This window comes from Lepeophtheirus salmonis, chromosome 7, assembly GCF_016086655.4.
Source record: "Lepeophtheirus salmonis chromosome 7, UVic_Lsal_1.4, whole genome shotgun sequence".
Lineage (NCBI taxonomy): Eukaryota > Metazoa > Arthropoda > Copepoda > Siphonostomatoida > Caligidae > Lepeophtheirus > Lepeophtheirus salmonis.
This window is the reverse complement of record NC_052137.2, coordinates 13,287,154-13,359,242: the sequence shown is the minus strand read 5'-3', so window position 1 is coordinate 13,359,242 and position 72,089 is coordinate 13,287,154. Positions and strand designations below refer to the sequence as shown.

Below are 72,089 nucleotides of genomic sequence, written 5' to 3'. Positions count from 1 at the left end.
GTCGTCGCCTGGACTCCGTGATTGAAGCTAATGGTCAAATTACTATTGTTAAAAAACGTTTGTAGGTCAGTGGCGCAAATAGTATGGATTTTTAAATTGAGGACATTTTGGGGTGACAGAAAAGTATCCCATTATTCCCTTTCTACGAGTGCCACTGAGATAGGTTTCATTCGGGTTTTTTTATGTATGGAATGTATAGCTATAAAATGAGTTGTGGTCCTTAAAACCTATGTGTATAAAGTTAACTATTAAATGAAGGCATTTCTAAATATTACCTATATGGATGTATATATATAAAATATGTTATCTCTATGAAAAAACATAACATACGATAAGATATTTTTACGTTAAGAGCCATATTGAGTGCTTTGTACAAATAAGGATATTTCTCAGAAAATGTGTTGGGATGTTCCAAAAGAGAACACATCTTCAAATAATAAGTAAATAGTATATGAGCCGCGGCGTTTGTAGGGTTATGTATTTCTATAAATATTTTTGGAGGGTGAGTGTTAGGGACTTGGTTAATGGAATTTTTCCTTGAAAAAAAATCCAAAAATCTATTGTTATTCATTTACAAAATTATGGAAAATAATTTCAAAACTCCATTAGTACTGACAGAGATTTTTTTTTTTTTGCTGTAAAGTATAACTTGCCCGAATGGCAAAAATTCCTTGGTTTTTTTTTTTTGGGGGAGATAAACCTCCAGTCCACCTCCTCCGGACACCCCCGATGAGGGGTATTTGATGAAGCAAGAAGCTTCTTGTACTTAAATGGATTTATAAAGGATACCCCCTCCTGTACGGCGCCCATGGCATAGACTGTTTACCTTCATTTGTTTAGGGATTCCAAAAATGGGAGGGATTTGAAAATCATAGTCTAAAGTAGTACCATTTCATGACTTGAGCAAGTGACGTCATTATTATTTTTATTTTATTTTTGCATAAAAATAGGAAAGCAATTGGCTTTTCCCTCCTTTTCTCGCTCCTTTTTCGAACCATTTATGTACGTACATGCGATGTAGGTATACCTCCATCCTCTTTTTTTATTTTTATCTCCTTCTATTCTCTAGAATCAACAAATTATATCGTATTCCTTCCTATTTCATGTCGTCATGATGTCTCTGATTCATGTCTTGATGTGAAAGCCCCATCTCCTTACTCAACCTCCTACTAATAATATATCATTTATGAGTATATTAAATAAATACAATAGTTGATGATGTGATCATCATCAACTATCCTCTTCTTCCCAAACTAATAGGAATAAAAGTTTGGGGAAACAAATAGGCAATAATTATATATATATTACATCTAGCATCATATACCTAACACATGTAATAATGTGAGTGAGCAGCTCCTCGTCGTCTTTTACTCCTTCTCTGCATTTTTCTAAAAGAAACGTTTCTTCCTCTCTCCACATTCACACACACTCATAATAGTCGTCAGATCTTGGACTCTTTTTTGCGTGTTCTTTGCTATATATGTATATGTGCCGTAGACGTATTTAACTAAGTGTCTCCACCACTAGTCCGCGAGGAAGGAGAGGAGAGAGTCGCTACTCCTCTTCAATAGTTATAGACTACTATATACATAATATAGTAATCTATTTATTAGTATTACTATATGTACACAATTTTGCTGGCACTTTTATGAAACTCGACCCTTGAGAAGTTTTTGTATTTTAATTATATTTGTTATTTTTTTTTTTTTTGAACAACGACGACATCAGTTTTAGAAGAAAAAAAAAAATTCGTGGCCACGTCTCAAGAATTTTTTCTTCCCCCCAAATCATTAAAATAAATTCTTGAGTAGACGAGAAATCCTCCTCCTTCAATGACAAGAGTCCAATACTTCTTGCCTCGTCAAAAATAACTCTCTTATTTTCCCTCACTCCTTGTCTTTTGTAAACTTGATAAAGGTAAATATGAATTTCACTATTAAATAAATACGTTTATTCCATATTGACTCTGATTGATAATTAATATCTATTAATAAAATACTAAATCTACCATTTCTATTTGTATCTCACTTCCCTTGTAGGCCCATGATGAAACAAAGGATGAAAGTACTACTCTAAGGAATAACTGAGTTATAAATCGTGTGTTGAAAAAACGCGTGCATATTTCAAAGACTACATAGAATCCTTCATACATTTGGTCTCTGGCAGCGAATATAGAGTCCAATATGGTTTGATTAATACACCATCCAATATTGCACATGACTAGGAATCATCAACATACAAACAACAGAAATTGAACTATGATCAATCCTTCATCCTCTTCACATCTCAAAAATTATCCATATTTGTTTGTAAAGGACTCATCAGAGTCAGAGTCTGATTATTTTTGTACTCTTTGTGAGAGCCACATCAAAGAAAAAGAACACAAGAGTCATTTATTTGAAGGTGTTCACAAGGGCGAAACTCTTGGGGATTTCTTTGTGCGTGCTGAAGGGCCTCATAGCAAGGGAAGTCCACACTTTATTTGTGTCATTTGTTGGTCTAAATTCAATTCTTCAGAGGACATTCCCTTTCATCGGAATACTTGTTCATCCTCGAAAATGCCAAGCTCTACTTCAATCAATGTGACCTCCATACCTGTTCCTCAGCAGAGCGTGAAATTAAATGAGGAGGAAGAGGGGTCTAAAAGTGAGGAGAAAATCAAGTCAATGGATACTTCTTCTACTCTTGCTACAATAATTGATGCGTTGAAGCCGCCATTGGGCCAATCTAGTTCCTCTTCTTCCCGACGACGAAAACAGACTCAACCTCAACAACATATCTCTCAAAACACCCTACCGGTGTTTCCTCCTGCGGAAGAGGACCAAGACTCTAGTAATAATAAAAATTGTATGCCGTCCAATGAGATATTGTCGCCAATGACCACCAACTGTTTTCAGTGCTCACTATGCTCCGTTGTTTTACCCTCTACGATCTCTTACATTCAACATTTAAAAAGTTTTCATCGTATTGCCTCAAATGCCTTTGACAATAACTCAAATTGTCCATTGTGCTTGACATCCATATCCCTACTAGACTTATCAGATCACCTCATGACCATCCATGGTCTCGTTCCTCAAACAGCAGTGAACTCTCTCATCCTTTGGGTTCTCACAAATTTTCAAAAACAAATAAAAAACAATAATAATAACTATAACGGGTCTCCAAAGTCATTTATAGACGAGGATATGGATGCTTATGGAAAGAGCCTGTTGCAGCACCAATTAAAAAACTCGAAGCCCATAATGAGCTCTAATCCTTTGATCCCCATTCCACCCCCTCCTCACACACTCTTACCCCCACTACAAGCATCTGGAGCATTACCAACTCAGCAACATCTCCTAGCCGCTGCTATATTGATGAATGGTGGAAGCATGGATGGAATTTCACCTACTCACCTTCATGCAAACATCCTCCCAGCATCAACCAACGAAATTAGTATAAACGACAGCAATAATAACAACTCTCCTGTATACAAAAACAAACTTTCCCTCAGCTCAATTGTCGGGAAATTGAGTCGTACTCACGTTTCAAACAACAAACAAAGTTTTCAATGTTTCTTATGCAGCAAATGGTTTGCTCTCCTCCCAGTGAAACATATGAAACTGCACATCCTCAAGTTTAAACAAGAAAAGCTCAATTATACAAATTTAATCAATGGTCAAGTGGTTTGCCTTTCTTGCTATTCGATTTTCAACAATCCATCCGAGGCAGCAGTTCACTATGAAAAACATCATGGAAATAATGTGGTAGGAGAATATTCTCCAAACGATGTACAAGAATTTGTGAATAAGCAAAATAATTATCCTCATTACCCTAAATCAACATATCAATTGGACCTCTCAGAATCATCTCCACCTGGCCCTCCAATCAATTTACCACTATCCTTAAGTATGACAGTTGGGCCTCCATTAAACCTAGATTCTTCAAACTCAACCAATGAGCTCTCTCAGACAACTCAGTCTTTTTCACTTCAAATCCCTAAAGGTGTTGAGTTAGATAACGCTGGAAGAGTCAAATCTGGAAAGGTACGTAAGCAATGTGAGCTGTGTGGGGAATGGTCTAACATCAAATGGTTTTTTAAACATATGTCGGAAGTTCATCAAGCTTTATTCTGTAGATGTTGTCGAGAGTATCTGCCAATTCCAGAGCAGGAGGACCATCGCCGATGGCATGCTGAACCTCCATATATGGGGCAAAAAATACGTATTGAAAATGGAAATCCCATTATCATTGATCGAAAGGAAAGAGCTTCTTTAACTCCAATAGGATCTCTGGCCCCCTGGGGAGGATCATCTGGTGGAATGGTTGTTAAAGCTATGGATGAAGCTAATGGAAATGGGAGCATTATTCAAACAACCAAAAAAAGAAAACCCTACGGATCTTCTCATTTTACTACAAATGAAGTCGGAAGTCCAATCAAAATTATGAATTTGGATAATCCTGGTCAAATTAATTCTCACAAGTCAAATTTTATTAGCTCTGCTAATGGAAATAACAATAATACCAAAGATACATTAATGCCAAAGGAAACTTGTCCCGTTTGCGGAATTTTAATAACTTATAAAAATTTAGCTCGGCATATAAAATTGCGCCACAAAATCAAATACAAGTTTTGCCACAAATGCCGAAAATTAGTACCAAATAGCACTTATGATGCTCATAAAGCCTCTCATTCAATGGAGCGAGGCAACAGTAATAATACTAGTAATAATCAGATTTCTATACCCAATCCTCTTAACCTTATCACAAATGAAGTTTCTATTGTTCCAACTTCAGTTCCCTTGATAGAAAATAACTTGATTGAAATTAAGAAACCAGATATTAGCCAAGAATTGATGGATTTGTCGCTCGAGAGCCTTGGAAAAACGGATATTCAAATCGGTGAGGAGAGTGGTAGTTCTGAAATCATGGAACATTCTGAAGATAGTCCAATTGGGGATGGAAGAAAATCTGAAAGCTTTAGAGCCAACACTTCAAAAACAAAATTAGAAAGCCTTTTGGGTAAGGAATTTAAACATCCTCGTAGAAAGTGTGCCTTGTGCGGATACAGTGTCTCTTATTCCAACTTCAAACGACATTTGCGAAATGCTCATTTATCTGAATACTTAGAGGTTCAAAATAATCCTGGGGCCTTTAAAAAAGCACTTCAAACTCTAGCATTAGAGTCTGAAGAGATGAATGCTCTCCCAGGATCTGATGATGAATATGGTTATGAAGAAGAAGAGGAAGAAGATTTCATTGAAGGAGAGGAAGATGAGTCAATGATCCAAAAAGTTGAATGCCCCGAATGTGGTGATAGGATCTTAGAGGAGTTTTTGCCTCGTCACATGAAAATGAATCACCCATCGGATAAAGAAGATGAAACTAACAGCGATAAGAATGAAGAGACACTAACAGATGCAATAAAACCTGAAATCATTGATGAAAATTCACCAAAAACTCTCATTTGTCCATTTTGCTCATTACAATCAGAAGATCCTGAATCCCTCAATAAACATACAAAGTACAAGCATAAAACGTCCATTAAATGGTGTGACGTTTGCTTAAAGTACTTATCCAAAAAGACATTTAAAACTCATCGTAAAACTCATGGAAATGAAGTCGGACGAGAGGATGATGTAGAAAGTTCTCTTCTAATTAGCACCTCTGCAGATGAGGACGATAATCAAAACTTAGAAGCAACAAAAAAAAGTGTTTTTACTTGTCAGCACTGTCATAAAATTTTCCTAGCGATGGAATCTTATCAAACTCATATCAACGAAAATCACCCTACTGAATCCGAGCCTGAATGCAGTGATAGCGTTGAACAATCATAGTTTATTTTATTTATACGTACACAATATATATACATACATATGGACCTACATTTTCACAAACGATTTTTACTGTAGTTATGTTTTGTTTCAATATAATGTACTTTTTGTGAGATATTAATCATATTTTCCCATGTTTTTTTAGTTTTTTTTATCACAGTTTTTTCTTGTATATCACTTGTTTCAAATCAGTACCTTATATTTAGTCTAAATTAATACTAAATTGTCCTTAAGACAATTTTTACCACTATTATTCCCTTCAACTTGTCATCAAGAGTTCAAGTGCTGAATATATGACTGGAGAACATTCTTTTATATCCTATCTTGAACACTTGTATATTGCTCAATACGAATTATTCTGCTGTTATAATTAATATGAAATCCGTTCATGCACATAATATGTAGATTGGTAATAATTATATTCTAGTTATTTTCCTTACAATTACCTAGTGAAATCTTGTAAATGTTAATTAAGCTGTAACCTTACAATTAGTTGAAATAGTGAATATTTTATTAAATTAAATTTTTGTTCGCCATAATTTGTAGTTAAAATAAAATAGTATTTATTTACCGATATATACAACATACATACATATTCTACGAGTTTGTTTCATATTCACGGAACAGCATTGAATTTATTACTTTTTTGATTCGCGCAACCTTTTGTTCATTTCAAATTTCCCTCCTATTGTCAAGATGGATGCCGGTGCTACATCATGTCCTAGCTTTGATGAGGCACTCTTTGGAGAAGTTTTCATCCCGGATTTAGGATCTGAGGTCACTACAACGTCCTTTGATATGATATCTTCGACAACAGGGCCACCAATACTTCCAGACAATGCAGGTGATGAAATACCCCATGGAATGGAGTTATTAGACTACATATTGGATGATAATGACACCTCTGACTTGACAAATCGTAGCCACCTAATTGATTCTTCCTCGTCGATGGATGAGGCATTGGATTCATCGTTATTGACTCAAGATCCGAAAAAGTTTCAAATACGTATTAAACCCACGAAGCGAAAATACATCAAGATGAAAAAAAACGACAATCACAAGTCCAGTTTCTATTTTAATGTGAAGTTTTGTCGCTTTATTTTTAGTACCAAGGAATTTAATTACAACCTATCAATCAGTTAGCTTAGAAGAGACTTACATGTCTCCAGTTTTAGAATGTACATCAACATTTTATTCTTTAGAATTATCTTGGAACTGTTTTAATATGTATATTGAACAGTATGTGGGTATACCTACTTCAGTTAAAAGTAATGTCTCTTAAACATGGTTCAAATTTGATAAAAAGCTCAACTTTCTAGCATTACTAATAAGAAATATTTATAAGTCATTTAAGTTTTTGTTTGAAAGAGTACATTTATTCAAGAAATTTCTCTAATCTGGTATTTTTCGTTAAAAGATTGTATTAAAAAATAGTATTTTGCAAATATTAAAGCAAGTATAAATCCATCAAATTTATTATTGGTATACTTAAAATTATTTGGATCTTTTTATTCATTTTGGAAAATGTTTCTTTTTTTTCTTTTTTTTGTAAAATGATATTTTAAAATTATCTGTTGAAAGATCATGTTACATATTGAAACCGATATCCTTTAATATTTATTCAAATAATAAGATCACATAAAAAAGTAATTGGACTTTCTATCACAGCATCAAAGTAAACGTAGTTAAAAGTTCCGAAAATATATTCAAAAGGCCTAGAGGAAGACCACGAATCTATAAGACTCCTCAAGACAGACCAAAATATTATTATTCAAAAAAGGATAAGGCATTAATGAAAAATTCATGTTATAATTTTGATGCAGTGAATGAACATAGATCATCACTTAAAATGAAGAATAAGACTAAGGATAAAATGCGAAGGGAATGTGTAAAAACCTCTTTATCTAAGATTAAGTTAATTGTACCGGGACTAAATCAAAAAACAGATAAGGCAACTGCTATAGAAAATGCTTCACAGTATGCTTTATACTTAAAAAAGCAAGTGGGTGATTCCTTTGACTTGGAATTTCTGGAAATGTTGAAAAAAGAATCTTTGGGTAATATGTTGTGTTCTAATATCGAACAATTGAATAACAACTTTTTTTAATCATGGATTTTTGTATAAATTCTTTTCAATTTTCATAAAGTATATATTTGTATGTATTATTAAAGTTGAATTAATTGGGAATGGTTTCCTTAGCCAATGAAGATTTGAATTTAATGTCCCTGGAAAATTATGTATAGATTAATAAATAATTCACTCTTATTAAATAAAGATTTCTTATAGTTTATCTAATGAAATTCATTTGAATGTGGCAGAAAGTAAAAACAATGCATGTTTCAATGAAACAAAACAATAATTAATCTTTTAAATCTATAAATTTCCCAAGTACCTGTTTAAAAATATGCCTATATTTCTAAAGTAAAAAAATAGGTTACAAAATCTGTTACGAAATATAAGTATAGCTAAAAATTAGATATCTTGTTTTCACATTTATGTATCAACCTATAAATAAAAAAGGGTCATAGTCAAAAAGTAAGAAGTCTTGTTGGTAATGAGCTAAGAGCTTATAAAACAACTGATTTTCTAGTTGTGATAGATACTTCTTTGTAGCAGTGAATTCTTCTTTTTCTGACCGATTTATCCTATGTCTTTCAAACAAAGAGATTTCTTTTGTAAGGTTTTTCTTGGTTTGTATATAGGTAAAGTCCTTCATCATGGTTTCAGTCTTAATTATTGCATCATACTTTATAGAGCAAGGATCACATTGAAGGGAGTATGGAGTCCAATGGCTATCAATAGAAATGGAATTACCATTCACAATATACTGTACGAAGTCATTAAATGATGGAATTCTATCGATGGTCACTTGATTTTTGACTTGATTATGAATAAGAGGAATAAATTTTCTTCCTTGGAAAGAGTCCGGATTATTTTTAATTCGATCTCTGAAAATAATTCAAAATGTGTACATATTATTCTGTAATATGAAGTTTATTTCAATTTTATTGAACTTAATCAGTGGTATACCTGTAAGCTGAAACAATTCTTGATAGGGGATGACGGATTACCATGAACTTGGTCGTTTCCCTTAAGCTTTCTGTTAGCTCTAATTCTGTTCTGGGAGCCATGTAAGAATTTAATCTGAAATATATAGTAATTATAATCGAACTTTAAAAAACAACAACTAATTATAATTTGGATTAAAATAGTTACATCTTATAGAAACCACTTTAATTTTACTGTAATCTTTAACTGCTTAAATGTTTAAATTCAACAGATTTTTATTCAAACACTACTTTGTTCATTATTACTAGTGATGTGTGATAAGAAAAACTCGTAAATGGTTACTCGAGTTGTATGAAGTAAACAAAAAAGACACTAACAACTAGGCTCGTGTGTCTAAAATGCAATTGTTTACATGTAATTCGTCACAGATTATGTTTCTTTTCTTTTTTGAGAATATTAAAGCTTGTAAATCCTCAAGACGTATTTTTATTATTCGGGTTCAAAAATTTTGCGTCCACAAGAGGGAGAAAACTACTCCTTCATCCGAGCCGGTTAACCATGTGAATCTTATTATTACTAATCAGAGAAAGAAGAAACAATTTTTCAATGGCAAATTTTCAATAATCCTATATAAAATATGATTTTTGACTGACAAATTTGTTTACGTGCAAAAAGTGTTCGATAATGTCAGGGGCGTCCGCAGACGTTGGACTCGAGGGGTTTTTTAAACTCGAAAATACTCGAGTATGCTAAATTCAGCTCACGGCACATCATTAATTTTTACAATCTTAATGATGTAGTTTCATAATAAAAAGCTAAAACTGCGGAATACGCATTTTGGTAAAAATGAATTAAAACCAAAAAAGGAATTTGTTCATTGAAACTTATCTCAGTTTTTCTCTCAGTCATAAGAATTCTTAAATATCTGGGATTATAGTAATTCAGGACTACGCTTCAAACAATCAAAAAACTCAAAGTAGGATTAATAAAACTTATTTAAAAGTGTTTTTATGATTAGAAAGTGTTTTTATTGATTCTGTATCTTGTTTTGAACTCCACATATATTTATTTTAGGTTGAATAATGATGAAAAATCACACTCTTCTTTAGACCCTTATAACATATTCATAATGTATAGGGACGAGAAATATTAAAGCTTCTAATATAGAAAAGTATTCAATGTATAATTAAAAAAATATAATTCTCCAAGGATTTTTGATACATTTTATATTTTTTAAGTGATCCCTTCTTTTAGGGTGGTATACATACAAATAGGCAACATCATCATAATATTGTTTACAATTTCAATGCCAATTTCATGACGTCAAGTACCGTAATAAATAATAATATCATAATACAGGGAGTTCTAGTAAGATTGAGGGGCTGAGGATTCTCGGGATTTAAAAAAAAGGTAATTTGTTAAAATTCAGTAGCAGATAAATTTTTCATAAAGAAAAATCCTGTAGGGGCCCGCTGCTGTTTACCTACTACATTATATTAATAGGATATAAATAACTGTAAGATCTAAGAAAATCCGTCCTTACCTACATTATTTTTATATTTTCTACCTAATGAAGCTGAGTTAAGGAAAGAAAGAAACTCGGGAGAAAAAAGAGTTTTGATTAATGAAAAGAACTAGGTCTTTTGTGTTCAATTAATTAATAAGTTGTTTCCTAAAGAAAATAAAAGATTACCAACTTCTTTAAAGAATAATAATTTTTCTTTTGAGTATAGCTTATTTATATAACATACCTACATGCAATACATAGGTATTATTATATGTAGTAATATATCACGAGTTTTTTTATCGGCTTATGAGTATTATATGTATATGAATTCTAAATAGAATCTTAAACCTATTTTTTTAAATCAAATTCTATGAATGGTATAATAAATGTATGAATTATTACTTCTTCCATTCGATCGAATCCATAGAGATATAAAGTCTCTATGATGTAACGAATCACTGTTGTGTTTGTTTATTATTTAAAGTACTACAACGGTAAAATATTCGAACTCTATGCAACTCTGTTGGGCTCAAATAATGATCAATAATGAATATTAACTTTTGATGTATCCTGATAATTATGTGAATCAATTAATGAACACTTGATTATTGCAATTTGCGACAAATAATGAAACATACTAACTTTTAATTTTGGTGTAACATGGCTGGGAATCATAATTAATTACATACTATTGGAGCATAAATCATCATCAAATATGTTTACTATTAAATTCGGCAAAGTTGTCCTTAGGCAAAATTCCATTCGGCAATGTGTCTGTTCGGCAAAGGGGCTTTCAGCAATAAAGGTTTTCGGTAATGTGTCTTAGGACCTTATAATTATTAGTATATAGAACTATTTTCTCAATATTTTCTTTAATTTTCTCAATTAATATGACCATTTTCAATGTGATTTCCCTCTCCATCCTTAGCCCGAGCAACGCCGGGTAATCCTTAGCTAGCATGTATATATATATATGTAAATGAGAATGTGTGTGTTTAGATGTCCTTTATACGTTCCCACACCGTTGAACCAAGAAGGCTGAAATTTCGGATGGGTCCCTCTTTTGAGCTTTTACAGCCAAAGACGGGTGTGTAATAAGGGGAGGGGCTTATCCTATACCCAAAAAGCAAAAACTTTTTTTTTACAGCTTCGGGAGGCTAGATAGGAGTTTCAGCTATTTATGAAAAAAAGATTGGCGTTTCAAAAAACAACTATACGAATTACTACGTTTTCAAAATTTATTCAAAATCAAATAAGTTATGGGCCAAAAAAGAAATTGGAGAATATTGCAATTTCATTTATTTCAGGTGCAAAAAAAATGAACTTCATATGGAATTAGTAATAGAATAAAGTTTGTAGAAATTTGTCTGGAGATCGATTTGCATATAAATTTGCAAAATAAAAATTGATGTTTAACTGAAATATCTATCATTGTCTGAATAATTTTTCAATTTTTTCTCGTTGTTTTTTTTTTTTTTTTGTCATCAAAAGTCAATTTTCAACTTTTTTAAAAGAAATGCCGTGAAACGATACATTTTGGACATAAAATTTAAGAATTTCAATAATGCAGTCATTTCAATTTCCGGAACATTTTAATACATAATTTTTGCAATATTTGCAAAAACGAAGCAGTTATTGAGGTTTACTTTTTCAAAAACATTATTCTTCAAAACTTTTTTTTTTGCAAGTACAAAAAAAATAATGGTAGGCTTGTGTTTCTTTTACAATTCCAATAAATAGTATTAACTTTTTTTTGCAAAATTAGTGTAAAAAACCTTTTTGCACTAATTTTGCAAATTACATTACTTAACCGGATTGATATAGTGTGAAGAATCCAAGAGAATTAGAAATATAATTCTCAGGATATTTTTCGACAACAACGAACCAAAGCTTATTTATGTTAAAATTCTAAATTAAAACGATTTACTATTAAATATAAATATATAATAGGTAGATTTTTATTGTAAAACCTCCTTTTATAGAACATTTTTTTTATTGTTTCTGTCCATTTGATGTAAATATAATCAAACCTGAATCCCCCTTTGACACTCTTGAAAATGCAACATATAATTGAACATGTGAAAATACTAATTTTGGTAAATATAAAGCAATTTTTTCAAATGTTTGACATTGTGATTTATTAATTGCCATTGCCATTACTAACTTGCCCTGTTCTTTCTTCAAACATAATGAAGATACATATTAAGATTAACTCACTTATCCTCTTACACACATTCATATATATAAATTATTTTAATTATATAGGATATATAATTATTTTCTGAATAATTTTTTTATTTTATCAATTAATTTGACAATTTACAATGAGATTTCCTGCTCCCTCCTTAGCCCGAGCAACGCCGGGCAATGCTTAGCTAGTTAATTATAATTCAATCACTCAGTCATTGGGAAGATGGTTCAACAGTTGGTTCTAACCACTATTAGAACCGTTGTAACCACTGATCGAGTTGTAAAATCAAACCAAGGAGGATGGTCAGAGAGATATTCTGATTATTGAGGTGTTTCTACCCCAATAAAATTTAAAAGTACTGTTGATTAAAGTGCAATCTTAACACAATGTGTGAATATATAAATTAATATAATCATCCAAAATGAAATATATATACATATATAAACTTTTTTTCATTAGTTAAATTACACATTGGTCTGGTGAAGGGATGCCTGTTTAAGAGAGGGATGATTTTAGACCATTTTCATTGTAGTGAGGATGGTATCCCCCTACAATTTGAATACTGGTTGTAACAAAAATCTTGACAATCGCCCAATAAATCACGGCGTTATTTCACTAACACAAAAATATAGAGTCTATTTTGTTGTCCTTTATCAATCTTTGGATTTTTGGGTTGAATATTATTCGTAATGTTTTTCAAATGGATTTGTGCTCCTTCTATGATGTAAGTTTCTCGTCCAATGACGAAACCATATTGAAAATTATAGATTCAGAGATGATAATTAATTAATGAACACTTAATCATTGGAATTCGCGGCAAATAATTAGACATATTAGATTTTAAAATTCAAATAACATGAATGGGTATAATAATCACATCGTATTAAAGCATCATAAAATATTCTTGTTATTATATTTGGCAAAGTGTTCTAGAAACGACATATTCACCTGTCCACTGAAGTATACATCATGATTCATGCATTTCATTACTCACAGTTTTTGTTTCTTTTTGTGCAATATATTATTTAATGGATAGGCGTCCCTTGAACATGTCGTTTCCTTTACAGTATCATGCAACCTTTCTTCTAAAAATAAACCAAAAAAAAAAGGCCCGAAATCATTTATTAGTCATTGAAATAAGTCAACTATACCAACTGATATTTACCTCTTAAGTTTTACAAGACTATGATTGTCATATTATTTTCCTCAACTTTATAATTGAATTACATATATTATTTTTAAGCCAGCAGGAAAAGATATTTTTTTTAAGGGAACAACTTCACTTTTCCCGGAAATGTATATTTTGCAATATTTTCAAAATTTTACCACTTGTTGCAACTAATTCCTTTGTACTGAGAGTTACACAACAAATATTTATCCCCAATTAATGAATTTTAAACTTTGATTAATTATATAAACAGATAGAAAAATAATTCAAATAATATAAGTTAAAGCAAAAGTTTTCCCATTCAAGAAAAATATTTTTTTCACAAGTCCAAGAGGAGTCACTAAGATTTTTCACATTTGGCACACACCCTCCTGTCTCAATAGCTATGTCAAGTAACCCAGCTTATTTATGATAATTGGATTGTCTCTATATATCATGAGTTGGATAAGGCCGGAAAATGAGAAGGCGTTGCCTCACTAACACAGAAATATACACTGTATTTTGTTGTCAGCTGTTGATGTTTCTACATCTCCTCCTATAATTTGTGTACCGCACGTTGATTGGATTGGTTGAAATGAGTTGTTAGGTTGTGAGCAATACTCAACAATTACGGAAAAAAAATTCCGTTGTTGGGAAGAATCGGCCAACTACCAACTGATTTTGTATCTGTTCTGTTACTTTTTGGATGTGAGGTTGCGAGATACAATTCATGTAACGATATTTTAATTAATCGAGATATTTATGTATTTATTGGAGGATATTAATTGCATTTTTTCAAGTGCCTGAATAACAGTATCTGAAAGTATTTTATCTCTTCTGTTTAAAGTGTATGCATGCATAAATATTTAAAGTATGTAGTATATAAGCACAAATTGAGGAGAACCCTTAACCAAATAGACCCTAAAGGTTAATTACTTTTCATTAATTCTTCGTTTATATTCGTGTAAATTACAATCATAAGATGTATAATTTACATATTATGTAGAATGTTCGTACATTCATTAGTTTCCTTTTTAGCCCTAATTAATCAAGGTATAATATGTACACCTATTGATGGGCAATTAATGGATATTAATTACTTTTTTTATCCACTTATTTTATAATAGGTTGGAGAAAAAGTAATTTCGTATGTTTTACTTTATTTCAATTCTTTATTAGAATTGTTACAATCACCGATTTAAACCAAACATGCCCCTTTCTGATGCCAACGATAATCCAACTTCGTAATCCCATTCTCGTAGAAGCCCTTGTCCCTATTGCCAAAAAAACTCAAACAACCAATTTTCACAGGAAAATTCACCCCAAGCGAGTTGGCCATAGACAGAAACAGGTGGTAGTCACATGGTGTCCGGTCCGTACTATAGGTTGGATCTATACGAACTTCCCATCTGAGCTCTCAGAGCTTCTGGCACGTTATCAAAGATATGTGTGGCCTAACGTTGTCTAGATGAAACAAAATAACTCTCATATTTGACCTTCTTTTTGCATCCAGCCATGTTTAAATGTTTCAAAACGGTTTTATGATCGATGTTCAGCTCCAGGGCGATGCTACGACTGCAAACATATCTTAATATCTTCCATGATTTTATCGATATTTTTGACGAGAAGCCTGTCAGTGTATGGCACACCATTCACCTCCTAGAACAAAATTACTCGAACCACTGTTGTGCAACACGAACCGAAATAGTCTTGTAAAATATGGTGAATTTCTTAATTTGAGATCTTCATCCTCGTCTGACTATAATTTGTAACTGAATCGACCAAGCGCAATACTGTCGAAAAAGTGTTTGTATTATATACTCGCACCTTTTCAAAACTTTATCATACCATCCAATTTGATCAATAATGAAGAATATATACTTTGTTAAAAAATGGGCAGGAAATTCAAAATTACTTTTTCTCCAAACTAATATGTATTAGGATTATTTTTCGGGATTTTACACCTACGGGAAATTCACAGGAAATATTTATATTCCCTGGAAATACCGCCATGCAATTATTTCATTATATAAGTTTCATATCATTATATATAATATACAAAAAATTGTTTTTTCAAAATTTAGTTATTTTTTGTTGCAGGTCAGATCGGGTTACGGAATTAGGCTCTAAAAAGCAAGCCAAACTCTATTAATAGAGGAACATGGGAATTTTAAATAAATATATATATAGATATATATATGTATAAGAGGAGACAAACATATCAATGGGGAAAAAATTATCTCCCTTTATAATGGAAGGTATAAAATTGTCTAGTTGCGCAATGAAGATGTTTTGATTCGTATTTTTGTTTCGGATGGGATTTTACTTTTTTCTAGATCAATGTTACACTATCCACATGCATTTTATAAATAAGTTACATCCTTAGTCATTTTTAGATCAAGGATGAATAGATGATCATAATTGTGGTAGGGTGTGTTCCTGCGATTTTCCCAGGCTCAACTTTATCAATATTCTCAACAAGTACAAATTTTAAGACAAGGAGACATAATTGATAAACTTACCTTTATGTAAGCAATTAAATCTCAAAGTGTACACCGTTAGCCTCCACTATGGCCTCCATCACAGGCCTGAAGGGCTTGAAGGTCTTTTTATAAAAAAAAATTATTTTGAAGGTATTCTTCCCTTATGTTGCGACATGTCAGTCCACTCCTCTACAGCAGCCTTTAGGGAATCCACATTCACAGATGTGACACAGACCTTCCACTTGATGTCACTGTAGATCCTATAGTCAAAAGCCTTGCAGTCTGGTGAGGACGAAGGCCGTATTGACCAGAGCCAAAAATTCGCCAAGTTGTTTTCAGTTTTTTGGCTTCCTCTCAAGGCTCTTGCTGTCTTCAAGTTTTTAAAATGGTAATGAAACTCTAGGAGAAGAAAACACTGCAGGAGATCTCGTCACTTAGAACTAATTCCTGCATGAGGAAGCTATGTAATAAGATTTCTCCTCCATCTCAGTGGTCCTTGGTCTGATGAAGAAATTTCTTTCACATGAATTGTTGGGTTTTATTTCCCTATCAGTTGATAATACAGAAAATAATGGTTAAATATTTAGTTAGTCAAAGAAACCTTTCCAAGGTGTCATACACGATTCGCTGAGACACGCTGTAAATCTTTTTAAGCTTAAAATTTATGTTTTCTTAATAAAGTATAATATTAATAATATAAGGTTATTTGTGAGTAAGCTGAAAAAATCGGATCAAGATGTTAAAGCACCCTTATGATTTCAACAGTAAGTTAAACCATATTTGTGCTCCATGTATTTTTTTAATATGTACGTTATTTTGATGCTCTACAATACATTTAATATTATTAAATATCATATTTAATAATTATTTAAGAATAGGAAATACATTTTGATTTATTCAAAATTTTGACAGGTTAAAAATATGATTCAAGGTTGCTGTATACACGTATTACATCCATTTTTTATGTAAAACATGTATATAAACTAATTAATTATTCCATAGACTTCTATGTCTATGAGAAAGTTCAAATCCTACAAATAATAATTAATTACTTAATATTGCCCTTACTTATAATATTCCTTTGATCTAAGAATATATATGTTATTTGTGAGTCGACTGAAAAATTCAGACCAAGAGGTAGAAGCAGCCTTATGATTCCAACAATATGTCAAACCATGTTTGTGGTCCACCATTAAATGTGACATGATGCGTTTCTATAATAATAATAATAAAAACAAGAATGAGTTAATAAATATTAAAAAATATTCCTAAATACTTTCTGACCATAAATTAAACTTTTTAAATATTTATGTGTGTATTATTTTTTTGAGATTTCTCAAGTCAGTTTCATCATAGAAGAACCACTTTGTAATACTTGTATAGACGCGGAACATTTTTTAGTGTATCATCTAAACCTTTTAATAATTAAATATGTAGTTTTCATGTCAAATGAAGTTACTTAAATATTTCATTTATTCCAATTTTTACTCATATTGCTATGACTTATGAGTACAGAGAAATAAATCTATAGGGGTGACAAGTAGTGTTGGATCTGTCCTAGGACTGATTTCCTCATAAATTTGCCCCCTCTCAGTCTTTTTTTTTTTTATCAATCCGATCCTTTTTACCATTCAGTGGTCCTAAGGCCGATACGTCGACATTCAGTCCGACGGTCTTAGCATTCTTTTTATTTTATTCACTCATAGCTAGAATTGACAAATATAAAAAGAATAAAATTATGAATTATAGCTAAGATGTATAATACGTGATGATTATAATTTCTAGTTAAACGATCTAAGAAAAAAATTGGCAAGAAAAAAACAAAGGAAATCTGACCAAGTAGTCCATAAGAATAAATATTTAATGAAAAAAGTAATGCCTTATTGTCATAACACCTTTATTTAATTTATATTTTTGGTCATTTATAGTTGGAAGCAAATATTTTCTGTAAATGTTAGTTTTCATGTTGATTGAGTATATGTATAATAGAAAAAGTCGTCTAATCTTATGGCGTACTCGTAATGTTATGTTATTTGAATTAGTTGTTTAAACTAAAATGAACGTATTATGTTTAAAAAAAAATAATGTTATCATTTAATAATGATTTTATTAGGTTTTATCTACATGCAACGTAATGAATTTAAGTTGTTTAAGGCCCCAATTGTAGTTTCATAAGGTTGACGCAAGGTAGCGCTCAAATCTATCGTCGGAACTCTTATAAAAGGGCTCTGATTGCTTATTAATATTTGATTAAAAGGTGTAGCTATACCTTAGTATTTATGGATGATAGTTAAAATTTCGTCATAGAAATAATTTAATGAGGGATTTATTTATTATATATACGACGAGAGATCAACAAGAAATTGTATTCCTGTCCTTTTGAAACGGAGCATAAGTAATGAATAACTTATTGCTTTGTTTAAGTATCAAAAAGTATGAATATGACAAGTACAAAGCAAAAAAAACTGAGGAACAAATGACATGTATGTAAAAGTTAGATCGTAGTTCTTTACCACCAGATAACTACTCCAAAAAAAAGATATGTTGCACTCATGTAATTGCAAGTTGGTGGGTTACTGCAACTATAAACTATTTTGTATATGGGTTATTCTACGTCAAGTGTACACACTTTTTTGCAATTTTTTGCAATTTTTGATGATTTTTGGTGAGCTGGATTTTCTATATAAAATAAGAGTTTACGATACGAGTTTAAATATAGAACAATAATAGCAATATGCTATAAAAACAGCTCTATATACTCTAAATAATGCTCTTATTGGAAGTGATACCATTAAAATCCCACTCTGAATTTTGGAAATGTTTGAAAAAATATATCGATACATGTTCTACGAAAATTAAAACAAAATCAGGTTTGCTGCTGGGTAGGGGGCCTATTTTGAAGGCTCCACCAGAGTCTCAAACTTTTATTTTTGATTAAAATAAGATTATGATTGAATATAAGTTAAAGTTTTGTTATCCCTTGCATCTTTTGACGTAATTTGTGTTAAAATCGAGCCACTATGAGCGGAATTATGGCACAACATTGGTCAAACGCATTAGGCCCAACTTTGAGCGGGCCTAGAACGGCCCAGGTGAGTCACAGAACCCTAATATTTCACAGACTCTCTTATATCATATAGAAATGCCATGCCGTGAGGGCGTGTACACCATATATGTACTTTATGGTTCAAATAAATCGTCCGGAGGCTATTTTTATAGGGTTTTGGAGGACCGATCCTGCAGGGGGAGGGGAGGGGGAGTCAGGTGACAAAAAAAATCAATGCTCCAGGTGACATAAGTAATTTTAGGGGGTCAAACCTTCTATAACTTATAGGGTGAAATCTTCTGTGGCAGTCTCCCAGACTATAAAGCCGGCCCTGCGTAAAAATATATTCGTTTTTATAAAATATCAATCAACTAGCTATTATGTTAAGTAATTAAATATTAAACACATTCTCGAACACATTTCTGTGAAAATGTTATTTAAAATAGAATATGTACCTACAGCAGTGCTAGCTACTTGATAAATTTATTAAGTAGGAGAAAACATTATTATTCTCAAGCTTGGACTCTGCAAAAATTCATTCAATTATATAATGATATGTCTATAATTAATTATTCCTTTTTTAACAAATGTAATGGAATATTAACTGGGAGATGAGTATTATAAAAGTACCTCCCCCTCTCCTTCATGATGCATTTGGAATATTTAGAGTATAAATATTCTCATCACAAAATGAGTTCCTACTTTTTAGAAAGTTACAATATGTTGATCTCCACCATGTGAACCCCGACAGCAAGGAATTATTTTTCATTATTACATATACGTATAGTAATACCCAAAAACGCATAATTAGACAAACGTGGAACGTGGATATAACGTGTAGTTGGAATTCGAACTGCTCGAAACAGGAGGTGTGTGCAAATGCTATGAACTTGCATTTTATTCCTTCCGTAAGTATATGTATGATTTTATTAATATATTCAAAAATAAGCTGAACCTGGACTGTTCGACCGATCATAATAGATAACCCAACAATTCATAGAATCTGTTCATCCACCTCCATGTCAAAGCTAAATTCGTTTTAAAACTATATTTGACCCCCAATGTCAGTATGATAGAAACAGAAGTTTGCAAGGTGGAATATTGCATTATTACTCTCGTATATTTATCTTTCATTCGTTTAAACTTTATAGTAAAAAAATTACCCCCACTTTTTTTATTAATAATTTTTCTGTACGATAATTCCTGTTTCCAAATGGCAACAAAATAAGTTTTTTCTTTTTTTAATCTGAAAATTTTTATTTTGGCTTCAAAATGATAATACACATTTAGAGTTGGAGTTTTGAAAATCATATCATAGAAGTGATGTTCCTCATTGTCTATAGACTGAATAAATGAAACTTCCGTATTTTAAACCCCAGTGATTTCTGCATTTTTTTGATGCTCTTTAAATTAGTTTTATTTAGTGGAGAAAAAAAGATATTTTAAAATTAACAACCTACAATTTCATAAAATATATTTTGTCGATTAAATTTTACATTGTTTGTTAGTTGATTATGTAATTAGTAATTGGCAATTCTGCAAAGGTCTTAATAATGTTGGTCTGTCCAGATAAAATCTGGTTTCAATTACGCAATTTAGACAAACTAAGGCAATAAAATTCTTGCATATCACCGGCTCTGATAACAATAATTTGTGTCCTCTAAGATCATTATTTGTCAAGTTATTTTCAAATTTCAAATTATGAAAATGAATTTAAAAATTGTTTTTTGAAAATAAAAAATTGAAGCAATTAGATTTTCATAAATCGCGCCAATAAAAAACCCAGAGCTAAATTTCAAGACGTTTATTTTTTTTAATTATTCGGTCAAACCATTTTTTGGCAATATTTATTTTCGGCGGCAAACGCATGTTCCTTACTACTTTAATAGATGATAGGGACGGAGTTTAGAAAAAATAATTAAAATGATGTCTTGCAGAGGCATTATTAAAATTGGGGACGTTTATTCAAGTAACAGTACAAAAAAAGGAAAAATGGACTGGACCGATTTTAATAACATGTTAAGGACCAATAGAAACTAATCAACGCATTTTACTTCTACTGTAAATGTTTTATATAATATGCTTCATTTAATTTTTAGATTGCAGCCTGAATAATATCATTGTAGAACATTGGTTCATGTGAAATGTGAACAGACCAATTATATCTATAGATCTGAACCAGAGTCCTACCTGTCTTTCAAATAAGGATCCATTTTTGGGTAGGTATTTACAAACCCTATCGATTCGTTCAAGTCTCTCTTTTTGAATTTTCTCCTAGTATAAATAAACATTATTAACAAATTATATCAAGGATAAAAAAAAACCTTACCTCTAAATCCGTGACATTCTTTATTTTATATTGTAGAGCCATTTTGATTGCAATGAGTAAGCCTACTGACAGAATGAAAAGCAAGAGAGCATTCTTTTTATTTGAGTCTTTGATGAGTCTCATTCTTGGACTGAAGTTAAAAATAAAACTCGGGAGAAATAAAAATGAAAGCCCGAAAAAGAAGGTTGAAGGCTTTTCTTCTTCTTACTCTACGTACGGGTAAAATAAAAGCGGAAAGGCCACTTTTCATCATAAGTTTGTAGTTTTTGATTTATAAATGTCTGCATTTAACGCCTAAAAGAAGTGCGGACATTTTCTATCGGATAAAATTATATTATATATGATTTCTATTGATTTTAACTTTTAATAAATTGTTTGATTCTCAACTAAAATATAAACTATTCTGCTGTGCTTGACGTTTCCCCTCTTGATGATATAACTCAAACATCAAGAGGTTCCTGATGGCTTAAAAAATAGTTTTTATATTTTTGAGTACATATTCATGGATGGAAAGTTTTTAAATTTGATTTCTTTCCATAAACTTTGACGATAAAATAAGTGCATCAAATTACTTGAAGTCATAAAAAATATTCAACTCTATGACATTGACGAAATTTTTTAAAAAGTTTAACTTTAATTTTCCAGGGATAAATTAGGATCTTCATGTCATAAAATTAAATGCAGTTACCTTTGTGAATTTCTTTTCCTTTTGACATTAAATGAAATTTAAAGTTTTTTTATATGACGTTGAATGTCAAGAGCCACATATATATGTAATGTGCACGGACTCTTAGCCAATAAAACAATCATGAATATATTTGATGATGATTCATGAACCAATACTATGTAATTATGATTCTCATTCATGTTACTTCCATTTTAAAAGATAAAATGTTAAATTTAGAACCCTTGTTAACAAAATTATGACTAACGCCTAATTCTGAATCGAATCAATTTTTAATTAATGCCCATTCAATTATTACAATCTGCAAAAAGGTTTTTGTCAGTGTCCCAGAACCACAATATTCAAATAAAAGAATCTTTCTTTCATAAAAGGACGCTGATTGTAAGATAAAAATGGGATGAACTTGATCAGCTTGGGAACAATCTTTTAACTACATAATATGTATGATTGTTCAATCTGATCTATTTTTGAAAGTAAATGTGATCAAATACACGATTGTGAAGTGTAATTTTGAAAAAAAGGAAATTACTTTAATACATTTTTCGTGTTTCTTATACAATACACAATAGATTGGTAGTTATTTTCTATTATTATTTTTTTCCAAAGCCCTGAAACATGACGATATTAATGCATTTCGTCACGTCCTTTACTTAATATTACGTCATTTGTCTTGAAGGAACTAGGTATTTTGTTCTAACATATTATGTTTGTTTTCTGTAAGTATGAACTAATATAATATATATTGAGTATGTTATTCATTGTGAATAATGAGTCCAATGTGAAAGAATATACAAAAAAAAAACAGACAAAATAATATCCTTAAATATAATGATTTCATCACAAGTACGGATATATAATTGGTGTGGAAAATTTGTTGGAATGATCTTTTTATTTAGAAAAAATACATTTTTATTTATTTTGCACTCCAAACACAATTTTGAATTTAAATTGATGATATATTCAATAATATTATCATTCAGGGAGTTTTACTATTTTGCCGCAAGACGGCGCCAATATTGATCATTTTGTAAGCAAACTAATAAAAGAAAAGAACGTTCTTGCTCCATTGTTATGTGACTTATGACTATTGCAGGGGTGTCTTCAGAGGGTTGACTTCTTTTTTTTTTTCCAAAAAATAAATTTTCCAAATTTTTTTCCTAACAAATTAATTTTCTGTGAAAGGATATGGATTTTTTAAATTTTTCTCCAAAAAATGTAATATTTGAAATTTTTTATCAACGGCTGTGAATTTTTGAGATCTATTCCAAAAAGTTCAATTTTTTTGGTAAATAGTAAAGAAGTTGTGAATTTTCTTCCAAAAAATTTAATATTTGAAATTTAATTTTTGAAATTTTCTTTCACACCATTTAATATTTGATTGTTTTTGTGTTTTGTTATGAATTTTTGAAATTTTTTTCCAACAATATTATTTTTTTTTTTTTTTAAATTCAAAAAACAAAAATTGACAGTTATCATTTATTAAAAATATAAAGTAGTCATTATATATATTTTCTAATAAGTCATGAAAAGATCTAAAAAAATATATTTATGAATGTATCAATACACACACATTGATGGAGTGACTTAAGTACTTTTTTTCCATGGAAGTATGTGTGTACGCTATGATTTCTATTTCTCAGATAAAATTTATGAGACTCATCTCAACTCTTTATATTAATAATTTTTTTATCATGAAATCATGCATATTCATTATTTTTATATTTAAATGAGAAGATATGGAGGGAGGGAGTGAGAAAAGGTGCTTGAGAAGAAGAAGATGGAATGATGATATCATGCACGAACGAGCACCAAACAAATTTATTCCTCTTTCTCAAATTTCTTCTTGTTTTTGTTATTATCTTATTGACTCCCCTTTGGTCTATGAAATAATTTAAAGTCATCTCATCCTTTACTCCTATACATAGAAGGGGAGACCGAAGACTATTTTTTTTTTACTCAATCACACCCAGCTGTTTTGACTTAAACTCTCTTAATCTTAACACAACATACTAATTTATTGTGTTTGTTATTGTTTGAATCTATTTCAATGTTGTACAGTCAATAGTTTTTCCAAAAATTGTATTTGAATGCAACGGCCCACGTATCCAGATAAGGTTCTAACCATTACAAATTTGAGTTATATATATATATTTTTAAATAAACTATATCAAAGGCGTCTGCAAGATTATAGTTTGGGCGGAGCTTGTTTTTTTGAAAAAAAAAAAAAAATTCAAAATTAGAATATTAAATTTTTTCAAAAAAAATTCAAAACTTCACAAATATTGACAAAAAAATGAATATTTTGGAAAACAATTTCGAAAATCCAAAATTATTCTCAATAAAATATATTATTTTTAAAAAAATTTTAAAAATCGACAGCTATTCACAAAAAAAAAATGTGGAAAGAAAATTCAAATATTAAATTTTTTGAAATTTTTTTGGAGAGAAACTTGAAAAATCCGTACATATTAACAGAATGTTAATTCTTTTGGAATTATTTTTGAAAATTAAATTTAAAATATTAAATTTTCTAGTAAAAAACAAAAAATTGTGGGGGACCTGGGGGGCGGCCCCTCCATCCCACACCGTGCAGAGGCCCCTGTATATAAATAATATTTCGTGATGAATAAATAATTATACTTTTCATGATGTTGAATTAGCACAATTCAATATGATTTATATAATAGAGCAGAATAATTCACTCTCAATAACTTCTGCAATCCCCAAATCAAGATAAAAAATATCCTTGATGTGAAAATTTATTGTTATAAAATAATAAAAAAGAATAGACAATGCGAGGAAAGTTGCAGCATCTGTTGCAATTGTCCCCATTGCATTAATATTTTCAACATTATATCTAATTTCATCCAATGAGAGAATTTATTTTATTTTGTTAACTAAACAAAAAAATATGTGTTCTCTAATACATGAACACCAAGATATCAAAAAATAAATCATAATTATCGTAATATCACAACTTTGTATTTAAAAAATATATATACTGAATGTAATAATTAAAATCTAGGAAAAAATAGGCTGTTAATTTAGAAATTATAAGATTGCATTATTTATTTAAACTTTGTAATAATTCCTTCTTTTTCTTGATTCTTAGATGTTGAAAATCTTTGGTAAGAAGTAAACATTCTCCGTCTTTTGCACACATTCCCAAAATATCAAGCTCTCATTCGGAGTGAGTTTTGAATTTTGTTAATATTATATCAACTAATGGTAAAAGAGTCCATCATTCAAACTATTTTATAGGGGCGACTTTAGGGGCGGAATGGAGGGGGTAGAGTCCTCGTAATCGAAGAGTTTTGTCGCTACCAACAAAAAATTATAACTCTGTAGAAAAATGTATATAGAAAAACGTTTAAAACAATTTATTCCCGTGAAAATTCATGCTCGGGCCAACAATTTTAAGCCTAAAATTGAAAAGAAAAGTTTTTTTTGTCTTTTCTAAAAAATTAAGACCATCACTTCTGGCATCCCTCCCCCCCCCCAAAAAAAAAAAAAAAAAAAAAAAAATCCTGCAAATGCTTTTGTGTAAGATACAGCTTAAAAACTACTCGAACTTTTTCTGATGATGAAAATATGAAATAATTGACTGACTACAAGACCTTGATTCTGTTTCTTTTAAAGAGAAAAGTATACGAGATACAATAAAGGTAACAACCCGTCCAGTGTTATTATAACAATAATTCTAATTATGACTAATAGTTATATTCTAATAGTAATTGGTTTATTAATTGTTTCCGTATTAGTAATCAGTTAAATTTACCATTAATACAGGATTATTGTTCGAAATTTGCTTAAAACGCTTATAAATTTATCCACAATTATCCGTCTAATTTTGGTTTCTGGAAATTTTTTGGAGAAAAATTTCAAGATTTAAATTTCATTTATTAAATTTCTCAGAGAAAAACTTCAAAATTTCACAGTTGTTAAAAAAAATATTAAATTTGTAGGAGAAAAATTTCAAGTATTAAATTTTTAGGACAAAAAACTACAGCTATTCAAAAAAAATTTTTTGGAAAAAATCAAAATCTATTCTTAAAAAATTTATTTTTTTGGAAAAAAATTCCGAAAGGCCACAGCTGTTTACAAATGAATAAATTTTCTGGGAAAAAAATTCAAATATAAATTTTATTTGAAGAAAAATTTCAAGCATTATAGTTTTAGCAAAAAAATTTCTAAAATCCACAGCCATTCACAGAAAATTAAATTTTTTAGAGGAAAAAATTTGAATAATTAGATTATATTTCAAATATTAAAATTTAGTAAAAAACAAAAATTCTTTTTTTTCGGGGGGGGGGTGCTTCAACCCCTCCAGTTTTTACACACTGTGGAAGCTCCGGATAGATGGTTTTACAAACAGAAGGCAGGATTGCGGTGTAAATTTTATGGGAGTAGCTTTTTTGATGTTCTAGAGAACAAGAAACTATGTTCAGTCTTCCCTACATAGTATGCATGTACTTACAATATCAATGTTAGTTAGTACAGCACAGCATCACAAGATGTTTCTTTGAAATAAAAAAGAAATGAAAAAATTATATTAGAGGTTAAGCCAGAATAATAATAATAAAATTTTCGACTATAATGATATGGAACCATATTGTGCGTCTCTTATTAGATTCACGTCTTATGTTTATACAATATACACACAATTTTATATGAAAAAGAGAGTGTGTGCTTGTCTTTGCCTAACTATAATATATAATCTGTGTATGCTTTTAAAATGTAAATCCCAAAAAATTAACCTTCTTCTAAATATTATGTTAGTAAAATAAGTTGAAATAAATTAATATTCTTACAATATTTGTGTAACAGAGCGTTAGATCGCTTATACAAAAATAAAGAGTGTATTTTGTCAATACTTCTCGGGGTTTTTTTCAGTGTTTCGAACGCTAAAACTTTAAAATTAGCTATAGTTTCCAACAATCGTGGATAGTTCCATAGTTAGGAAGAATTGCCTAACTAAATACTTATTTTGGTCTTTCCGTTTCTTTTTCTCAGAAAATAGTTAAATTTTTGTGAAAAAGTTATCAACCCACTAAACTAAAGAAAAATCATTGTAACATCCTTGTTAGTATTCGCTTAATGGTAGCATATACATAGATTTGAATTGGAATTGAATTCGATGCATTTTTACAGTCCAAGCTTGAAAACAATTATATGTTTGTATGCTACTTAATGCTATATTAATAAAAATAATTGTAAATATCTTATTATAAATAGCATAGTCACAGAAATATGTTAAATAACTTTTCTAATAATTTAATTACTTAATATAATAGCTGATAGATATTTATAAAAACGGAGATATATATTTACTAGGGATGAGACGGTACGCCAAACACAGTTCGGTACAAACCGCAGTACACCAAAACGTTATGCAGTTCCGTACGATATTTTGTTAAATGTTTTTTTAATAGAACTGATGTAGATTTTCAAGTTTTTTTAGATATTTTATTCTTATAAAATTTATTTTCTTTATAAAAATAAGCTTAACGTCTCTGAAAAAACAAAGTTTTTATATAATATGTATATATGGGTTATATAATACTATTATTTATAAATTTACAAGCTATTTTTTGCAAAAAAAAAAAAAAAAAAAAAGCATTTTGGGGTAATAAAAAAAACTGATTAGCAGTCACAATATCTCCAGCTGTCGAAAAAATATTTCGCTTAATAAAGATGTGCCTGTAGTTGCGAGGTATCGATAAGATAACTTGTAAACATTGGAAAATTTATTTAAATTATATCTCTATCATACTACGGGGTTTTCGTCAACTGGGATTTATTTTATCAATTTGTATGTCATTACCTTTTATTTGTATAAACAAATACATAAATTATTTATAATACTATAGGATGCTTATGGATTAAAATCTTACTTGACTATCTAAATCTATTCATTAAAATGAAAAAAAATAACCGAAATTTTATAACATCAAAATATTTAATATATGATTAGATTGTATATACGTACCGACGTATAACGTAAAACGTATCAAACCGTGAGGATCGTACCAACCCGAACCGTGCTACAACCCCGTAACGTACCAGAACTAATATTTACACAGGGCCGGCCTTCAACATTTAAGACTATAGTGACACCCCCCCACCCCCACCTTTCCATTAGGCTAAGTGCTTGATTGAAAAATTAAAAAATCTGATAAAAGTTCATTTAAGAAAAAATTATTAATTATTTTTTTTTGTGTTTTATAGCTCTAAGAAAAAATTATTAATTGTTTTTTTGTGTTTTATAGCTCTAAGAAAAAATCATTGTAAAATATATCGCTTATATATATTCTAAAGATTAAGATTCGGAAAAAATTCAATGTATTAAAAAAGGAAATAACTTTAAAACCTGCCCAGACCGTATATTTGGTGTGGTGAACCCCTTGGACCTCTTCTTTTGTTTTTACAAGCCAGTGGTCGTTTTGGTGATTGTGGAATTGATCAAATGTGAAAATCTTCTTATCCAAGAAAATTTTCACAATTGAGATATTTGTATTGATCCATGTGAGTTTCTTGCACCTCTCGATCCTCGTGGCTTTCATATTCTCTGTCAGAAAGTGGCGTGAGAGAAAATTATCCCAGGTTGTGCTTTATAGCCTTCCTAATGGTCCTAAGAGCCACAGAGAAGTCATTATTATTCCAAACTTAACAAGAACTTCGTATCTCTCTTTAAATTATGGCCTCCACTTCCTGACATCCTGGAGAGATCTTCTCCTTTTTTAGTTTTCATCTTGGTCAACTTAAAAACCAGGCTCCTAGAACACTTAACAATGTCCGTAATCTTCATCACATCAGCTACAGCATCTAGTAGATCTTAGATGCGCTGCCTTTTTGCTTGTTATTAGCTAATAATGATGATATGATTAGTATATTTTAATTATGTAAAAAAAGAGGACGGAAACAGAATATCAAAAAATAATCGTTAAACCTTACTATATTAATGAGAAAATAAACATTAATTAAGAGTTAAGTTAGTTAAAATTAACCCTGTATATATAAAAAACAATCGTTCGAAATTTGTATTAAATTAGTTATTCATGCTGAGGCAATATTGAAGTTGTCCTCATAAAAGTCCTACCCTTCTACCTATGCATGATTAAATCTTACTGGGGTGCCTACCACCTGGATTGTCGTCACGGAAGGGGTGTAGAAGGGGGACGGGTAAAAATAAATAAATAAAAGGATGCATTAACTGTATTTGGTCACCCAGATTGAATTTATTTGTTGATTTTTAATTGGTCATATCAGACTAAATTTGTTCCATAAATTATCTTATATTTTATTTACGAAAGATATTTTGTAATGAGTAAAAAAATGGTATAAAAACGATGAGATACTTAAAATTATTTTTGTTTTTTTTAAAGATCAAATGGATGGATATTATATGCATCTATAATTATACCGCTTAAATGCATATCCTCATAGTTATGCACAGATATATTGCATTTTCAGTATTATTTAAATGTCAACTTTGAAACTAGGAATTAAAAAAAAAGTGGATATAAGAAAAGTTATTCTGTTCAAAGGACCATACCTACAGAGGAAAAGAATAAAAGATCTTTGGATAATGTTAATGAAAGACTATATGAAAAATCTCATTATAGTGATGATAAAAAAGTTATAAGGTAGTCATTAACTTAAAAGCTTTTTTTGTCAAAAAAGATTTTTCCACACATGTCGCTTTTTAAACTGACACCTATTTGTATCAGTCATACTCTTAAATAGTAGTGATGTGTCGTTTGGGAACAAAACGGCTCTTTGAATTGAACGACGTTAGCTGGCTTACCTCAAATTTTTGATTTTTTTTTTTTAGGGAATCGTTCCCAGCTTAACATGGTATATTTAAAATTTAACCAAATAAATCATAGACAAGAGCTTCATTTGCTCTTATTCAGCTGTGAACAATTTTCTACTATAAATGTTGTTAGAACAATAAATATAAAGGTCTAATCTGAATAACAAATTGAATCTGGTGCACTTGTATTGAACAGAAATGAAAGAGAGGTCCAAAAAAATATAATTTCATCACATCATATTAAAAAGAAATGATAAAACTCTTATACTTCTTCTTTCATTCTTGAGGAAAGAACACGCCTAATGATTTGCTATAAAGAACAAGTATTGTAGCAGTTACGTGTGACTGTTCTCATAAAAAAGAGTAACACTGAGGATTTCTAGCGGATTTATGTTTTATATTATTAAAGGAAAATTTGTTTTTTAACCGACGCCTAATTTCTCCAGACAATGTCGGATACTTCCTAGTGTATAATAAAGATAACGAATATAAACATTTACATTGTATTTTCATTGTCAGCTGTACAATTTTCTACTTCACCAAATAGTGTTCTAAAGCTTGATTGCTTGAACTTGAATGACCTGTTGTTAAGCTGGGAAGTGTTCCTTGAATATAAAATGAAGACAAATAGTCAATTGATCCAACAATTGGGAAGAATTGGCCAACAATAAATTGATTTTTGGGCATTATTTCTTCATAGTTTTTAGGTGGAATGGTCGTCAGATACTCTACAGATAATGTTTTGATATAGGTACAAATGTAACTATGAATCAGCGTTATGTTATTCCACCATGATTAACAATATATTTAAAAAAAGTGAAATTTAAAGGTAGTCCTACCTATTTAGATATTGTGATATTTTATATGAAATTATTAATAGGAGAGAGAACTAAATGTCATGACTATTTATTTTAAGGGATTTGGCAGGATTAAATCGCTATGAAGATTGAGCATGCTTCAAAATGCATGCTTTGAACATTAAAGATGAAATAAAACGTGTCTTGAATTGAAAGTGAAAAGGTCTATTACACATTTTCTTTGCATTAAAATATTGAATTACCTTTTTTTCATCTCTATTTCTAAAAAGTTTCTTAAATCAGAACATATATAGTCAGGGGGGTCCGCAAGATTATATGTTTTTTTTTTTTGGTTTTTGAAATTTTTTAGACACAAAATACAAATGAAAATTTTTTGCAAAAATTTCCAAAAAATCCTTCACAAAATATTTAAAGAATTCAATTTTTTGAATTTTTTTTTTTTTAAATTTAATTTCAAATATTAAATTTTTTGGAAAAAAATTCCAAAATTAAATTACAAATATTAAACTTTCTGGAAAAAAAATTCCAATCTCCACATTTATTCTCAAAAAAATAAAAAATTTTGTAAACAAATTTGAAATATTATATTTTTGGGGGAAAAAAATCAAAAATTAAATTTTTTGTGAAAAGGTTTTTACTTCTATTTTCCTGTAAAAGTTTTTCATCCTGACAGAAAGAAGTTCTAATAGGAAGCAAAAATTCCTTTGTAGGGGGGGGGGGCTACAGCCCCTCTAGCCCACTTCTGGCGGACACCCCTGAGTGTACCTATTATGTACTCACTTACAAACGTATTTAAAACATCCTTTCCCTGGTTGATTGATATATGATTGCATTATTATAATACGTAGGCTTCACTTTACTTTAAATAAGGATTTCATACATATTTTAGAAGTATGTAAATGCATTTTACTTTTTGCGTTGAAGGATTGATTTTCGGTTAAAAGTCCTTCTACTATTTTTGATTTCTTAAAGAATCATTGAAGAATTCTACTTGACTTAATTCATAATTTGGCCATGGAAGAAAAAATCCGAAACAGTAATTAAATATTAAATAGAGTGCGGTCAAACGGGTATATTTTTGCGTTTTTCTACGTATTTATATATTCATTTTTTGATTGTACAGGTAGAAAGTTATAAAATATTTGTAAACTCATCTTCTGGACAAACTGATAAACACAAATACACCTAACTACCTATTAGATAGAAATTCATAATTATACATACGTGTGTATTTGTAGGTATATATAAAGTTAATTAAGCAACTTAATGAGCCATTCAGCCCTGTCTAATTTCAATAGTATGTAGTAAAGGCCATAGTTTCACAAAATTATGAGTTATTTTTTTGTACATTTGTTAAAATCTAATTAAATATATGTAATAGATATATAGTACAAGTCATAATTGAATTTGCTAATTTAGAGCACTGCATTGAAAGATGCTTGCGTTTGCAATAGGTATCTTAATTATATATCAATGTATGTATAATATATGTACATTGATTTCATTTGAAAAGAACTGTTGTTTGCGGCTTAATGAAAGCTAAAATATATTTTTTCTCTTTACATAAGTAGAATCAATTGTAATATGTGCATTGTAGTCATTATAATTGCACAAATGTATATAGATATATATCATTAGTGCTGAAAAAAAGATCATCTACCAGTATATTAAAAAGAAACCGATAATCAGCACCGTAAAGCCTGACTATTTGAATGATCTATAGCAGAAGACCAGTTTAGCTGTAATTATATTTTACAAGATTAATTGAAAGTAGCTATGAGCAGAACAAAATGAACGCAAAATCCCACTCAATATCTAGCAAGGACACTTGTAAGATTTATTCCGATGTTGATGCTTAATTCTACTCTATGTCCAAGAACGACTTACCTTTATAACTCCTCAACAAATCCTCAGTTCACGAACACCTTATACTTAGATGTCCTTTCCTTAAGAATACAAAAAAAAAAAAAAAGATAACAGCTTCGGGAAATAAAAATATTACTCAGATTTCCAACTACAAAGAGACTTGTATCATTATAGGTGACATTTTCTACAACTCTATATATGACGGAACCAAGGTTATAAACCAAGTTACGAAACGAAGACCACGTGACCAATGTTTGTTCAATATAATTGACTATGCAAACACTTTTTTGTCCGCTAGGATTGTAGACTTTATTATTACTCTATTACCTTCTATGCAACCTTCATAAATTCATCCTTTTAAATGAATGAATCAGATGATTTCTTCAATGAGAAGAAAAAGTGGCGTTTGTTATTAAAGAAAATGACAGAAAATGATCAAGTGACGTCATCAGTAGTACCATGAAAAGCGTCGTCTTGCGTTGGAAAATATATTAATTAGACGAGTAATCTACTCAACCTAACACATGCGTTTTACCAACCTCTGTTTGATAGCTGTAGATGAAACTTCAGATCATTGAAATTCGGGGTTGGGAAATAGGCTGGATGAAAAAGATTTTTCTCAATTTATATAAAAGGCACATGATTAAATTTTGCTTCTAAAAAAGATAGATTCATAAATATTACCACAATTCCTCATTTTTAAAGGATGTATTGCAATCTTTTTATGGTAGAAAATTTAGATCAAAATTAAAAAAATCTTTTGTGAAAAGGATTAGAAAATAAATAGTTTTTAAATGATGAAATTTATTGCTCACTGGAGCAAATGAGAACCAAATAATTGGGAAGCTTATTTAAACTAAAATGTATAGATATACACTCCGTATTTTAAAAAATAACGACCACACGTCATTGTATTTTTTATTTTGTTTGGCAACTGTCGATTTATTTACTCAGGTCCCTTACATGAGTGGTTCCCTTTTTTTTTTTTTTAGTTTGGAGTGTATTTTATGTAAATGGATGACTTAAAGGCCATACAATTACTATAAACTTCAACCCAGAGGTAAATAAAATAAGGTATTTGGATATTGATCAAAAATAAGGATTTTTATTCCTCATATATTGAAAAATATAGCTTAAAAAATAGAAAATACAATGAACAAATAATCGAATGTATCATATATATAAAATCAGCGATATATTTTCTACTTGGAATAATTTCTATAGTATCAATTATCTTTCTTGCAGTAAATAAAGATAAAATTCAGACTCACAAAGACAATAACATTAGAGATTGTGGATGTGCATATAGTTTTGTAAACAAATAAAGGTCTTTTTGTGACAGATGTGTATTGCACAAAGCAAGTCTATTCTGGATTTAATTGTAGACACAACTGGAAGATCATCCTCCACATTAAGCCGCAATATGTATTTATTTTGGATATAAGTTAACGGACAAAATATCTTCCCACATAAATAAGTTGAGCCAAAGGATATACGTAAATCTAAAGCTTCTTTAGCCAGCAGTGGCTACTCCTTCATCACAGAAATCCAGAATTCGAGAAGTGTTTTATTACACATGAAAGTTCGATAAGTGCATCTTCCATGTCAGATAACAGATCCTTAGCTGTGGCGGTAAAATGGGTCCGTCCAATTATGTATTTGTCTTCTGGGAAATACTTTTTAAAATGATCCAGAAGAGACTTATAAAAAATATGTACATTCGTCATTATTTAAGTTTTGATGCCACAATTTAAATTTTATTCTTCCTTTTTTTGAAATCATATCGTGACTCCACCGTTGGGAACCACTGCCTGATATGAAAGTGTTTGAAATGTTATATTGTGAACACCCCTACTAAGTATCAATGAAGAATAGTCCAACAGGTGGAATAAATCACATTATTGCTCAACTACCAGTTAATTACGAATCTTTTTTCTTTCTTGAAGGTCGGCAAACACAATTAAGATTACATAGTTTTAATGTTCATTTTTAATTCAAATTAATGGTGAAGTGTATGCTATTGTACTTGACTCTACTCATTTTTAATGGTGAAATTATATTGTTCAGAGATTTTTGACACATGGAGTATGTTCATGGTACTTTTTGGAAAGATAAAAATCACAAGTTCATCTTTAAATCCTCTAAGTGAGTTAGTATTACATCTACATGAGTAGCATATAATTCGAACTGACACGGCGTTACCTCACTAACAAAAAAAAAAAAAAAAAAAATACTTCATCTTGTCCTCTAATAAGTGTTATTAACGTTGATTGGTTGAATTAGAACAAGCTCTTGCTTTGCTTTGAACACTAATTATCAATTATTGAGTAAAAACTGTATCATTAAGTAGATTTGGGCAACTATCAACTGATATTGGGAATTTTTTTCTGTAGCTTTTCGTATGAACTCTTGAGTGAGACAATAAAGGTAACGACGCAGTGAACGTTTTTATTATACCTTGCTCCAGTGTCTACTTTGTAGATTGCTTAAGTTAATCATCTACTTTGTAGATTACTTCATGATCTTTAATGAAGCTCTTAACTTTTCTCACAAAACGAAATAGATACAAATCAGAAATTATATCCTATCTTGTATACGCCATCATGTTTCAAGACTGCTGAACTATTCTTTATTTAACTGCATGAATATTTACAGCTTATATAACTCGAGCTCTACAGAAAAAAAACCCGTTCAGAATAGGCCAGAATAGAGTAATTGACACTTGACACAAATACATTGTACTTTCTTAAAGATTGCAATGTATATTACAACCTAAATTATATCAAGTCATGGGTTCGTCCTTATGTAGGAATGAACACTCCAGTCACACCCAGTTTAGTTCTGATTATTAGTCCTAAAAACTTATAAAGTTCGGTAGTTGATGACGTCAATTAACTTTATTACTTCTTTACTTAATCAGTTGTAGTACTGATAGTCCTAAGGACCGATAGGACCATTCCTAAAACTGAACTGAACTGGACCAAATTGTACCTCTAAACCTTTTTATCTAGAAAGAGAAAGCAGAAAGACCCAAATAACTAACTAATTACGTCATGCATACTCAATGCTACGGGGAAATTGCCTGTAGTGATTTCATTGGTATTATTACATTGCTATTTCTTAGATCAAAATATGTATATGATATATTTTCATTCTAACAAATAAACATCTTTTAGTCACGTGATGGGTCTTAAGTTGAATCAATGTTACTTTTTAAATACTTTTTCACAATAATTATCAAGATTTTTTGCAAGAGAACAGATACTTGACTCAATTCAACCAAATTGTATTAACTCACTGAATACTTAAATTGTATATCATAGTCACATAATGAAACATCCATTTGGATTAAAGTAAGCAAGAGTTGACGATATTATCAATACCCAGGAGGGAAACTTTGTTTATTTAATTTAAATTGGAGAATTTCACGCTTTTGAAAAACCTATTTGAAGAAACACGGGCTATGTTTTTCATGATTTTCTATAATTGAGGACGTTGTGACATTTACCTATTATAACGAACCTTAAATGTACGACTTGTAGTTTTTGAATAAAAATAATCGTGAGTTAAAGACATGACATTTATTTTTTCCATTCGTATGGAGCAAGGAGTAAAAACAAGGTTTCTTTATGTACATACAATAACAAATAGAGAAAATGGATAACACCAGAACAAACAAGGTACAAAGTACACAAATAAATTGAGGGACTATCTCAAAGATTGATTTAAAAGTTAGATTTATATACATGGGTATATAAATGTAAATTAAAATACAATACAATATGCAAAGCTCCTAGGAATAATGTAAAAGAAACATGCAATTTCTTATGCAAAAAAATATATATAGGTTTAATATGTAAATAAAATTGAATAGTGCCTCATTATCACAGAGTGAAAGAAAGAAATCTAAACATAAAAAATGGGTACCGCACATAAAAAATGAAAATTAAAAAAGAAACTAACAAAATGCACAATTAATGCTTTTTCAAGGATTGGACTTATCCAAATTTAAAGCTAAATACTGCTTGTGAAGCCGTTGCTTACAAAAATCATAGAATTCGATTTCCCGAGTGAAGTTACGTCGAACGATAACCTTTGTAGATTCTTTGACTGGGGGTTTGTAAATGTTGCGATTGATTTTGGAAAACACTTGGACCTCATCTGAAATGTGGAGGAAGAATGAGTCAGTAAAATATATATACATATATTACAAAAAATGAAAAACTTACTCCAATAGGTGTTTAATGCCCCTTTAAAGAACCTAGGTACGTAGTGCTCGAGAACAGTTAAAGTCTTGTTCAATTCTTCAAGAACGCCCACCACAGCATAGTGTTTCTCAACATTCTCCATGGCTTTCTTCATTGCGACCTCTGTATTGAAGCCCCTATGATAGTAATAAAAAAGGGATATGAGCTCCAAATATATATATATATCGATATGTTTGAAAGGTGGGATGGACTGGGTTTCCTTTTCCGTGGTTATTCCTTTGGCATTCATTCAATCAATGGAACTACTTATTCTGTAGTATGTTTTTTTTTTTTTTTTTTTATAAAAAAGACAACTTACGTGCATTTTTCATTATGCCCACAAAAAAACATGGTTTGACGTCGATGATCCCCAAAACCATCTCTCTTTAATCCAGTCAAGTAACGACACTCTGGATCGTTTATTCGGACACAGGTCTCAAAGTCCTATGATGAATCAACATAACCTTTTGTGATCTTTTTTTAAGGATTTCAATGCATTTCTTTAACAAGATTCATCGTTTTTCGGTTTTTATTCAAGTATTATGTATGGAATTTATGCAAGTAATTAGGTATGGATCACTCACTCTCTGTACTTACTATGCTTTGAGGTATATATATATTTTGAAATATGTATTGATTTAAGTAGAGTTACATAGATAAGGGGCATTACTCATGAGATATTATAGTAGGTATTTGATAAAGAAAGGGAAGAGGGTGGATAACCACGGAGGATTCAAAGAGAATAATGAGCTTCACTTACGTACAGTCGTCCTCCTGACCACAAAAAAACTCAGTCAATTGCCCAAAATCAGTTCTCTCATCCCCTGTTCTGTAGGAGCATTCCTTATCACCTCTACGAACGCAAAATTCAAAATCCTATTCCAGAAGAAGAAATGTAAGAAAAATACATAAGAAGAGGAAGAAGCTGAAGGACAACTCAAATTTGTCCTCCAAATAGCGACCAAATAATCAAAGAAAGGAGCGAGAGGAAGAGATGTGCTAAAAGCAATTATATATATCATAACTAGAGAAGACATATTTGCAATAAACAAAAGAGCATGAGGAAAAGGCTGCATTGATTCCTTATGGTACTACAGAGTTAAGATCATTGTTATTATCAGCTGCTTTTTGTATGGTTTTGGAGGGAGAAAATGAATTACTGGTATAAAGAGGAGAACTTCCTACATTTAAAATGATATTAGTGCTGGAAATATGTATATTATAATTATATTGAAATTCATATATATTCGTTATATATTGCATTTTTAAAACAATTAAGGCCAAAGATAGGCAAGAATGCCTACTTCAGAGGGAAAAATTCACACCACAACGACCTATAAAACAATGAAGAAGAAAAAAGAAGAAGCGCGCGCAAGGTAGTTTTTTTTTACTACAAATATGTCAACTCTAATCATAACTTATAAGTGTATTAGGCTGGTTCAATTTTTAGAAAAGTCTTTCGCGAAACTTCGTAATATTGTTCCCCTTGATGAAAAATAGTTGTTTGTGAATTTTTATAGATGTGAATAAGCTCTTGGACCTACTAGTAATTAGAGAAAATTGTAAATAAACTCATTTTCAAATCTCTCACGTAACAAAGTTTGTAAAATCTCATGATACGTTTAGGGTAACAAAATGAGAGTGGTGGCAATTTTTTTAGAGCCCTTATGTTTATATTTACTTTACTCAATTTTGTTTTCCTTTTTTTTGTAAACACAGCTATTAAGAAGTTTTACAACGGCTAAAAAACTATGTTTTTAAAGGAAATATCCATTTTATGGATTTTAGTACATGTTTAGATTCATCAAGCCTGTTATATACTAAATTTATATTTAATTAAGTATTTTTGGACTTATTTTATGTTTGAGCTAACTTTTGTGAAAGAAAAAACCCAATAACCTATATTATAATCAACATTTTCTTTAAAAAAATTTAATCTTGATTTTCAATATGTTCTATTTTTTGAAATCCAATCCTGAGAAACTGCAATGTAATGGTTTAAAAATCACTATATCGTAAGGGGTTTTGGTTGAAAAGGAATCAAATCTTGGGTTTTCAATTATTTTTACGCCAAAGAAACTTATTTGAAACAAGAATAGTTTGGATTTGATTTACAATAGAGTTTTGGTTTTTGAAGATTTAATTCAGTAGAAATATGGGTATGTACATATATTATTAATGAAGCAGAATTTTATCGAGGTTAAGTGCTGAACTGTTTATAAGTTCTTGATAATGAGTAATATTGTATAAAAAAGGAAATACATAAATCTTGATATTATTGAGTAAACAATAGAGTTTTTAAATATTATTTTATCATCCCCTTATTCATGATTTCCTCCATAAAATTAAAAACAAATCAAAACTGCTGTTAAATTATGCCTTTTTTAACCAAATCTGTTTTTATAAATGAAATTTTAATTAATTCATAATTTAAATAAATTTCTTTGGCGTTAAAACAATTGAAAAACCGAGGTGTTATTCCTTTCAAACTAAATCCCTAAAACATGATTATTTTTTAACAATTAAATTGCATTTTAACAGAAGTGGATAATTACATATACAATAGAAGCAAATATTTGAAATTGCAATAACATTTTGTAAAGAATAAATTAACTTTTAAGTAAATTATTATTATTATTTTTTTTTCTCAAAAGTTGGCTAAAATCTATAAAAAGAGTTAAAATACACGAAAAATTAAAAAGTTTTGAAAACCAGATCTGATACGAAAAAACTAATTGAAGATTCGTAATCAGCACGCTCATTACAACCATAATTGAATATAGAGTTTAAAAGTGTATTTATTTATTTTTTCACTTGTGGACTTGTGTTAATATTATTTTCATTACAAAAGTGTACATTTAATTCATTACAGGGGACTATAAATTCTTTAAATAATGCAACATTCCAAATGAATGACTTTCCCACAAATTGAACCAGTCTATAGTACATATTAAAAATATGCCCCCTCTCTCAGTAGTTCTGATAGCCGTGTAAGAAGCTAGATAAGTGAAATTATTTAGACTAAAGAAGAACTTGCTCCAAATTCGTTTTGACTACGTCATGTTATATGCTATGACTTATGATCAAACTAAGATGTGAAACAAATGATTGATAGAAATGAGTATTAAAAAACAAAGATGATGAATATAAAGAATATGAAAATAATATCAGGATGACTCTTCAATGGTGTAGTTTGTATAGGTTACTTATAACTAAGTAACCTATACAATATAGATAGGGACTGTTTAACGTCTAGCAAGATTTGTACGGTGCCAAATTCAATAGGACTTGAATCAATTATTATGACTGAAAACATTATGAAATGTAAACAATCCTGTCTGGATAGAGGGCGCTCTAGTGGCAATTCTTGTACATCAAACAGTCCCTATAGGTACATCCGTTATTATTATTTTATGAAACCTATTATTAAAAACAGAAGGAGAAATAAAGAATAGAAAAGGAAGAACTAGCTCTAGCGGATAAGGAAGAGTGTACTGGGTACTAGTGAGTAAGTACTCAGAGGGAGGGGGGGGAACTCTTTGTTTCAACTGATAAAATGTAGTAGTATTATTACAATCAACTTTCGAATAGTGTACATACATCCATATTAGTATTGTAAAAATATATGTATGTATAATTTATATACGATCTTTAAAGGGAGTCGACGACGAAGAAACGGTACCAATATACACGTACATATAAAGGAAATGGAGGAAGGGGGGGGGAAAGGAAAATGAGTAGTTGTACAAATTAGATATTTCTTAGAAAGATGGCAGAAGAAGGAAATCAACCAATCAAATTGAAATAATAAAAAATACAAAGGCAAAAACCAAACATAATAACAATACAAAACAAATAGAAGAAATAAGAGAGTGTGAGATATTGAGTGATTAATAAAAAATTAATTATTGTTCTTTGACAAAAATGTATTTGAGAAAAATCTACGATGAATGTTATTAAGTGTATGTACTGGACTTTATAGCTACATATTAAGATAAGTAGCTATAAAATCTGCTTTGATTAGTGTTGGATCGGCCTAAAACGAGTACGGTCCTATCAGTCAGGCCCAAATAAATTTTATCAGTCCTAGGACCAGTCCTCATCGGACTTTTATGTTAACTACCACACCTGAAATTATGTAGCTACGTCAATTCAGTTGTTGAAGTCTCATCATAATTTTTTTCAAGGAGACAAGATACCTCAAGTTTAAAGTATGAACTGTATGGCTATAGCGTATTATTATTCAATCCTAACTAAGAGTGAATAATATAAAAATATAGCTAGGACAGCCTCATCGGTCCTTAGGACTATTGATTGGTAACAAAGATTGAAGGATAATAAAAGAGAATGGAGGAGAGGGGGGGGGGGAGACTGATTAGAAAATATGTCCTAGGACCTATCCAACACAAACTTTGATACATAAATACATTACAGGTATTTCAGACGAGTCCAAAAGTTTATTGTTGGTACTTATTAGCCACAATAAACCACTCTTGGACTCTCCCGAAGTGAAGACAATCATCACAGGAGTCATGTGTGTGTGTGGATCTGATAATATCAATAATATGTAATGTAAACAAGGAAAAAACACTTACTTTTTTGAGCCAATTGGGATTGGGTAGAGGAAGATCAGGGAATGCTCGTTTCCTTTCGACAAAGTACCATGGGGCTCTCACGTAATAGTACCATGAGATAACGCGCTCCACAGGATCTCGGACCATGTTGACATAGATCGGCATTGGTAAGTTGTATCTTTGTTGTTAAAATAGAGGATTACTAAGACTATACGTAATGTATTTAAAACTCTGGCTTCCAAACTATTCGTAGATACTAGTTTGAATAGGATGACCATATTTAGATTTTCAAAAAAGAGGATTAAATTCGATTTTAAGAGGGAGCAAGATAATATTTTGAAATCAATTGATTTAAAATTAAAATGGATTCTTGTTATTTAAAAAAAAACAAAAAAAAAATGGATTCTCGGGTTTTTTTAGAAGAAAAATATTGATTGAATCCTTTTATATTTCTAGGTTAGTGTAATCATTCTTAATTTTCAATTAAGAGAGCACTGATCAGTGTGTTGGTTTTGATGGGAGGAAAGGTTAAAACTTTAAAGAAAAAGTTGTCATTTTAATAAAACAGTTATTTGATTTTGCATTTCTCTATTTCATTTCACTATTTGATTCACAAAAAACTACCTACATATTATGAATCTACATAAGAAAAAAAGTCCCTTGATAGCATGCACAAAGAGAAAATTTTTTGAAAAAAGAGAAAGATTGGTCACCCTAATTTGGAAGCCAGTATTCTTGGTCACTCATGATGGAGTAAAAACATTATTTTCCAATTCAGCTCTTTTGTAAATTACATTTAGAATACTTGAAAATATGTATATTAGGGTACATCAAACGCCTTTATGTTCTTGGAGTTTCTTATAGTTAGTGATAGAAACATGTATTCAAAAAAATCAACAAAATTAAAGGTTTTTTCTGGGTGGCCACGGAACACTTTTATATAGATAATCGGGACCATAACGTAACAGTCCTTAACTTTCATAATTTTTCCTAAAACTAGCCATGCTTGGTATCAAATTAAAGCCATTGATGTGAATAATACAAATATAAACATATCATGCAAAAATACCAAACATGACAAGGTTTAAAGGAAATAATAAAAAAGTTAAGGATTTGTATGTTATAAATGCGATCATATAACACATGGACTGAAAATGTTGGGGCTTCACACATAGATAGTGCTATTTTTTGAATTCATCTCATTTTGGGTGAGGTCTAACCTTCAAAAGACATCTCTGAAAATGTAATGGCAATCTATTCTTTAGTTTTTGAGTTATTGTGCCAACTGGGATACTACTTTTGTTATTTCCAAAACAATGGATAAAAACAATTTGGTGTTTAAACTGCATATTGATGGGAAAAAATACTTTTTAAGCAATAGCTCTAAAAGTGTTATGGTACTCTATTACATAAAGTGAAAAAAATAATGATTTTTTGAGAACATAAAATTTTGAAGGAAAAAAAATTGTTTACTTTGTTCAGCGTAAGACTTTCCACCTTCGATTATGCATCATACAACGCTCGATGCACCCTAATGTATATCTATAAAAGCACGGAAAGGATGTAGTATGATGATGGGACTCCACTTTAGGGGGTAAGCTGGAGGGGCTGTAGACCCTCTCCTCAAATTAAGGAATTTTTGCTTCTTACAAGAAAATTGAATATTTGAAAAAAAAAAATCTAAAAAGTTAATTTTGAATTTTTTTGTGCAACAGCTGTGGATTTTGGATTTTTTTTTCCCAAAAAAAATTTATATTTGAAATTTTTATGAAAAACAGTGAATTTTTGAAAAAAGTTCTGAAAAAATGTAATATTTGAAATTGTTTTCCAAAAATTTAAAAAAAATCAATCGTCTAAAATCCAAGCCCCCCAAAAAAAAAAAAAAAAAAATATATATATATATACAATCCTCCGCACTTACGTATAATTGTATAAGTGAATGAATGGAAGAGTGAATTGGTTTTATAATGTAGGGTGTAGGAATATGGAAGAAGAATAAGTGAAAGTGTCGTATGGATCTTTTTTGGGGTATTTAGGCAAATGAAGGAAGAGTGTTATACATTATTACATACAAGTCTACATCAAGTATGTTGGTACTTCATAGATATGATGCATAATAATACAGGCATATCATTAGTGTTGAGACTCGGCTAGATAACCAACTTGGAACTTTGTTCGGTCTCAAGACCGGTCTGATCCGATATTCCACTGCAGACTGCGGTTTAAAACCCTGGATCCTAATTTTATTTGTTAAGAAAAATGCATATCTTTCAAGTCCCCCCCCACCCCCTACTCCAAAAAAGAATACAATCTTGCACTCGCCACTGAACAGTTTTTTACTCTCAGACCAGTCTAGGATTTTCAGACCAAAACTGAACACTCCTACATATTAGTGTTGTGTGTTTCGGTTCGGGTGGTCTTAAGTGATTATTTCTAGACCGATCTGGACCGATATTTCAGTCCAGATCGCTCTATGATTTCACTATAATCCGAAATTGAAATCATAGAACGAACTTTCATTGAGCTTATTGGACAATGCATTTGGGAGAAATTATTTTATATAACTGAATGTGCGTAGGTTCAGTTACTCGCCCACTCCTTGAGAAGGAAATATATATTAGGATGTATTGTTTATGGACTTCAAAATACCATTTGCAAAAGTAATTGTAAGACTGCAATGATTACTTTTACTTAATCAGTGCAACACCATATGCCAAGGCGTTACCCCTTTAAAATAAAAATACGATATGTATTTTGTTGTCAGCTGTCGATTCCCCTGTGTCACGTGATAAATCATGGACAATCGTATCATTGTACATATATATATTTAGTTAATTTGGCCGTCTTATTATCATATATTGAAATACAAATGTAAAGCTATGCTTTTAATATAACATTTTCGAAGTAATATAACAATACAGTATCGAATAAAATACTATGTAGGATTTTAATATTATGAAATATAAATGTTATTCCCTTTAAACATTGTGGAGAACTAATACAACAACGATAGTCTGAGAGATACACACAAGTTGGCATGATTGACATATTTGGTTAACTACCAGATGATTTAAGGCCCTTCTATTTCTTTTTGGGGGCAAGGTTGCCAGATACAATAAAGGTAACTACGTGCAGAATAATTAAAGGAACTTATTTCGTCGGCAAAAAAAATTATATTTTGAACTCTTGCGGGACAGACGGATCTAGCCCGAATTTCACTTCGTGACTAGTCCAGACCAAACTTGAGCCGAATTAGTTAAAATTATAACTGTCTCAAACTGAAACTCAACACTTATAGACATGTACATACTAGACTATTAGAAATGATAGTAGAAAGAAGAACGGAGCTCACCTCGAAAAGTTGGAGAAACAAACATGTTTGACGTAGACGGAAGGTGCATCGAAAGAACTTACGAATCTTGTCAGTTTTTTCTTCGGAAAAATGAACAAATATTAAGAGTTTGCAAGTGTTAAAGAAGCTACATAATTTGTTAGAAGCTAGAAAAACACATTTACATGGATATTACATACAACACAGTAAATTGATTTTGCTTAAGTATTATGAGTAATAAGATTCTTAAATAGATTGTTTGGTTTGTAGGTAAAGAAGACTTTAATAACCATTTATAACAGCGTTTCGAAATGAATACCCTATATAAAAGTAATGGATTTCTTACTTGGAAAAGTCTACAAAACAAGTATGCTTTACGTAGACGGATGGAGGCTCAAAATAATTGACTAAGTTCGTCAGCCATTTCTGTGACAAAATTTAAAGTCATTCAAAATTACAATATATTGCAACGGTTCGTTAGTAAAATATGATCATTCAGTGTGATATTTTTTTTTTTTAAACATGAAATTAAAAAAAGGTACTTTTAACATTCATAGTAGGCAACAAGGTGTGCCCAAATGTCTATACCAAACTGCCAATGGCAGTCCCCTAAATGTTTATACCTCTCTGATTCATACTGCATTTATGTAAAACAAGCCTCTTACCTCTTCATTGTTTGATAGTTTAATCATTTCCACTTTTTGGGTTCGATCCTTATGATAATGAAAGTTATTCTTGATTGAAAGGGATTTGAGTAGTTCCATGGTAGTTTGAGATCCAACTTTGGGAACACGGTTAAAAAAAAGGATTTCTTTGGCGGCTTTACGTGTGTTGTTGAGTTCATTTGGATCCAGCTATTCATTATAAAAACAGAGACTCAATACAATAGTGGCAAATTGAAGATTTATTTTTCACTTACCTTCCCATAATTCTCTTCTGGAGCAGTAGATAACTCTCGTGACTGTCGTTTTATCTGGGATCCAGAGGATTCAAACCCTACAATATTAAAAATATATGTATATTACACAAAGTCAATTTTATCATATTTCCAAAGATTATCCTTTTATTAATATATGCTCAAATAGATGGAGAAAAAAATTGGGAATCGATATTCTATAGAATGTTGAAATATAGACCCCATTATATTCAGTATCAATATTATATACACTTTCAAGTACAAACAAAATAATAATATCATTTCATTACCAAAAAGTCAATAGCTCAATATTATGCATAGATACTGTGTAGTGGGTATCACTATATATCTATAAAAACATTGATAAGCTGCAGATATACATAATTAATGATTTTATTTCTAACATATTTTTTTAACAACTTATTTTCACTTCTTTGTACAGTATATATTAATTTATAATATTTCAAAATCTCTATTGTCAATAACAATATAACTAGGATAGCTATCGTCGTCATCCACTCATCTACCTGGATGCCATCATTAACACATACTTACATATGTACTCTGTACATATTTGAAAATATAGTGTGATGATGACATGTACTTTTTGTTAGTTTGTTTTTGACTCATAGTGCAAGTTATTCATCATCATCATGTGTAGATAAATAATTAATATATATATATAAATAGAATGCAATACCTTATGTACAATTTAATTCAAATGAGAAGATAAGGACAATAAATGGGATCCAATTAAAAGGGCAATGAAGGTTTAATGATGTTGACTATATCCGGATTTATCTTATATATGAACCTAGATAAGTCCGTTATAAAACTAATTTGGTACAACTTCATGTAATAATAATAATAATTTGGAGGGAACCCCTTACTTTTTTTAGAAGCTACGAGCAAAAAAAAATATAGAAAAATAAATTTTGCTGAATGGTTTGAATTTTGGTTTAGACCGAAATATCAGTTCAGATTGTTTTAGAAAATCATGTAATACTCAAGCAAAAAAAAAAAAAGATCTCTAACCAAGTTTCAACACTATAATGAACGTCCTTTAGAGAATAAAAATCCTGATTTTAGAGACAAACTTTATCAAGTTAGATTGATCAAAACATATATATTGCACAGTAAAAAAATTATTTTTCTCAAAAATAATCCAATAAACCAAGCCCCCCCAATATAATCCTGTGGATGTCCCTGCACAGACTCATTTTGGAGAAAAAACTATCAAGCTTCTTCTTATGTTGGAAAGGATCATGTATATATATAGGAAAATAATTTCTTAGAAAAACCTCATGGTAAGAAGAACAAGGTTAAGGAAGTCTCAGGTATAAAGAAAAAGAGAAAACAAATTAGTGAGTTTGACTTATACCATCATAACATATGTGTAAATATAGTTACATCCATGGATTTTCAGGTTCAAGTCTGAATTAAAAGATGAATATATTCTCTAAAAATACATATGAATTAATCATCGGGACTAAGCATACATATATTAGGCCTATATCTAGGTAGAATTACTTCATTACTTATTTTGTTATACATATATATCGAATACTTTTCCAATATTCAATTCCTTTAATGTTGACGTAAGGTGGTACTACGTTCCAAGTGATGCAAAAATTTTACATACATAGGTATATATTTTTACTAGGGTATTTGAAGGAATACCTTGAATTTCTTTTATTAGAAAAAAATAATTATTTTTTCTTCATGTTCAAAAGGTGAAAGTATTTTCAAAGAAATTGCAAAAAAAACAACAACTCAAGCAATGATTTGCATAATATGGTTTTCCAAATATCGTTGTATAAAGTTTTATTACAATCAAATTATAATTCTGGGAAACTCTGGCTATTACATAGATTTACAAATGATTGAAGGAATCAAGAATCCTCAGTAAATAAAATGAATTGGATTCAATAGCCATAATATCCTAAGCATTGAGTCATAAAGAGAAATTCATTGCACTTCCTAACTAGGTCCAGTTTTTTTTATTATATACTTTTTGTTGCATAGCTAATGATACACTTTTAAATATAATTTATAGGTACAAAACCGGTTAGGATTGTCTCAACGAATAATGTCACATAAATTATACTCGTATCGCGTCTATAAGCTTTGTTAAATTCAATTAACTTTTTCGAATGATTATTTATTATAATTGTGTTTTTTTCTGCATAGTGTAGAAAACTAAAGTTGGAAATTACTGCAAGATATTATTTGAGAACGGGTCTGTATCTCTGCACTAGTTTATTTTATAAGCATTTTTTTATTTACTATGCTTCAATAAATCTACACACGAATTTTGAAAGTAATAAGATAAAAAATGAGCAAGTTGATTATGATAAAGTGAGAGTTTACGGAAATTTCGGCGTCTTTTTTTAAGGACAATTTATTTAACTTGAATAAAATTTATATGTATATATCTTTGAATAATGAAACCCTTGATATCAAATTCGAGTAGTATCCATAGCTTATTAAATAATTAGCCAATTCTTAGATATTTGGTTAACTTTTGTGGTCGCTTTTGCATGGAATGGCTCAGTTATCAAAGGCGTCTGCAGGATTATATATGGGTTTTTTTTTTTTGGGGGGGGGCTTGGATCTTGGAATATTTTAGAAAAAAAATTTTAAAATTTAATTTTTATGAAAAAAATTTCAAAATTATATTTCAACTATAAAATTTTTTGAAAAAAATTTCAAAAATTTAATCTAATTTCTTATATTAACTTTTCAAGTAAAAAGCAAAAATTCCTTTATTTGGGGGGCATCATAAGCTGGGGCCAACAGTTTTGTATATTTATTTTGACATTGCTTTTCCATCAATACTGATACATATTTACCTTCTCATTTAATAAATAGTACTTTCCTTAATCTGGATTAGACTATATTATGAAATAATTAAAGGCAGGATTTCCTGGGAATTTCCTGTAGGGTTAAATCCCGGAACAAAGAAATTTCGGAAGATATACGTTGTATTGATAAATAAACATTGCGCTCACTGCAAGTCACTTTAAAATAGAAGCATTTTCACTTTTGTATATAATTAAAATAATATACAAAAGTGCAATGATGGAAGAAACAAGTTCAATATTATGTAAGATATAACAACATATATATATAATGCATTATGACCTTAATACAATTACGATTTAATTTGTATTGACAAAAGCCATTGCCAAGGATGGATTCAGTAATGGATCATTTGAACATTGAAATGATTCTTCATGAAAAGTTATACTGTAAAAACGAATAACAGTAGTTTTTTTAACCTTGTTCAACCTATGGATCCAGAGACACAGAAAAAAAAGCCCCACAATCATAAGCGTGGAAAGTTTAGGGCAGGGGAGAAGTTCCATTACCCTCACATTTTTCGGTATATAAGACAAGATTTGGGCATTAACTTTGGGTTCGTGGACATGTTGTGCGGGTCCATATATAGGAGCAAGGACCACGATCCAGTCCAATCCCACTTAGTGGTCTTTAAAGAAGGTAAAATCGGTCCCTCATGACGTCATTTAGTGTAATTAAATATAAATATTTTAGCAAGAATTGTGAAATAGCTATATCGACATTTTTAGAAAAAAAAATCCAAGGACCGATAAGACTCGGTTTTTAAACTGGACTAAACTGAATAAATAAGGAATAACACAGCACTAGTTTCACAAGCCTCTGAATACGGCGGGAAAATATTGTTGTATCTTTTTTTTATTCAACAACAAACCCCAAAAAAATTGAAATTAATTTAGTCAAATAAAAATATGACTATTAAAAAAATGTGATGAAAAAAAAATCTGCAAGTTTTAAAGGTTTTGTCAAATTCAAAATGAAAAAAAGTAATTTCATATTTTTCATGAAAAAAAAGTGAGATTATTGAAAGAAAAACAGCACCCTGCCAATTTTTTGTTGCATTAATATTGCAAAATTAGAACTGCCCTCTAAATAATTCTAATCTTATGCGCTTCTATGATTTTTATTATAGTTTCCTTTCATTGGTCAGATAGATTTGCATTGATTAAGCATAAGTAAACATTATGGGATTGCAATTCCTTCATGTTAGACCTAGGAAGTCCAAATACATTAAGTATTTTTTCTTTTCTAGGAACGAACACATATCGAACCTAGGCACAATTAGTTGAAGAGAAAATTTCCCGAGCGCGTTGTCCATTAACCTAAGTCGTTCCACGTATGATTGTTATAACCGTGGTATAGTTTGAATCTAGTCAATTTCCAATATCTTTTGTTGAATAGACTTCATTTTCATAATAATAAAATTAATGACACCATCATTAATTATGAAAAATAGAAATATATATCAATAAAGAAGTCGTCGATGAAGTTTCAATGCTCTACTCCTTTTCATTTTCGCAAAAGTTTCCCTATTTGTACCTTATCAAAAAGTCCACGATTATACCTCGCACACTATATGTAAGTATTTAAAGGAAAAATGCGTGCATTTGAATTAACAAAATTATTCACTTCTTTTGAGATCCAAGAATATATTCAATAAAATTCACATATCTCCAAACAGGGGAATAAACATGTTTTTGAAATTTGAAAATGTATAACTCTGGGACAGCCTACATATCTGGTAAGTTAACATTTAAACAATCTTGTTCAAAAATCAAAAAAATCCCGAATTATACATTCATTCCAATATTTCAATTATAGGCTTTGTTTCCAAATTGATTGGATGAGTTGAGCTACTTAAGAAAGTCAACTATACTACAGACCATTCACTTGATTTATGATACATAATTTGATCTCAATACGGGTTTTTCAATATTCTACATTGAGAAAATGGGCATTGCTTCTTTTAGTGCAGTTTATAGTACATGCAGAATAATTTGTTCTTATAAATTGACGATAATTCGAGAAGAATATAAATGTAATCTATTTTTAGAAGCTTCCTTCTAGCTTGATCTTGTGTTGATAAGCTAAATATGTACATACATTTATCTTATAAGGAGATACAGTGGCTATACAATGCATTATTCATCATTCAATCTAATTTATTTTTCATTTTGATGCTTATCGCAATAAGCAAAGCAGGAATAATTGGAGAAATCTCTGCTCCATGAATGACGATGATGTCATCATCGTACCCATTTTATCAACAACATTAGTTGATTTCTGGTGATTTTAATTAGGGTTATTACAATAACTATTTTTAAGGAGTGTTTTTAAATAAATAAAACTTTAATCATTTTGACATAACGTTTTTTAGGTCATATATTGTATGACCTTTTTTTAAAAAGGACATAAAAAAGATGGCCAAGAATAAATTATTTCTTTTCAAATTGTGACAAAAATCAAAATTTTCACAACATAAAAAACATTAGTCAGGAGGAGGGGAAGTATTTCCCTTAGAGCATGAGGGAAAAAATATAAGCCACTAGGTAGCTTGTTGTTCAAAAAAATGGCGAGTGATTGGATGGATTATCAAAGTGTCCTTTATATGAGTAACGTACACCTATATTTTTTTAAAAGTATTATCATTCATGGAGTTGTGTTTTTTTGCAGCAAGATGTCGCCACTCTCTATCCATGAGACAGTTGAAATGCTCTAATGGTATTTTCTCCTAGGATTCTGATTGGATTCCAGGATTTGTTTAGGTGATCAACAAAGATGAGGGTACTCTTCTTCTCTTACATTTGTTAGTAGACTAAATTGCAGTAAATATTCGAAAAAATACTACTGTGTCCTAAATTGAATTAAAATATACAATCATATATATTAATATATCTAATATCCTTTTTCGACCAAATGGTACTTCGGCGAAAATGGTTCTTAGGCAAAATGTACATTTGGCAAATTGTCCTTTGGTGAAATGCCATTCGGCAAATAGTCCACCCACTATTGTAGAGATAGGCGAGATAATATGAGATAGTAGAATGGAGGCTAGTTACTTTTTACTGTTTTCTTTTATAAAATCAGGGATATAGAAGGCAAAATAAAGCCAACCACATTGTATTTTTTTAAATCACAAGATTCTCTTAAGGTGTAAATATAATATAGTTTTTTTTAAATATTAAATTTTTATATTTATATGGACAAAAAATTAAAAAAACCTTAGCTATTCTCAAAAAATTAAATTTTTTGGAAAAAAAAATCAAAAATTTAATTTAAAATATTAAATTTCTGGGAAAAAAATTACAACTATTCATAAAAAATTCATATATTAATTTTTTTGGAAATTTTTTTCAAAAATCCACAGCTTTTCACTAAAAAATAAATCTTTTAAAAAAGGTATTTTTACTTTTAAACCATATTTTTTATTATTCAATCATTAATCATTATTATTACTGTTGTTATTATTCGTGAATTACCTTTTTTCTCGTTCTATTTTTAAATCTTACTCAGCATAAAGTACCTCTACGTCGGTAGATCTATACCACATATTTTTACACAATCATTTCGAGAGAAAACATCAATTATTTGCTATCTACTGAAAGATATATATATATATAAAGTACATTTTATTCATAGGCTTGATTGAACAAAATAAACTCCAATTTAACACTATGACGTATAACATACGTATTATATTTTATACACTAATTTTCGAATCTTAAATTTGAGTGATTTGGCAATTTTTTGACTTCAAAACTTCGTGAATATAATATTCAATACAAATCTCTTACTTATGACTTATGCTTAAAACATTTTCCCTCATCAAAAAAGTGCTAAAGCCATTTTCTTTGTCTAAAATTACTAAACTAATTTTTTAGTAACATCAACAAAAGTAGTTAGTCAGTTACTTTCAATACAAAAATTCTCATTTTCTAACAAAAACTCAGATATATCGATTTAAAGAAAAATGAACAAATCACTAGGGCTGTAAATCCTAAGCATTTTCCATTTTGACAATTTGAAGGATATTTGAGAGGAAAACAGGTTAGCTGGCAAAAACGGGCCAAAGAGCTTTCCATCACAAATATGATTCATATTATTTTAAGATGTATATATACACACTGTAAAAACTTTACTATTCTAATGCAAACTAATATTAATTACTAGATACATAAATTATACATCAACATATGGCAAAATTACATGTCCTAAATGAAATAGAAAATGATGGAAAAAGGAAATTATTTATATAAGTTTAGTATTTTATTGAAAAACTGCAGTTCTATCATGAATTACTTATATGTAGAGTATATACATCTGTCTTAAAAATATAATAAGGACTTCACACTTTGTATCTGATGGGCTCACTATAGGAAACTAACAGGAACGTCAATTGCCTCATGATAAATACCTATGTAAGTATTTGTGTTTGGATGAGGTCACCGTTCCTAGACCATAGACCGGTGTAAGACCGTCATGGTTCTTGTAAGATCAAACAATAGAGAATATATAGAGATATGAAGGTTTTATTTAGGAGGTTCCCATAGACTCGAAATGGTGTCAGCTGTTGTCAAGGTATTTATGCTATAATAATTTATATACAATATATATATATATTTTTTCCTTGATTTTCAAAGAATATATAAGTATGATTATATTCTACAGTGGGGGCCTAAAAAACATAATCTTACGAAATACTAGAGCCATCAAGCCATCTATACTTATTTAAGTATCGAACTAATTTGGTACAAATTCGGCCCAAACTGGTCTTGTAGCAAAAATAGGTCTGAAACATTTTTTTAAATATCGTATTACTTTTTTAAGAAAAGGACATTTCAGTCTAACATAGATTTCTGTCCATAGTTTTAGACCTTACCCTCAACCGAAATATAGTCTCTAAAAACATTGATTTAAGACGAACCGGGGGGTGGGTGGGGGTTCTCAACACATGCAAGTATGAAAAGAAATCAAATCAAATAATTGGTAATTTAATCATTATTCATTTCCATAAGAGTGTATTAATGATTAAATTGGCTTGAATATATGTATAGTTCCGTATTTTGACGTGAGAGATACAATTATCTCCCACCCCTCCTCCCCCTCACATAGTTTAGACAAACCAAGCAACATTCGTTCAATTAATTTTCAATATTCGGTCCTTTATTAGGGCAAGTAAAAAGTTCTGAACGCTTTTCGTTATATATCTTTAATGGGCTATATCTCAAAATTAATACTCTACATCAAAAAAATGTTTCAAGTATGCTTTAAGGTTTAGCGTACACTTAAGAAAAATTTGATTTATAATTTTGTGTTTGGTGGAGGCAGTTGTGTGTTACAGCCTTCCAAAATGAAAGTAAAAAAAGAAAAAAAATCGGTACATTATTAAGTATCACTACGACCAAGGTAAAAGGGTGAGCAGGTGGCCTAAAAATTGTGCTGTTTATAGACCAAGTACAATATCAAATGCAACAGAAAAGTGATGATTCTAACAATTCCGTTCTGGTGATATGGATGGCGAAGATGAGGCACGCTCTGGTAGGCCAATCATCCAAAATGTCGATAAAATAATGGAAATAGTGGAGTTGGACTTTGTACTTCACCTAATATATTGAAATTGCTCGCCAAAAATATCATCTTCTCCGTCTATGGTTATATACATATGTAGTATTGTATCGGTTCATTCAGTCCATTCTTAGAACCGGCCCTGTCGGTCTTTGGAACCGGTCATTACGACTATCAATCCTTAGGACTGTCAGTACATACTAGAACTGATTAAACAAAGAAGACATAAAGCTGAATGATGTCATAAAACTTTACTGCAAGGGATGGTATTTTTCAGTCCTAAGCAAGGATTGGCACAACATTATACATATGTATTTCGTAAGGAAATTATTTTGTATGCCAAACATACTATTTAGATATTTAGATACTTGATAGATAGTGGAACTTGTACAAAAAAAATTTACAAGTTGCAATCAATAAATGGGATGAAGGATTTACTGTACTTGGGATGACACATAATACAATAATTAAATATTTCATGGGTGATTGATATACTCAAGGTGTAATTTTTGACTATTTGAATAAAATGACTAAAATATAAGCAGAATGTGGCACTGTATAAAGTTAAAATGTCCACAGTTATATTACTCATAAATACATAATAGCCATATAATTTTAATAGATCAAACTTAAATCATAGTATCAATCAATAGTTGCTAATGAAAATGGCTAATATTCTAACTAAATAATGCATTTGAAGATGAAGAAATTGAACCTTGTAAAATGTGTTTAGACAAGTTGAAACTATGTACAAAAGATATGTATATCAATAAAGTCATATTCAAAGCACAAAGATCTACAAATTAGATATTAAATATATGTAAATACATAAGTCGAATATAATCTCATTTAACTCAATTTCCATCCAAGCATACACAATACAAATGTATTAATAACACTACTTAATATAGAAATAAAAATATGTAAATCCTATTATAATCTTACCTGTTTCATAAGGTCGTTGAATTTCACTTAATCGATGTGATAAATCCTTGGTATGAAAATACAGAAACAATGTCGTGGATAAGGAAAAAAGAGCAATCAGCTCACTGGCTCTATAAACAAAAAAGATTAACATTAAGATTATATGTTCATATGTAAATCCAAAGAGGATTAAAGTATTTTGAAATATAACAATTAATATTTATGCATTTTTTATTGATCTACAATAAAGATAAAACAATTTTGGAAGTGTTGGAGGTCAAAGGAGATAAGTAGAGAAAATGGCATTGAAAATATAATGTTGAAATCTTTTATAGTGAACATATAAATACATAGAATATAAATCTAACCTTTTTTTAAGCTTTACACTCAACATGCTCACAACACTTATTTAGTCTTAACAAGGGAGAATCAAAGGTAGAACTGACTAAGCAACACTTTGCAATCTATCAAGAAACAAAAAAAAATATATATTGTAGAGGAAGCAACGGTTGATTACATAGCAATTTTTGTAAATATGAAGTTAATATCATTATGTGGAACGAGTGGTTGCTGTTGTTACCGTTGCAACATCGCATCGTATATGTTCGGAGTGATATCAATCTTCATTGCATCTCTAATCTATTCTTCTCAGAAAAGATAGAAAAAAAGCCCATTTATCTGGTAGTTAGCCATTGCGGACTGTTTGATGTTGGAGAATATCCCCTAGGACGCCCTCTATTAGGTCAGAATATGACAAGATCTCAAATTGTAAGCACTTAGAGGATAAAAAATGTCTCTCGAAAAACTCAAATTACTCCGTGGCATATTTTTTTTTTTTTTTGTATAAACTTTGCTTGTAGTTGGATTTTTCACATTTCATAATGTTAGTCACAATTATCGTGTAAAATCCTATTGATTATTGTCGCTATACTAGGGCCTGTAGAAAAGTCGTGTCGGATGTTAAACAGTGCCTATAGGGAAGAAAGTGATGTCACGGAGTAATTTGAATTTTTCGACAAAAATTAGACTTCCTCTTAGAGTATAAAAGTTGATATCTTGTCAGGTTTTGACTGGATAGAGGGCGTTCTAAGAACTATTATTGAGGATCAAACAGTCCCTATTACGTCTTATACTATTTGACGATTCTTTATTTTATTATCATTTGCAGTGTATAGTGGTACAACTTTCACAGGGGGTTCTTGGGAGGGAGAAAGGTTGTTGTAAAAACTTTGACAAATCTTTTGGATATCTACAACATTTCAAACATCAAATTTTAGGACTAACATCCTTCAAATATCCATAGCGTGTCCCTCCAACATCATCTTCCCCCCAAACACCCTTTTCTGGCGACAGTATTGGGAAACCATTTGTAAATTTTACCACCCTTATCGTTACAAATTTACAATTGTATACTAATACCCTAAAATTATCTTTCAGGTGAATTTCGGATCTTAAACTTTTATTTAGAAATTAAATTTCAGATTTTCTTTCAATTTGGCTCCATTTTTGGATTTTTTTTTCCGGCGATTTTGACAAGAATAAATGTCTATTCTTGTTTTTTAGTATAAATATTAAATATAAAAAAAATGTTAATCTGCTTAAAAATTGGGCTCCTTTTAAAATATTGATCGTAGAGGGGTCATGTATCCCTTACCACTTTGTTATTGACTAGTGTTTTATAAGAAATAATTCAGTATTAAAGATCTTAATACTAATATCAATGGGGATTTTGAATCTAGTCTATATTTTGAAGACTTGAGACTTGACTTGGACTCGAAAGTTCTTTCAATTTTTTCACTGGATGTAAAGTACTGTTTAAAGAATCTTTATATTTCCGAGGATTTGAATTGTACTCGATGAAAATATACAAGGACATGGACTTATGAGCAAAGACTTGGGACTCGACTATGAATTCCAGTAAATGTACTTTTCCCCCTTTTGCTAATAATAGAGGCATCAAAAACTGACAAAATTGTTTATGTAAGATGAATTTAAGATATGATGGCTCTACATCTTCTTCATGTTACATTTCAACTCATCTTGGGTCCTTATTTCATCCATGAAAAAGATATACAAATATCTACAAAATGGTGATGCATGGATTTCTACTCCTATTCAATATTAGTTTCCTTAATTTAACCTCGTTAACTTTCCCTTTTTTTGTTAAATGTTTGTTGGCCTTAACCTCAATATTAAGAATATAATCAACCATAAAGTCAAAATTATATTTACCCATATTAGATACAAGATCAACATAATACAAAATTATATCGTAATATATATGTGGAATGTAATTAAATACTATATTCTTATTTTTTTTTTTTGTTAACCACCACATAAGAAATGTAAATCCATTATGAATTTTAATAAATGGCCTGTAAATGTAGTGAAAATGGATCTAGTAACTGGTCAATTATGTTGAGATAACGGATGTTTTTAACTTTTTGATCATACAATGATCATTGCCGTGTACTGTTAAAGGAAATAATCCCCTTAGGATTTATTTTATGAGTTTCATTCCATTCAAAGAATATATTTGATCACTTTGTTTACATAACCTTTTAGCACGGAGTCATTCACTCTTACCAAAAGGTCTACAACATTTGGAAAACGATGGTCATGTTTTGATTCCCGTTAGTTAAATAGACATATGTCTCTTGTAAAAACATAAGATAAGAGCTTCCACGGAGACTCCCGTTATTAATAATATAATGATATTGGGTTAAAGGAGCAGTCATTCCGTGTTTGAAAGATTTCACCTTCATTCGTTTTATTATATTTTGCTGGGATTTCGCGCCCTCCGATATATACATTATTGTACCTATGTGCGTATTAGAAACTACCTGCTTCTTGCTGCTAAAAATAAAATGATGGTTGAGTAAATAAGAAAATGAAACGGTACATTGTGAATGATAATGTTGTATTCTGTTCAGTGGATTAGTCTATAGACAAAGTTTATTAGAACTCCATACACCGAAACTGAAGTAATATACCATAGACAATAATATAATATGTGACAAACGACTTCTTACTAAAAGAAATTAATCGTTAGTCAATATAAAAATAAATAAAAAAAAGCATCCAACCAATACTTCAGCTCTAAAGACTTCGATTGTCAAATTTTATTTAAAAGAAAAAGGAAATTCGTCAATTGATCAACGCTGACTTTGAACTTCTTTTTTTTTTTCTTCGTTAAGATACAATCACTGTACTCAAAACCTTTTTAACTAATTATTATTAATCGTGATGTATAAAATATGTCCTGTCTCTACGTAAAAATAAAATAAACAGTAAATCAACAGGGTAACCTTGACAATTTTAAGAATGTTTTGGAAGGGTGCAGTTTAGCTGACAAGACCTGGCATTAGATCCGATACAATCTGCTGTGACGAGGGAGGAGGGGGAGAAGGAACTAAACAAGGACATACGCAAGAATTACTCCGATATATCCCCAATTCTACTCGGTGTCAAACAAGGACTTGCAACTCCCGAAAAATTAATCATGGTAACTCTCCATCTATCATGAGCACAGAGACTTCATTATTTATGAGCTCTGTCTTTAAAAAAATACATAATAATGATAAAAACTTTTGAAAATAAAAAATCATGGTCAAATTACCAACTAAAAATAGTCGTCACCGCATTCTAGGACATATTTTATGGTAGTTAAATTAGCTCCTTTTAAAGATGTTGAAAATCATTTTACTTACATACAAATTCGTCTTTATGGCTTGAAATATGGACAAATCACAAGATAAATATACTGTGAAGTTAACAGTAATACGATATTGAGAATTGTTTATTTTGTCAAAGCAGAGTCTGACTGATGAAATCTTTTGAATCAAAAATAGCATATTATGGGTTGATTTCTATATTTGAAATATTAGAATATGTACATATATTCAAGCATTTTGTTATCATAAATTATTTTGTTATTCATACATATCCCATCGAATACATCGCTTGTCCTTGAAATTTTATGCTATTGAAACAATTATAAAATTTCTCTGGGAATTCAATGACTCACTTAGAGATAACAGAGTAACTCTTAATCACTGGTCGGTATCATTGACTTTATTTTTAAATGTGGATTTCTAGTTTGACAAAAAGAATGCAAGAAATGAATGAATGACCATGGATGGGTCGGTATCTCATTAAGTTGTAAGATGGATATGACGTATGTATGTACATTGGCCCAAGTTAGAGGATCAATTGCCATTTGCATGTAAGGTACATTGGTATTCAACAAACAATGTATGACATATACAATCAATAAGTTGCCCTTGGTTACGTATAACAAGATTAATGATTCCAGATATTAAAATAATATCAATTTGAGACTCACTTTCCATAATAATATGTCAATGATTTTTATATTAGAAAAATATATGTGTTATTGGGACTTTTAGGACTTATATTCAGATATAACAAATGTATTGAGCTCAACACTACCAAGAGTGACAATGTGAGCCTTATAATTTGGGCTAGATTACGTGAAAAATCCCAAAGGAACCAATTACTGGAGAAACATATTAATGAAAATCACAAGAACCTCCACTTTGCAGTTTCCAATAAAGATGACTTTATGAATAAATTGAATTACTTTGGTTTAGATACACCTTCCACCCTTGATGAAAAGGCTCCTCTTGTAGCGCCATGCTCGAAAAATCTGTTATATCTGAAGCTGAGGCGTTGCTAGCTTTCATCATTTTGGGGATTAGCCCCAAAAATTATCAACACCATAATATAATTAATTATATAAGTAAGTTTATTATATATATATATATAATAAACATTTTGGGCAGTTTAAGAAACTTTTGAAAGGGACTAGTGACTCTACTGATTCGAAGTATGGAATGTAGATAAAATATAAACATGGCATTCCTAGTCTATTAATTAATCAAATAAAATGTAATTAAGCTTTACTGAAAGACAGCAAAGTGATGAAATCAAGTACACACACATAGCAACTTTATAATTTTTGACCATGAAATAATAAAATAAATTAATAGTACGTATTAGTATTTATGTGTCACAACAATCATAAAGAAAGGCCATAGATAATTATAATTATTATAAAATACTAGCGTACCTTATGTTAGCATTCATAAATAAAATTCAAGATTGAATAATGCAAAAAAAAAAAACAATCAAACGTCAGATGGTTATTTTCTCCTAAGGACAAATCTTACCTCTTTGGAAGATACTGTCTACCCATGTTTTACTATAAGTCCTAAGTATATCGTTCTTTTTCTTTTCTTTTTTTAAGGGCACATGCAAAGTTTATACAAGCTCCAGATTAGGTGAAGAAAAACCTTTAATTCAAGGCACACTCAATTTAATATAAAATAGAGAAAAACTTTTTACGACTAGTTATGCTTCGCGGTTGAGTTCCAACTGAAAATACCGATCCATGTGAATGAAGAAAAAACATACACGATTCACCTGTCCGCTTATATGGATTATGTAGTATAAATAAAATGTATACACATAGTATTTTTTTTACGGGCAGACATCTTCTTTATTTTGTACACGATCTCTTTTTGAATCAAGGGTTTGAACCTACATTATATGCATTAGGGATTCTCATTTCCCAGGCAATTGTCTTTGTGGGGAATCCAGGGACATATGGAGATCCTGCTTTAAAAAAATAAATTGTAAAGTGAAGTCTCAGTATTTATTTGTAGTGATGTGTCACTCCTTATTTTTTCGGTACAGTACAGTCCTAGGATTGGTTCTATCAGTCCTGGGGGTCGTTCCTTAAGACTCTTAGTCCTTTGAACTTATTTAAAAAAAAAGTTGATTGGTGTCATCAAGGAACGAACTTTTTAATTTTTTAGGACTAATATGCAGGACTGAACCTGAGTGAGAGAGAGATCTGAACAAGACTGCACTCTTCAGTCCGTAATAAGGATGGACACAACACTATTTATTTGCATATTTAAAAAAGAAAGAAGATATTTTTGACAAGTACCTAAAGGGTAGTTCTTGTAAACGTTCGCAATTTTCTTTGGCCTCATCCCATCTCCTTACAAACCGGTTTTAATTAACAGTCCGGTACGAATGCCACTCTACCACGTCAGTTGCTCATTATGCTTCCTTACGACAATATCTTTTAATAAGGAACAAAAACGTTGTGGACTCTTGTGTATTTTGTGATTTTTTTTCGAAAAAATTTAATATTTGACTTTTTTTTCAAAAAAAATCCCAAAACAAAGTCACCAAAAATCCTATATATAATCCTTCGAACACCCCTGTCTTTAGACTAAGACCCTTCAAGTTGTATTTTAATAGGTGTATTGATACAAAATGATCCTTTTATTTAGAGTAACTATTATAATTGTTATTAAATGTGTGATATTATTGGTTTACTTCATAAACAAAACAAAAATCGTTACATTTTCTGATAGCTTGAAGTATGTCTTTGTCAATAATGTATGATATTTTTACTTAAGTATAGGATACTAGTCTAATATTGCATTTAAAAAGTGAAGTCACGCATTTTTTTAAATACATACGCCAAGAATAATGATCAAACTCACTAACAATATTCAATTGCATTATATTTTTTTGTCATTGACTAAATTTTTAATTAATAATATTTAATTATTGCAAATTTGAATACTCTAATTTGAAAAATAAGCATTTAAAGAGATTTAAAGTTCTCAGGAGGGGATCCTAATATATGAAAAAAAATACGTCTATAAATAATACTAACGGGAGTACTCAGCACTTTTGGCACGGTTAACTGACCGGTTTTATACAATTCTATAAATTTATACTCTTTTTTCTTTTTTAGTATAACGCACACGCTCGATTGCATTCTTATTTCTTAGAGCAAGTACCATGGCAGTCCAAATATACACCTAAAATGGTTTTACAGAAAACATGCCTACAGACAAACTTTGCTTTATTGATATTGATTTAAGAGGAGTTATTTCTTCACAGCTTAGCAATTGCTAACCCGAGTTCAGCTAATCAATGTTTATTGGACTAATAAGAGACGAATCTTGTTTTAAAAAAACCGTCGATTGACGGGAAAATTATATTTCATAGTTTTTGTCATTGTTGCTGCGGGGATACTATTGTGATTTGTGATATAAAAACTGTCTTTTGAACGCAATTATATTACTGTCAAATATGTTTTTCTTCTAAACTATAGAATATATACAATAGGTATATATTTGAGCTATTTTGAAATTGGAACACCTATATATTTTCAGGGTTGAAAGTAAAATGATTATAACTATATTGAACTATCTACTAAAAATGTTCACTGGGGCACTTTTTTAACCCTTTGAAATATGTCCCAGTCTAAGAATAAATGCATAATTATGCCATTTTTTAAAATCAGTTTTGTCAAAATGGAGCTTGGCTTAGTGTTTAATTGTTACAACTACATTTACAATATACTGGAAATATTAATCCTTTTGCCCTTAACTTTCGAAAGGAAATTCCGGGAAATAATTATTCCTGGGCACTTCCTCATTTTCTTATTTCATAATATAAGTTTTATTCAAAAGTTAGTCTTCTCAACACTTACTATTTTTTGTTGCTGGTTAAATAAGGTTAATTTTTTTCAAAAAAATTTAATATTTGTAATTTAATTTTGAATTTTTTTTTTCCCCTAAAATTTTGAATTTTTGAACTTTTTTACAAAAACCAAGTATGTGCTGGCTCCTGATTGGTAGGAAGCCGACTCCCGTTGTTCACTTCAAAGTGCCGACTCAAAGAACAACACATCACTAGTATCCCCACAGATTGATGAGATATCTTCATAGTGTCAATTCTTGATTTTGTAATATCTACCTACCTAATTATTAGTATGAAAAAGTACGGCTTGAAATTCTCAAAGATGATTGAGTAGTGAACTGACAAAAGGTATCATTTCTTGGAGTTGAAAATTAAATTTCACTTTAGGGAATGTACATTTAATGTAGAGTGTATATGACTCATAAATAAGTAAGTACACACAGACGGAATGATGAGCATAATGTTTGATAGATGTGACTACGTACATTGCTTCATTTTTTGTCTGGGAAGACGAATTAGTCGCTCATTAATTAGACAAGGACATAGAGAGAAAAGCACCGCATTACCTAATTGACATGAACATTTACAAATATTCATTTCTTACAAATACAAAAATATCAGTGACGTCCGCAGGGTGTGGGCTAGAGGTGATTTAGCAATTAAGGAATATTGTTTTTCCTATAATTTTTTTTTTTTTTCAAAAAATTTAATTTAAATTTTTTTCCAATAAATTTCAGTTTCAATGAATAACTATAGGTTTACGAAATTTTTTAAATAAAAATGAATATTTGTAATTTTTATTCAAAAATTTTATATTCAGAATTTAATTTTTGATTTTTTTTCAAAAAATAATTCATTATGAAGAGTTGTAGATTTTTGATATTTTTTTTCAAAAATTTAATATTTGACATTTTTTTTCTGAAATTTTTTTCAAAAATTTAATTTTTGATTTTTTTTCCGAAAAAAAGAATGCATATTTTACCTTGATTAGTGTTCTGAATGTTGATCGGTTGAATTAGAATGAGTTATTGTTAACAGAAATGGATCAATAATTACTTTTGATAGAATTAGCTAACTCTTAACTGATTGTGGGCTGCTTCTTTTCTGATAAAAGGTTGCGTGATTTTATATTGGTAATGCCACGAGACATATTTTGTTATCAGCAGTATTTTTTTCTTTTTGCTTTTTCACGACTAACTTTTTGAAATACTCAAATATACAGTTGTATTTATGACTTTGTATGATTTAAACCAGCTAATTCTACATGTTATGAACTCAAATATCTCATTTACATATTATCATATATTTACTTTTCACTCAATAATGATATATTTCATCATTTTTAGAATGGTATACTTTGTAACATAACAAACATCGTTTCTTTAAAAATAAAAACTATATAAATAAGAACTAGATTATTTGTAGATAATATATTAAAACAGGAGCGAGGACTATGCAGCAGGTTCAACATTAAATATATTATAAAACTAGGGATGCTCAACCTTTTTGAGTGATGTACCACTTGTAAAATATCTATTTCACCCAAGTACCCCTTTACTAGCACAAAGCGTTGTTAGCTTCAGTGACAGGGTTGTCCAAAGGATTATATTTTGTAGGCCCCCCCGCCTTTGGAATTTTCTTTAAATGATATGCGAAAATTATTTTTTTTTCATAAATCCATAGCTATTATTAAAAAATTAAGTTTTTGAAATAAAAAATCAAAATCCACGTTTGCTCATACAAAAATAATATTTTTGTAAAAAAATTTCAAATTTTATTGCATTGACTTGTTTCTAAAAATAAGGTTTATTTAAAAAAAAAACTTCTTTTATGAAAAATCTTCCTTCAAAAAAAATAAAAAATAGGTCTATAAAAGGTTCCACATTTTATTTACGAAAAAAACAAATATATTTTAAGGAAAGAAAATGATTCAAAATTTAAAAAAAACATATTTTAAGGAAAGAAAATATTTCGAAATTAAAAAAAAAAAATAATTAAATTAATTTTTCACGATTAAAAACTTTTTTAAATCTGTAGCGTAGGGCTGCTACATTTTATAGATAGTTTCCCCTGTGAAAATTGTGCTATATTGCCACTGGTTCTGAACATTGATTGGTTCAACTTGACTTAACAATTGTTAGGTAAACAATTATTGAATAATAATTAGCTAATTGGGAAAAAGTGGCTAACAACCAACTGATTTTCAGTTTTTTTTGTTTTTGGTTTCTCTTTGGTAGAAAGGTTGCAAGATACAGCAAAACGAAGGCTGTTATAAATGTTAATTTTCTTATTAATGTAGGAAGTTTTAGTGATTATTTTTGGCATTCTGTTTCAGCCATTCTTTGAGCATAAACAGACTAAAATAAAAAATTCGTTATCTCGTAATCATGAGTGAAAAAAACGCCAAAAGGTAGCGCATCTCAGATTTCCTTGATGAAGAAGTTAAGATGGCGAGGATGTTGGCAGGGGCGTCTCCAAGATTATATTGGTGAGGGGGGCTTGGTTTTTGTAACTTTTAAAAAAAAAATCAAAAAAAAAATGTTTTTGGACAAAAATTACAAAATCCTCAGTTGTTCACAAAAAAAAAATTCAAAGTAATACACATAATTTTAAATTGTTTCGAAAAAAAAATCAAATATCAAATTTTCTATTAAAAAGCAAAAAATCCTTAATTTGGGATGAGGGATACAGCCCTTCCTCCCCATCCCTTGCGGATGTCCCTGAATGGACATTGTAAAGGGATCCAGGAGACTGGTTTTCAATGTGACGAACATGAAGAGTGATGGAGAAGACCTCTCTAGGAAAGAAAATAGTGGAGGGCACCATTTAAAGAGGTATTTATAGTTCCTATCCAGCTTGGAGAAGAAAATCAACGAGGACCCAAACAACTCTATTCATCGCCTCCTTAATGACTTTTGTGTGGCTGGTAGGACCATCAGGAGGGCATTGAAGGGCAAATTTGGATTTGGACCTTCTGACAGAGAGAGCCAGGAAGCTAGAGATTCTGGCCAAAGAGATATGCCCCCTTTCTCCTCAGATTTGAAGCAGCAGGACTTTGCTGTGTTGAACACTTTGGTGAGGATTTCCCTCATGTGAATGTGGACTCACTGAAGGACACCTATAGTAGCTGTGAGGGACAATTTATCTGATGAGTTTTTCATCAACTCCTCCAAGGCTTTCTGCCAGTTTATAAAGGCTGTGATTGATGCTGAAGGTGGCCATCTTGATTAACCAAGTTTGCAAAGCCCTTATTTACAAGTTTTGTATATATATATATGTATGTATATATTATTGAAAGCCTAACATTATTGAAGTATTTCTAACCCCCCGAGTCCACATTTTGCTACCCAACCCCGTGGTAGTGTAGTATTATCTATTACAACTCAAATCCTGCTATTCTGACCTTGTATTATGAGCAATATATAATATTACCATTATTCTATAAGAATCATCATAAGAACGCAAGAAAACAGTTATTATAGGATTCACGTATCTTCAAAGGAATTGAATAGTTTATTCTTAAATTACACTTTGTACAAAGCTATTTTAAGACAAACTAATCCATAGATTTATTCGTAAATAGAGTTGGAGAAACGGTTTGTTGTGTCTATAAATATATAGTAATAGGTAAAGTAACAGCACTCATAAAACTGTTCCGTATATTGAATATGAATTCGGGTCGTAAAATTAATAATAAACTAATTATATACTTGTTTTTCTCATATATTGTATGTAGAGGCTGTGAAAATAAGTTAAGAATGAGGTCGAACAAAGATTGTTACACAAGAGGCACAAGGTGGAGAAGAAGGTCTTAATCATTGTTTTTAATGATAAATTTCACTTGTATTCGTTTTTATTTTTTTCATTCTTCGTTATTGAGGAAAAGAAGATTATGTTATATGTTTGTACATTGTACAAAATATCCCAGGTAGATAATATTTATAATGTCCCTTCAATGTAATATTAATGGAATGTATTCCTCATGTTATTGCCAATCATCCTTGATGTAGTTTATATATTTCATCAAACTAAAATTTATCACCTGCAAACTGCGAGATTATTTTAGAATTTATAAATAGATACATGTATAAGTTTGGAAATGAACAACAAACCAATTAAAAAAATGATGAAGTTTGTTAACACGCTCAAAAAACATGAGGATTAAAGGTTTAAGTAACATGATATTTTTGTTCAATTTTAAATGTTTTTCGTATTTTACAAATAGAGTTAATGTTTGTGTATCCTGAATGGGTGACCACACCACTGGACCTAGGAAATTTTGGATGGGTTCTTCTTTTGAAACCGGTCAGGATAAGATTGGGTTGTTCATTTGCAAATAAGGGGGGCTTATTCTATACCTGAAACAGAAAAGTTTTTTTTTAGCCAATGGAGACTAGATAAGGGATTGTTTCAAATCCAAAAGTCACTGGAGTCTCAAAAAACACTTACACAAAAAACGAAGTTTTCTAAATTTATTTAAAATCAAAAAAGTGATGTGCAAAAAAAGAAATAAGTAAGAATTGCACTTTCATTTTTTATTCAGGTGCAAAAAAAAAAAAAAGATTTTTAATGGATTATTGGATTCGGACAAAAAATTAATTTGTCTGGAAATTAGTTTGTACATAAATTTGACTGATTAAAATTCAGTTTAACTGCTGTCATTTTCTGAATAGTTAGTCAATTTTTTCTCTCTTTTTTACATCAAACGTTAACTTTCCATTTTTCAGATCAAATGCCACAAAAAAATGAATTTCAGCCTTAAATTTTCAACCTTAACAATTGTGTTTAGTATTTTTAATTTCCGGAACAACTTAAATAACTTTTTCAATATTTGCAAAAATTTAACAGTTTTCGAGTGTTATTTTTTGACGACAGGATTCTCCATAACTTTTTAGATTTTGTACGTACGGAAAAAAAATAATTTAATTTTATGTTTGGCTTCATAATTACAATAAATCTTATTGTCTACTTTTTTCGAAATTTAAGTAAAACAGAGTTTTGCAATTTTCTTTGTAAAGTTAGATTTCCCTATTTTTAATTTACATTTATATATTATTTTAAAATTAATAATAATACATATATTTTTACAGACGCCCTATTATATTGCTCGCTCGCACTAAATGGGTATATCTATTAAGAAGAAATTACATTGACCATAGTCAATGTAATTTTCCGCTCCCTCCTTGGTCCGAGCAACGCCAGGTAACCATTTCATAGTATCTTAAAAATATAGAGAAAAAGTTTAATTTCTGTATATTTATAAGAACATCAACTGTTACATCCTTTAATCTAAAAGGATGCTCCATTAAGGGAATTAGGGCATTTCATTTTGGTACCATAAGAAACAATTTGAATATTCAGTGAGTTGATACAATTTTGACTGAACTGAATGAAATATCTGTTCTTTAAAAAAAAAAATGTTTTGATGTTTGAAATATATGTATAGTGTATTCTCATTTTTGATCTAAGAAATAACAATAATACTTGGCAGGAATTTTGCATGTAGCATGTATAGAGAGTACATCCTATATAGTCCTCTCTGATGTATATTGCAAAATTATTTTTGATCTAAGAAATAACATGTAGTCATATTAATGATACTTCACATGCGTTTTGCAATAGCATCGATCATTTGTAGCTAAGGTGAAACTAGAAAAAATTAAGTATTTCCTGTATCATCAGTCCTAACTAGAGTTGAGTAGTTTGTAATGAAAAAACTACTTTTTCAAATTAGAAAAGGAAAAATGTTTGTTGTGTGTTCTCTTTTTTCTTTTTTGCTCATTCTTTCACAGGTCGTCGTAGTGTTAGCATCTCCCTCTGAAAGAAGAATTATCACCTATCTTTGGTGCAAATTGATTTAAAAATGGATAATAAAATAAATATATATGAATTTAAATATAATTATAATTTTTTTCCTGCACTAATGCTATTTTAAATTAACGTAACTTCGATCACAGAATATATGATAAGTTATTGTTTGTTTTAAAATAACTTTTATAACTTTTTAGAGCATATTTATGGTTTTAAATATTTTTTTATGTTACTGTTTTAATTTTAAAGAAAAATATGTAAACGTAAACTATCCAAAACGTTGACTTATATTATGTTACATAATATGAATCTTAATGAAAAGACGTGATATAAGAATGAACTGGATAAGATATGAAAAAGTGCATATACTGAATTTTAGACGAATCAGAATTAGTGATAAGACAAAATATTCTTAATAGATATAAATGACGCCTTTTTCCCTTGTAGTATCTTTAGTTCTACAGATATATATTCTCAATTTGAATGTTCTTCACATTTATTATAATCACTAATATTGCACAGGTTTTTTTAGATTTCAAGAAATTGTTTGAGATGGACTTCTCTTTGATTTTAAGTGCTAAAAAGTAGTTTTATCATTTTTGAATGAGAGGATCTAGGGGTGTCCACAGGATGATTAAGACCATTATTATTATTTATTTATTTTTCTGGTTTTTTTTTTAAACTAAAATTTTTTCGAATGATTTTTTTTTATAAGAAAATAAATCCTTAAAAAAATTTACCCATAGTTTGCCATAAATTTTTTTATAATGAAGAAAAAACGCAAAAATTCCTTGATTTGGGAGAGGGATATATCCGTCCATAACCCCCTCCTGGAATCTGAGGTTATGACTCATGGTGACTTGTTAGTTTCCCATTGATATTTTTGATAATAATTCATTATTGATAAAATACGTACAAATTTGTGCCCAAGAGTTTCTAATTACTCGTCACGACTATTACTCCTCACGAGATGATGTTTTGTGAAACTTCCCACGGATTTGTGTTAATTTTTTTTTTAATAAATGAAGACTTATGGATGAAGGTACTTAAATATGTGTGTGTATATTATTCATGTATGCTATAAAGCATTGGTTCTCAATCTGATTGTCCAAGAACTCCCTCTAAAGGTACGTGAAAGAAGTTTCATATATAGGTTAAGCCTCCGGCTATTGTACATATAGCCCGAAAGTAATAATGGTGGCAGTACCTAATTCGTGATATGGACTAGTATTGTCACAAAAAAAAATAGTTGTACATGTTCCGGTACCAAAATTGGTATCGGGTTTTCGAAAAGGCAATTAGCATGTACTTACAGTGCCAGTATTAGAATTTTTGTTTAGGGAGGTAATAAATGTTATTTTCAAATTTAATGACGGGCTTTTTTTGTCCTTAGAAAGTAATATCATTTATATCTTTTCTCTAAATATTCATTTTTATTAAAAAATGTATTCATTTCAATTTTTAAAGTCCCTCATAAATAAACCAAAATTATCAACTGACATCCCATTTTCCGTCTCTAACCTTGCATTGTGGGGGAGGAGGAGGGTTGTTATACTCCCAACCCTCGTAGCAATGGCCTCGCTAACAGTGTCCTCTATAGGATTTTGTATATAGCTTTTTTTAATAAATACTATTTTTGTTCTTGTTTTTGGAAGGGTATTTTTTTTTTTTTTTTTTGCGGAGGGTATAGCAATATAATTCTAAAAATCTGTAAGAGTAATTTCAAGCGTGCCCGCTACAAAGAGGGTAAAAAACTGAGGATTTACAACTACAATGCCATAACAGGGATCATAAGTTCATTTGTCAACCATTGGTCATATTTTGATGAAAAAAACACAAATTTCCCATATTCAAATAGTCAATTGTATACTTTTACTTTTAAAAAAAAGCCTGTGATAGGGTTGATATTGGAATTAAAAAAAGTCAAAAAAATGTGATTACACATTGCCTGATTTTTTTATATTGGACATTTCAAATGTAATAAAAACTTTCTGTCCCATAAAAATATGACAAATAATTAACAAACGCCCCTATGAGCTTATGTTATGTCATTGTTGTAATTATTCAGTTCTTCTTCCTTATTTGTAGCGGGCGCACTTGAATCTTCGCGTACAAGCTTCTAGTATTATTTGGTCTAGCTTTGAAATTTTGGAATTACGTTATCGACAGGGCAATATTTGTATAGCCTATCAGTTCTAATACCAATTTAGTATAATAAAGTTTAAAATGCATCAGTACCCGTATACCAAAAAACTCTTGTACATACTATAGAAAAGTTTAAGAACCACTGCTCTGAAGCAAGCGAATCCATTTCTACCTGATATATCGTACATATACACATGAAAGTCTTATATTTAATGAGAATATAAGAAGAAGCTATGTTAGTACTGGTATGTATGTAGGTACTTTGGCCTATTTCACAGATATAACAATACAATAAACTACTGCATTGTTTCATGGTTTTTATTTTTATACTGAAACGGATTGATGGATGTGATTCAAGAAATCTTAATGAGGGAGGAAAAGGCCAGGATTCATATTTATATAGATGGAACTATTTAATAATAATAATAAGATGCCAAGTGGGTCTGTAGCATTATATATATTATTATGATTATTTTTTTTTGGGGGGCGGTGGGGGCTTGTTTTATTCAAAAAAAAATTCAAAAAAGTTGAAAATTATTTTTTTTTTAAATAATTTATTACTCTAAACGGATTTCAAAGAGCTGCAGAAGTGTTTTACTACCAAAATATCCCCTTAACAATAGCTGATAAAGTCATAGAGTGACTATTGGTTCTTTTTTCTTTTTAATTTAAAAATACAATTGGTAAATTTGATTTAAAATTGAGCTATGTTTAGAGCTAGCTCAACCCCTTTAAAAATTTATAATTTATATAAAATAAAATTATACTTAACTATCATTAAGGATTTTTTGTTTTGTTTCCTGCGACACATATTTTATTAGTTTTAACGTAAGATAATTTATATCTTAAAAATTATAATTTATACTCTATGAATTGTTATTGTACAAAGCTAGGATTCGTCAGTTGTTAATTATCTATTGTATAATTAAATGAGTGCAACTCCTTCTTCTGCTGGGTCATAATAACTTTAAAAGCATCAGTTTCAAGAGATTTATTTCCATCATGTTTACTTTGGTACAATTTTGGATTGACTTTAAAACTCTTCTGGGAGTTTCAGCTTCAGAGTGATATTTTTTGTCTTGTTCGTAGCAAATAGTTCTAATTTTTATGGATAAACTTATAATCTGAAGTTTTGAATGGTTTTTTTCTTATTTTTCATTTTGTTATATTTTTTTTTTTGTTTGGATTCCAAACTGACTCCACCATTAAATAGAGCTATACCAACAATCTCTTCAGATAAATATCATAAATGCTGTGACTATTTATACTATTTCATCCAACTCGAATAATTAAATGAAACATCAGAGAAATATACTTACAAATATTCCACAATACTTGTTCCTCTTTACAAGTTAATTTAAACTGCGAAATAGATAACAATTTTTTTTTAAATATACAACACTTTAGACAACCTACGAGCGTGGTGCATTGGACCGGGTGATATAAATTTTATTCCACGTTTTGTAGTACTAC

At 30.1% G+C, this 72,089-nt stretch overlaps 3 protein-coding genes across 6 annotated transcripts; 1 reads left to right on the top strand and 2 right to left on the bottom strand.

The window, feature by feature from the left end:
- Positions 1-1,369: 1,369 nt before the first annotated feature.
- LOC121121206 (uncharacterized) lies at positions 1,370-6,406 on the top strand. Its single transcript, XM_040716081.2, has 2 exons — positions 1,370-1,917; positions 2,040-6,406. Exon 2 carries the CDS (start codon positions 2,259-2,261, stop codon positions 5,814-5,816), a length of 3,558 nt encoding a protein of 1,185 aa, XP_040572015.1. The 5' UTR covers positions 1,370-1,917; positions 2,040-2,258; the 3' UTR covers positions 5,817-6,406.
- A 1,799-nt stretch (positions 6,407-8,205) lies between these two features.
- LOC121121207 (carbohydrate sulfotransferase 14) lies at positions 8,206-21,660 on the bottom strand. The gene is made up of 5 exons (XM_071889995.1): positions 21,527-21,660; positions 21,388-21,471; positions 17,220-17,365; positions 8,845-8,958; positions 8,206-8,762 (listed from the first exon to the last, which is right to left on the bottom strand). The coding sequence occupies exons 1-5, from the start codon at positions 21,647-21,649 to the stop codon at positions 8,315-8,317; spliced, it is 915 nt and encodes a 304-aa protein (XP_071746096.1). The 5' UTR covers positions 21,650-21,660; the 3' UTR covers positions 8,206-8,314.
- Positions 21,661-36,277: 14,617 nt separating this feature from the next.
- On the bottom strand, positions 36,278-60,526 carry pip (heparan sulfate 2-O-sulfotransferase pipe). Of its 4 annotated transcripts, XM_040716411.2 has the most exons (10): positions 60,320-60,412; positions 55,496-55,591; positions 55,149-55,258; positions 45,783-45,859; positions 45,529-45,717; positions 44,885-44,964; positions 41,554-41,710; positions 37,278-37,402; positions 36,941-37,095; positions 36,278-36,872 (listed from the first exon to the last, which is right to left on the bottom strand). In XM_040716411.2, the coding sequence occupies exons 2-10, from the start codon at positions 55,519-55,521 to the stop codon at positions 36,697-36,699; spliced, it is 1,095 nt and encodes a 364-aa protein (XP_040572345.1). In that variant the 5' UTR covers positions 55,522-55,591; positions 60,320-60,412; the 3' UTR covers positions 36,278-36,696. The 4 variants fall into 4 exon arrangements, with proteins under 4 accessions (XP_040572345.1, XP_040572344.1, XP_040572346.1 ...); XM_040716410.2 differs by lacking the exons at positions 44,885-44,964; positions 55,496-55,591 and adding an exon at positions 45,210-45,289 and having other exon boundaries at positions 60,320-60,526; XM_040716412.2 differs by lacking the exons at positions 37,278-37,402; positions 55,496-55,591 and adding an exon at positions 37,719-37,834 and having other exon boundaries at positions 60,320-60,522.
- Between the last annotated feature and the right edge of the window lie 11,563 nt (positions 60,527-72,089).

Coding starts and splice junctions, on each gene's coding strand:
- LOC121121206 (XM_040716081.2), top strand. CDS start 2,259: ATGATCAATCCTTCATCCTCTTCACATCTCAAAAATTATCCATATTTG.
- LOC121121207 (XM_071889995.1), bottom strand. CDS start 21,649: ATGAGACTCATCAAAGACTCAAATAAAAAGAATGCTCTCTTGCTTTTC. Junction 8,959..17,219: donor AGATCAAAGGAATATTATAA/GTAAGGGCAATA, acceptor TATATATTTCAG/ATTAAATTCTTACATGGCTC. Junction 8,763..8,844: donor AGAATTGTTTCAGCTTACAG/GTATACCACTGA, acceptor AATTATTTTCAG/AGATCGAATTAAAAATAATC.
- pip (XM_040716410.2), bottom strand. CDS start 60,345: ATGGGTAGACAGTATCTTCCAAAGAG. Junction 45,718..45,782: donor CAGAAGAGAATTATGGGAAG/GTAAGTGAAAAA, acceptor TATAATGAATAG/CTGGATCCAAATGAACTCAA. Junction 36,873..36,940: donor GGCATTAAACACCTATTGGA/GTAAGTTTTTCA, acceptor TCCACATTTCAG/ATGAGGTCCAAGTGTTTTCC.